This window comes from Carassius gibelio, chromosome A9 (assembly GCF_023724105.1).
Source record: "Carassius gibelio isolate Cgi1373 ecotype wild population from Czech Republic chromosome A9, carGib1.2-hapl.c, whole genome shotgun sequence".
NCBI lineage: Eukaryota > Metazoa > Chordata > Actinopteri > Cypriniformes > Cyprinidae > Carassius > Carassius gibelio.
This window is the reverse complement of record NC_068379.1, coordinates 17173233-17245321: the sequence shown is the minus strand read 5'-3', so window position 1 is coordinate 17245321 and position 72089 is coordinate 17173233. Positions and strand designations below refer to the sequence as shown.

Below are 72089 nucleotides of genomic sequence, written 5' to 3'. Positions count from 1 at the left end.
TTCTGAGAACACCCAGGTGGAATAAGCCTTTGGCAAAAGTTGGAGTTTTATTGTATCCATTCTGTTGTCATAATGAAAACCTGTTCAGCATGAGGTATTAAACCAATGAAGTATCAACATTGTAAAACACTGTCATCAAAATTAGAAATAAGTTATATAATGACTAGATGGCATTTAATTAATATCATATTTGGCATGTAGGTCACACTACACTCACCCCAACATCATGCATTCATATGCATACAAATACTCTGGGCACTGAGGCTCATGCAAAGAAATTTGCTACTTGCCTAAAAAGACAGGTGTATGATGTGCAAATTTAGTGAAAGTGATGTGTGGCTAATATGGTGTCCCAGCTCGGAATTTGTGCTCTGCATTTAACCCCATCCAAGTGCACACACAACGTGAACACACACCCTGAGCATTGGGCAGCCATGTGCTGTGGCACCCGGGGAATAATAGAATAATAAGCTTCTTTTAGCCTTACCCTGCAGCTGATTCACCATCCTTTGTATCCCATGATAAGGTTGATAGATTACATCTGACAAGAACAAAGGCGGACCAGCAGTACAGTGATCATGCCAATAATGCAAACACAATCAAATGAGATACTATTGTGCAGTGGAGTAACATACATTTCTATCAGATATTCCACCCATAAGTACTTGTACAATCAGTAAAGAACTGATTGTGTGTTGGCTGGAGCTCAGGTTATTTGAGTGCTGCATTGTTTTGTACTGTGCGATGCAAAGGAAGGGAGGGGAGGATCTGGAAAATAGCCACATAACTTAAAAGCCTTCAGCACTGATTTGAGACCAGCATTTAGGTGTCCTAATTGTGGTGGAGATTATGATTTGTTAAGCTTGAATTCTTTGGCAATTGTATAAAGCAAAAATTTCACTGAAGAGCGACAATGGAGCATGCTTTTAAAGAAAGGGAATGAATGGTGCTGTCATTTTAGTATTAGAGTTAGCCTATAATGAATTCAGACAGTGGTTATGATGAGGGCTGTCAATTTAATACAATTAATTACAGGTAAAAAACAAAACAAAAAAAAACAATGGCAATTATTCATGCCCCCGACCTGTACATAAATTTCAAAGTGATTGATTTTAAGTGCTCCTCTTTTAAAAAAAAATAAAAATAAAAAAATAGCTGGAATGGGCAAAACAGAAAACAGGTTTTTAATACAACATCTGGATTCAGTTTTGGGAAACACTGAAAAATAATTATGAGATATGAAACACTGACCAAAGAGTATAAACTAAAAGGTGAACGCATGGACTGTTGACCAGCAGCTTGTGTTCTTTGATAAGGAAATCAAATAAAACATCAAATTCATTTGTAAAGACACATTTGTAGTAATATATGAAGAGTTGGTTCCAAAACGCAATAAATCCATTTTGATTAATTTGAGTAAAAATGTGTTTTCTTTACCAAGAAAGTGGCAAGATGAAAACCACTATATTCTGTTTCAAACTTTCACATAGCATCTTTAGGTTGCATGTTTTGATTTTCAAAGATTTATTATAAAATGTAATAATTTTTTCCACAAAATGAAATAAATTCTTTGAAACAATATGAAAGTTATTTTTTCATATTGAAACTGGTGAGAATACACAACATAGTAAGTTGATCCACATACGACAGCCTCTGAACTTGGTCAATACTAATCTTATATACAGGCACTGGACTAAAAATACATTCATCAGTCATCGCTTCCAAAATTAATTCAACGGGTCATCTTTTTAATGCTATAAATTAAAGCAAAAAAAAAAAGGACATCAAGAATAAGAACAATATCACATTGGACACAGAAATTCAAAAATTACATTTCCCTTACATTCAACTTCCAAAAGTGCATTCATCTTTGCCATGTTACATTCATTTAGTTGACTAGTGCAATGTGCTGTATTAACAAAAACATAAATGGCATTAATAAAAACACTAAGACTGATCACAGTGTTACAAAGTAGATGAGGAAAACTCATCTACTTTGTGTTTGCTGATCACAAAGTACAAAGTAGATGAGGAAAACTAGGATTCTGGGTGTATTCAAAGCACCGCCATTACTGTCTACAGTGTGTGGAATGGTGCGCTGTGATTGGTTGAGAGGATATGTCATTTTCTGGGGAAAAAACAATTAATACTGCTTTCAATTGCCATATACCAATGACTGAAAAGTTCAGTACGTAATTCTGTGCTCTCCATTGACCTCTGGGATTGAAACTTAAAACTGCAATTTACTTGCAAAGGAACATTGAAAGCGTAAAATGTCCTGACAATGTTATGTACAGCTGACTATATGAAAATTCATTTGGGGACTTTTTACAGCAGATATATGCAATTAATTAGGAATTATTCAGTTCATTAGCAATCCATGACATTAATTTGATCACAGTTTGCAATCGATTCAAACATGAACATCTCAGTCCTTCTAGATGTCAGTTATTTTTGTAACATTTCCGTACCTTGTAAAAGCTAAACATAACGTCTGTAGCTTCCTTTTTGCCTTGGCAGAGGAATAGAGCTCGCTATTGATTTCATATGCAGCACTAACACTGCATCACCGCATGGAATCGATCAACTGTTTCAGTGCTTAAGAGTGATTGTAAACTTGTGGAAAAATATAAACCTTACTAATGGGAGACTAAATCTCTATTATACTAAATGGCCAGTCAGACCATTAATGGAAATCAGCTGTTTCCTGTTGTTTATTTTTATAGATTATGTATACAAGGATAGGTACAACAATATTTCAAAGTTCCGAAGACATGTTCCTGTCCCAGTAACCTGAGGAATGAGGACTTCATCAGCATTAAAGGTAGTTCCTTATGGATGAGAATCATAAGAAATGTGATGAATATAGTTGCAATTGCGCTGATTTTAGTCCCGCAAGTCTGAAGAACGCACAGATATGACCGTAAGTAATGACTTGTGGCTCAGTTTGAGTGATTGAATGTTAATTAAGTGAATGATTTGTTCTAGACCAATGAGTTTGCCTGTGACTCATTTATGAATCACTCTGAGTAACTCATTAAAAAGAGGTTGTTCATCATAATTCATAAGAATGCAGTTTTTAATCAACATAACCTCTCTCTCTCTCTCTCTCTCTCTCTCTCTCTCTCAAAACATACAATCTTTTTATCAGCTTGTTTGATGCTGTGCATAAGCTCAGGTTAAAGAACCCTATGACCAATCAGTTTCAAAGAGAAATCCAAAACCTTGTTGAAAGAAAACAAGTTGACTAAATAATTGAATCCAAGATTTGGTGAAAATATAGCATAGCAAGAGATTTACAAGAAAAAAAGATGGTAATTTTTGACCGAGAACACCAAATTAGATAAAGGATTTTCAGCACAGTAGAAGAGTTAAGCAATTAAATCAGTTCCGAATAAGAACTCCTTGATTCCCAAACCGTTTCTCAACATTTTCTCCACACACACAAAAGGTAGGAGGCAAAAAAGTTGAGAGCGAAAACAAGGAAAAACAGTGCACCATCTACTACACAGTCCAGCATAGCTTTGGGAACCACAGACAACTGTTGTTTTGTCATCTTTGGCACTTTCTTCTCTGGCCTAGAAGAGAAAGATCATCGGAAAGAGTGAGAAAGTGTGTGAATTTTCCCACTGTTCTTGGCTGAGCTGAGTGACTGCATGGTCTGTGCGTTTAGTAGCTGCTAATCATCTCTTCCCATCATTGTTATGGAAATGCATCCTGTGCCAAGGCCTGAACCACCCTCGCCTGGCACACTGCCTGGACCATCTTGCCCAGGCTGCATAGCTGAAGTGGCTTGCAGAGCCAGCATGGACATGCAACCCAGCGGGACGCTCCTCACAACACCGCCTGGCGTTAAAAGAGAGCAGATCTGTCCCGTTAGCATGCACATGCTAGCGTTGAAAATATATTCCTTTCATGCCAAAGCATAGTCCTGATCTGTGCACATACTGTACTTTGCACACTCGCTACTGGAGAACATGTAGCTGTAGAAGCCAAACAGACCATTCAAAACAAAATCTGTCCTGAACGCAATTTGCATGTTACAATTCCCAATCTTGCAGATTGCTCCTAATTTACATATAAAGAAGGTGTGTTTGCATAAAACATTGACTTAATTTAAATAAATGACCAAACGGCACAATTTTAGTATGTTTATTTTAAGATAAAAGAAGATTGCGTATGGTTTTACGTGACCTGCATGCTTTTTCGCTCAAGTAGCGCAACCATTAAATGAATTTGCCCCTAAATATTTCAGAACACAGCAGAAATGGGTATTTGTTCAAATGTGTCACATTTTGAGGATTACAAGCGTTCTGGTGATTCTGTGAGGGTGTTAAAGATGATTATCAAATGAGGATGTGTTTCTGAATTGTAATCTTAATTAGCGCTAGCAGTCATCTGTTGTGTTCATCAGTGTGTGATGTAAATGACTGCATTAATAATTGATTGTTGGCACACTGATCTCTAGCTACATGCTCTTAACAGATGGCCTGATGCTGAATGGAGGTTTCTGCAGCTGTTGGCTACAAGTTAAGGCAGGTAGAGCTGGATTTCATTTCTACCAAAAGCTGTTAGGTTTTTTTTAGGCCTCCATGGATTTCTTCAGTTCTTCCTTATAAGGGCAGGACCACGTGTCCTTTATCCTCTGGCAAACTTGGCACACTGTGCTACATACTCCTGATTATTTACTTTTGTGTGTGGAGAGGTTTTCAGCTTGGTCAGCTGACTAGATTTGTTACTGCCAAGGTTGTCCTTAGATACCCTTGTTGCACCTAGTCTTTGCAATTCAAGCTTAATTTGTAACACGGGGAAAGCGCAGCCGTGTAGGAGGGAAACAACATCAATCATACAGCTGTGGAGATGTCACGCAGCTTACCTATTTCCACCCCTGCTGTCCCGAAACAGCCACGGCGCGCATGCTTTGACCTGTTTAGTAGCTCTTGAGCCCTGTTTTCAAATGACATATTATTGAGGGAGCAGCGTGGTCTTTTGTAAGAATGCCCACGCAAGGCCTTGCCAGGTTGGAGCTGAGTGTATCGCTAGCATCGGATTCCATCCCCATGGAGAGACAGAGCCAAGGAAACCAAGGGGCTGATGAATAAATAGTATCCTGCTTACTTTACTGTGAAAATGTTACTCTAGTTTGCTGTAGACTAGAGATCAGCAAACTACATGCACTTGAGCAATATAGAAAGACAGCCATAAGTCTTTTTATTATGTATTAACCATTTGTAGTCTCGAAGCTGGTTTTAATTATGTGTTAAATTAGAGGACAGACACTCTTAAAGTGTGTTTAAAATGTGTTACTCAACAAAATTGCACTACACTGAGTGCAATTCATTTGCATATCCCACTAAACTGCATGCTGCAGGCTAGTAGCTAAAATATATTGTATTTAGTGCACCTGCTGATAGCATTGCACAAATCATGTCCTGCTTACAAAGGACTTATTTAAATTTGCTGAAATTTGCAGATAAATACATATTTTCTTTTCTAAGTGTAGTGGATTCAGTTTTTGAATAATAAATGCTAGTATTTTTGCTACTAGCCTGCAGCAGCATTGCTGGCCTTCTAATTAACAGCATTTCACGCACTAATGATATTTCACACATGTGAGCTTATTATAAATATTATAATGAGATTAGAAATAAATTTGCTGTTATATTGGTGCAAAGAAAACCACTTTTATTCATTATTTACTGATGAACAGGATTTGTGTGTGTGTGTGTGTGTGTGAGAGAGAGAGAGAGAGAGAGAGAGTGCTGGTGCTCATATCTAAATGTTGAAAACCACACAGAATAGAATGAAACAGTTTTAATGCATAAACCAAAATAAACTAATATATACATATTACATATATGTAGTGTCTATTTGTTGGTGCATGTATATATATATATGTGAACTGGTTCAGAACCTAATATTAGATCTGTTGTGCATGAGTTCATCAGGTCTTTCTCTTCTCTCCCACACACTGCAGTGTTGGAAGAGTTTAGTTGTAGTTTAGAGCACTGACACTGATGCCCTTTACTAGTCTTCTTCAATCCTCTGCGGATTGCAGTTCAAGCAGATATAGGCCTATGATGAAATATTTGCTACAGACCTCTGTGTGAGGAAATGGTAAAATGGTCTTGGCATGTGTTTGCCAGCCATTTTTTTAGATTAAAGCTTTGAAAACTATTTTCCACTGAACTTGAAAGACGGCATATACAGCTAGTGGCGAAAATGTCAGGATTTAAAAATCTTCTTGCAGACATTTTAAATGGTGTTTTCAGGAAATAGGCAACTAACGGCACACTGTAAACCAGAAACCAACTGCATTTTTTTTATACCAGAACTATAAATGGGTCACTCATGGATGCCTGTCATGTAACAAACGAATAACTCTTTAATTTATCTTTCTCACAGTTTACCTTTAGGTGCATCATAATGATTTCCTAATTCTGATTAAAGATTGCATGTGTTCTGGGAAATTAGAAATCGAATATAACATGTTCATAGAAACATAACATTTGAACAAAATAACATCAATAAAGATTTGTTCATTTTGCTGAACAAAACTGAAAGATATAGTCAATTAAATGATCCGCTCATCCCATTCTCCATATGGGTTAATTTAACAAGCATAACAACTTGTATAAAAAGAGCTTATGTGGTGTAAAACAATCATTATAATCACTGAGATATGATTTCAGGAAAACACCTTTGGATGAACATGAATAACCCTTCACCAAGTATGTTTTTAAGTATAAATTATATTTTTTCTGTGTCTAAGTGGTCAGTTTATGCAATGCTGCATTTTCTGTGAGTATTGCACATTGGACATGCTGTTCTGTTTACAGAACACTAGGCCTACATAATTTAAATAGTCACCACTATTAATGTTTGAGAGGTTTCCTCCTGATAGGTTCTTAGCATTCAAGACACAAACCGGAATGCTTGCCAAACAAAATGGAAAATGCATTCTGTATAATAAAACACAACAACCATTATAAAATCAGGGTTATTATAGTAAAAATGACATAAAATAAACCATTTTAAAAAATCATAACATCAAATATTTGATGTAATACATATCTAAAGCTGAAAAAAAATAATCTCTCTACATATTCAAGACATCAAACAACTACTCAAATTACAAAAGCACAACAAAACAACTCAAACTTAACTTAATAACTTTAAATTAAAAAGAAAAAATATAAAAATAAATAAAGTTGTTAATTTAGTTTACCTCACGTACAAAAAGTATTCTCCTCACTTCATAATGTTACAGTTGAACCACTGATGGCAGATGGACTATTCTGACGATGCTTTTTTTAAAATATTTTTTCTGGACCTTGACAGTGTATTTTTCTTGGCAGTCTATTGGACAGTCACAAGCCTCCCGGTTTTCATCCAAAATATCTTCAATTGGGTTCTGAAAGATGAACTAAGCTTTTACAGGTTTGGAACGACATGGGGGTGTTTCATGACAAAATGTTCAGTTTGGGGTCTACACAATATAGCCATACAGTACACATATACACACTGTACATATAAATTACATTTCATGTCCCAAACAGGTTGCTGACCCCTACCATACCCATTCACATTGACTAATGCATACAACTTTATGTCACATGCATAAGTGAAGATAGATATGTATATACACTGTTAATTGGAACCCACATTAAAAGCAAACCTGAACTAAGTGACCCTTTAGCCAACGGCTTTGGATGTGTCATCGAGCCATTTGTTCTAAACGTGACAATATCACCGCACTGCTTTCATCAATTGCTCAGCCGTTCGCTCGATCAAAGGGATCTCAGCAGAAAGCTGGTGCGAGTAAGCGCTTCTGATGAGACCAAAGCTCTGCAAATGGCACTTGCTTCATCACTCTCATGTTGGAAATGATCAGCTAATTGGCTAATTAAAGTAATCTTTGGATAAATTGCTCCTTAATTACAACCAGCGAATAATTAGCTACTCCAGAAGGGTTACCCCTGACCCACACCAGTGTGACAATAATTACACCTCATATATATGAGCATAAGTTTTGTGGACCATCAGCCATTCTTATTAACAAGCATACACACTATCGATTCCAAATGAGTCGGATAGCCAGAAGAGCACATACACCCAAATACTTACAAGACAACAGCTGGTCACTGCTGACACTGAAAGGTAGTTTCTGGAAAACTAATCTTTGTAATTTGGCCAGTTTCTGATTGTGTTTGTGGTTATGTTCTAGTAAAACAGCCCTGCTTAATCTCCTCCTCTCACTTTAAACAAATACTGGTAATTGATCTAGAAATGTGGGCCAGCTGCCCTGAAACAATGTCTTTCCATCTGCCTAAAAGCAAAGCAGTCTATGCAGTTGATACACTGTATTTTTATATACGGAACCTAACTTGATGGCACCAAAGTTCTTCATACGTTCTTATCACCTGTACAGAAATGCAGTGATTATATTTTTATTTCATGATTTTATGCATATTCAGACATGCATGCTTAAAAGAGACTTACCAGAAAACTAAATATTAATGTAAAGTTATAAATCTGAACAGTTGAAGATTCCAATTGCATATGTAGTGAATATAAATTAATGAATATAAATATTAACGAACACCGATATTAAGATTTAAGATCATTTTGCTGTAAATTGGTTATTAATTTGTTATATAATTGGATATTTATATAATTCGATTCATGGGTGATTATCATATCCAAAATAAATCCCTGTTTTGCAAATTGAAATTTGACAAATTTTGATGTTGACTTGTTTGTTAAAATAAGATCAATAAAATGTTTATTAGTCAAACAAAATTTGTCATGTATAATAAAATTTCAAAAAGAGGTGAAGAGAGTCTATTGGCACATAATGATTTCATGAAAGCTCTAGCAGTCAAATGCGAACTATCACAGGTAACATCGCTTTCAACAGCTGAGGGGCAAATTCACTAAGAATGAACAGACTGCTTGCACAAACACTTCAGAGTTCTGCTGAATACGGCTCCAGTGCTCAAGACCTCTTGGGAAGGCAGAATAATTTGATTAGAATACTGAAAACGGGAAAATGAAATAATCATTTTCTCTCACTTTCATGTCGCTCCAAACCTGTATGACTTTCTTTGTTCCAATGAAGCACGACAGGGAAATATCTTAGAATATACCAGCCATTCATTCCTATACAAATAAAATGGGAACTCAGGCTATAAGGCTTCAAAACGACTATAATAATTATCCATAAAACATTTATACCTATGATTATACCTAAGAAAGTCAAAGGGTTTGGAATGACATGAAGGTGAGTAAGTGATGAAAAGGATGTCATTTTTAGGTGAACTATCCCTTTAAGAACCCCTGAGGCTTTCAAAATAAGCTCAGCCATATTGGTTATTTCCTGCTTAACCCACCATCACTGCACATCATATAATAAACAACAATCAGCTGCTGGGCTTTTTTCTGCTCAGTGGAAGTTGGATCATTTTCTGTGTTTATTTCCTATATATACTCCCACACTTTCCTTTTCTTTTCACATCCTCCTTGACCTCATGCTGAAAGAGCTTCTTTCCAAATTTTATGTGCAACATGCACTTGACTATTCATTTAATAGAGACGCGTATAAAGGGAAGAGTGAGAGACATTTGTTAGATATATAAGTTGTGTTTTGTATGGTTTCTCTAAGGCGGCCTTGCGCAGGTGCCAAACTCCTTCATTTGTCATTTCATGACACTGTCCTCACTCATGACGGTCGGTTTAATGGGATAAATAGCCAAGGAGCATCAAGGTTATGGCAAAGCCCTGATGCAAATGCACTGACACATCGGGGGGTGACAGCTGAGCAACAACAACAAAACATGAGCCACTATTTAAAAGGTGGCACACATATAATGCACAACCACCACAGCACCTTCATAATAAAAGGCTTTTATTTCTATGCTGTCAATACATTAAGCTTTACATCTTTTCAATGGCAACACAATGGTTTCAGACAAAGGCACGGTGAGAGGCAGCTATGTGAACGCGAAAAATATTGTTCGAGCTCTCTACAGCTGCCTTGCACACTTTTGGTGACTGGTTTCTACTGTAGGTTTGGCCGGCGCAAGCGGCGCAGTGTGGGAGAGTGGCTCTCGACCTTGCAGACTGAAAGGGTTTCCCAGGGACAAACCACAAAGAGGTCCGTCCGTCAGAGGGGCCCACGCACGCCGCCTCAAAGATCGGCAGCAGCTGTCACGCTGGAGCTCTCGCAAAACAACAGTTCTCTGCTTTGAATAATTTCAGTGAGATTTGAATGAGCACATTTTCAAAGGGGGGTTTTGCCAGCTTCAGGCTGCGTGTGCGAGCAGAGCGAAATGAAAATGAGGTGACTGGAGTGAGAAATTGAAGCTCGAAGTGAAGTGAGAATTGTAAAGGTGTGAGGAAATCCATCTCCTGCATGTCGATGGAGAGATTCAAAGAGAAAGTAAACCAATATCACACTTTTTTAAAACAATTTACTGTTTGTTACGATGGTTACATAAATATATTTTCAGTGTTTTCCAGCTTTTTTTGTCCCATCACGTCTCAAATCCCTTGATCAGCTAAACCAAAAATGTGTTACTTTTAAGTCATATTATACAGTCCACTTTAAAGAGCTTTTAAAGCAACAGATGACAATAATGCAGCTTTCACTTATAATAAACATAATTGTATTGTCTTCGTCTAATATCATTATCTTTATAGTTGGTGTAAATGGGCCTTAACTCAATGTGCTATCTAAAGCATAAGTTGCTCAATATTACATTTTTGTTTATTTACCTCTGTTATAAATACAATAAATATAATTCTTTTTCCTCTAGTACCTTTGTAAGAAGTTGTAGTTTGACTGAAATGTGAAACCTCCTGCCTTGTAAACTGTTTAAGTATCTACTGAGCAAAACATAACCCTGATATGATGTATACAGTATAAATATTATGATGTGAATTAAAAAAAAATAATAGTGCTAATCATCTTCATCATACAATGCATGTTCAGGGCAGTAAGAAAATGCAAGCGATATCTTATATTAAAAGATTCTGGTTGATCTGATGTTTTTTTGTGCATCTCAAAATACCCTCGAGTCATCCACATAAACCATGTACCATATATCACAGCATTTACTGCAGACAGCTTCAGCAGTTAGGAACGCAGGCCCCAAGCTCAGGTTTCATTTGCATCTCTGATCAGGATTTTATCTACAAATAATGTGCAGACGCCATCTCGTCTCCTGGTTTGTGGCGTTTGATCTCAGGCGCAGTGAGAATCTGATATCAGGGGCTCTTGAAAAAAAAAGACAGGCATCAAAAAGCCTGCCACGGAATAAGTGTTTACCCATGACATAAGGAGCTGTCAGTGTGTCGTCCGCACTGTTGGTCCCCTCAGGATAAAGTGCTGTGCAGATTTGTGGACTTTATCTCTCTCGAAGGGATTATATGTGGTAACAGGGAAGAACTGAATCATTAAAGAAGACTTCCGGGTTCAAGAGAAGTTAAGCTTTGGCTTAACATGGCATAAGGTTGATTGGCAAACAAAATCTTTTTGATTTGTTGCTTAAAAGGCCAAATTTGGGGTTACAGTAAGACATTTACAATGGAAATAGCAGGATGACAAAAAAATCTGACACTCCTGCTTTAGGTTATGACATCAGATTTCACATAACTTGCAGAGCTCATGTGAACATGCCTCGATTTCACAGCATCTGCTCCAAGATACTGTAACTGTCAATGCGTAAAAAGCCAACGCTTCATTGTCTGACGAGCTTACAGCAAAGCGCTTGTTCTACTGCCAAGAAACAAAAGAAAACACCAATAAATCTGACAACTGAGTTTTTTTCCTCTCGCTCTCTTTTTTTTCGGGTTTGGAAAATGACTTTGCATTGATGTCCTCTGGCAAATCACATTATTCATAACTGTTGACCCATTATTCAAAATCATTACCACGCAGACAAGCAATTAAAATGCACCCCAAAGTTGTTTCCAATGTGTCATTTTCAGGGACAACTGTGCTAGCATAAAGCACATTTCATGCTACACAAAGATGTCTATTGTTTCAGATTTGCCATTCTTCATTAAGTATATAAAAAAAAGAAAAAAAAATTGTGCTGATCTCCGATGAGCTTTTTGCATTCCAATAATTACGTTCATCAGGAAAAGGTGAGCACATACTCATCCTGTATCAGCATTCTAGTTCTCGATGCATCCTTCTTTTGAGATTTTATATTTTCCTGAATATTACTTTTTTAATAATACTTACTTATTTTCTTTTTATTCTTTCACATAACCTTAACCATTATCCATTGCTTTGTAAATATTGAACATTATTATTAATACTTATTTTAAAAAATGCGACATGGAAAAACTTTAAGTATGCAATGATTGAAACATTTCAGCTTTTATGAGAAAATGAATGGTTCTGGTTCCATTAACAGGTTTCATTAGTTTAAAAATATTTTAAAAATATACATTTTCCTCACCTCTCATATTTTTTTCCTTCCATATTAGTTCCATCACAAAAGTCTTGTGTAAGAATTAAAAAATGTATACACATCGAAATATAATTTGTTTAAAAAAAAACATTTCATATATAAATTATAAATGCAACACTTTTGTTTTTGCCCTAATTTTTCATGAGCTGAACTCAAGGATTTAAGACTTTGTCTATGTACACAAGAGGCCTATTTCTCTCAAATATTGTTCACGAATCTGTCTAAATCTGTGTTAGTGAGCACTTCTTCTTTGCCGAGATAATCCATCCACCTCACAGGTGCGGCATATCAAGATGCTGATTAGACAGCATGATTCTTACACAGGTGTTTCTTGGCTGGCCAAAATAAAAGGCCACTCAAAAATGAAAAATGGGGGCAAAAACAAAAGTGTTATTTTTTCATAGCCATGTTCCTTTAGGGACTTCATACTGAGAGCACTATTTGAGAAGACATTCCATTGAACAGCTTACACCCACAGCAATGCACATTTTTCATGTTTCCTTTATCAAACACACCTGATTCTGGTCATCAGCTCATCGGTACAGACATCAAGACCCAAAATGACGGTTTCTGACAAAAGAAAACACGTAAAGTGAATTCTCTAGGAACGTTGTTGGGACACACTGTCCTAGCTCATGATAACATTTCATGACATGATGGCATTTTCTTCTTTTTGCATCAGGCCACTAAGGCTACGTCCTCACAAAGCCAGAGCTTTTCATATCCAATCTTTTTTTTTTCTTCAACTCAAGAAATATCCTCGTCCACATGAAACCACAAAACGATGTAGTATACATGCCAGACCAGCATGTGGTGCTGTAATTATGCCACAGAGATACACTAAAAATGGAGAAGAAGACATGGACTATGCACATAAACCTTACGCATGGTACACAAACAAATATGGAACAATACATTTATTCATCTGTGTTAATGTTAGCGTTCAGAGTTTGTTCATGTTTTTTTGTTGTTGTTTTTTTGCTTTGATGTAGAGGTGTCTGACTAGGGGCAAGACGTAGGCTGATGACTTCATCATTTCAGAAAATATACGGATTCGCTGTACACACGAAAACGCAATGGCTGCGCTTTTAAATGTATCCATTCTGGGACCCAGTTTTAAAAAAATATCGGTTTCACTCTCCCAAAGTGCCGAATCCATGTGGACGAAACGCCTATACGATACTAAATTTATGCGTATACAGTGAAACGCTTCTCTGTGTTCTTTTTTTCCCCCATCTAGTTTATTCAGCATTTTATAAGCAATATTTGTTTTATAACTTTGTTGCGTTTTTTCACAGTGAATTGTTTAAATTAAAACATTTGTGAATTTGAGAAAACAGGCTGGGTAAAACCATTATGGGGAATTGAAACCCATCTGGCAACCCTTCAGACTTGACAATATCACTTTTCCAGAATGCGGCCATGGCTGACAGCAACAACTGCAATGAATCAACACGGTGGAAGCATATGCAATTTTCTAAGCTCCTCTCTCTGAGATCTTGAACAATATCTTTTTCAACCTATGGCTGTAATGGTTGAGGCCTGTCAACCCCACTAGTCCCCCTTGGCACTCGCTCTCACATGGAGCACTTTGATACATTCAGTGTGATTTAGATCAACTACCTTGAACAAAACCACTTCGGCAGGAAAGTACGAGGAGGGGAGGGATAAGCAGGAACTTGAGAAATGGCTCTTTTATCAGCACTAAAGTGCTGGTTGATCGATGGGCTGAGATTAAAGAGACTCTGATGCTGGCCACACTTGAGAGAGACATCAGGAGAGCCTGCCAGGACAAGTTTCTCAGAAGCGTGTTTATGTGAGTAAGCGTATAGCCGATTTGGTAACTGGGTTCAGTTGAGGACAGGAGCAGCATGGGCATTCAGGCCAGAACATTCCTCTCAAGAGACATGATCAGGTTGGCTTGAGGGAAAAGCATATGCATTTTGAGGATACACTCCCAAACCGTTTGGAATCTATTCAGCCCCTATTGGTCAATCAACAGATTTTCTTACAGTTCATTTTCTTATTGATCATTTATAGTCCCCAATATCTAATCTGCAGGTTTGATTTTACTTTTAAATTCATATGGCTTGTTTCTTATGTGGCACTTACAAGAAGCATTCTACACAGCAATGTAAATGAGTTGAGCGATCTGTGTTTGTCTTTCAAGAATTTAGCGTTTTCCTGTAATTACATTCAGCAGAGAATGAGTTCATCACAGGATGGTGAATAACCACGCCATTTACCCAAATGCCCCTGAGCTATACAAGAGCACTGAAACAGGTAAGTTGAAACAGGCCTGTATGTAATTAGCAGCACTTGCTAAAATTTTATTGCTCACATGGTTAATGATTTTAATCATTTTTCGCATTTAACTCACCCCAGAGCATGGGCATGAGTGTGTCAAAAAACAATAGTTCTGTCTTAGTCAGCCATTCTCATGTTTTATATCATTAAGAGAATTGTTCATCTCGAGAAAACCATTTTACCTTTACATTTTCTAACATCTTCTACTTCATGTTCACCTGAAAACTCTTTGAATCTTCCATTACTTGAACAAACATATAGTTCACTAATTCCAGGGTTACATTCTCTCATGAAGCTGGCACACTCTCATAGCAATCTGTAACTAACTCATATGTTTTTGTATAATGGCTTACTGACAGTTTGGTTTAGGGGAGGACCACATGCTAACTTTTTTCAAAAAATCGCAAGTTTCCATATGAATCAAAACAAACTTTAATTTATACAGAATAGTTAAATAGTAAAATAGTTATGTTTTCTTGTCATATCAGGCTGTTAAAGGAAATGTACACACCCTATTCCTTTAATTTTGTGTTCAGTATAAATGCCCATGCCTAAGAGGAAGAACACTGAAGGACAGCCATTTTCCAGCCATTCAAAGATGGTTCTTGTTCTCACAGGCTGGACACATTGAAGAGTGAACAATGATCGCAATAACTGAAGGAAATCAAATAAAGTGGCTATTTAATTGCTGGAGAGAGGCTATTACTGATGCGCCCACACGGAACGAGCTCTGCTCGGTCAGAGCTACCACATGTCATTGCAAATAAATCTATATAAATAATAAAACATAAAAAAGCAAGAAAGACAATAAAAAAACAGCAGGGATATTCACTCACAGTCAGTAGACGTGATAATTACAGAAAAGGGCAAGATGAAATGTGGTGTCAACAAGATGTGGAACAGGGTCAGAAAACTAAACAAAGAACAAGGATGGTAAACTAAATGTTCCTGAAGAGTTTACTCTGGTGTCATATGCTATATGGGTCAACTCTGACATATGTGGCATTTCCGAATGTTTACCCTTGTTTACTCTTTAAAGTGTGGTAATGCACAGAAATTCCTAGTCCTCAATGCCTCACTAAGCTTGTACATTTTCACCATTTCCTCATGTCTTGTTTTTTTCCTTGTAATATACAGTGAGCATCTTATAATGTCTCTTTCCTGATGTTCAGTAACTCTAAAAATGTGGTGTAAATACTGCAGCAGTACTGTAATGGGGGATGTGTAGTACCATCTGTGCTGTGCTTTTGAAGGTCATTAGCAGGTCCATGTGGAATCTGTGCAGATTTTGCCGTCTTTTACAAAGTTACCACGTGTGTTTATCAAAATGCTTTCAGCCACCGATAAGAGTGTAGTACTCTCAACTCCATTTAACACATTTGACGATATTCTGCAGAACGTCTCTTCAAAACTATTCAGAATCTGCAAATATATATATTTTGTCTGGTTTATTCAGTCATCACACCACATTTGAGTATGCTGTAGCATTGATAATGCTACAGTACTGACTTTGAAAGGTTTTAAGGTTTGTGATTGCAAAAGTAAGCGCCAGCAATAAAAGATCAAATACAACATAATTTCACACCATACTGGTCTCTGCTTGTGTTTTCAAGCAACATCTAACTTTGCACGTGAATTCCACAGATGCTGATCTAGATATTAATATCTTTTCCATTTCACTTCCCACATCCTGTTTGCTACACAGACACCACATCTGCTTGTTACAACCTTACCTGTTGGCCTACTGCTTTCATTTTTGAGTAGTATATAGTAATGCAATTTGATTGTAGTGAATCCCATATTCATTTTAATCGATCGACAACTTAAGTGCTGTTATGTATGTCTTGTGGAATATATGCCTGAGAATTTTCCAGTGTTCTCTCACCCCTCGCCAAGAGTTGGAATAGTGAAAATGAGGGCAGGACTCTTCAGTGTCTGAAGTATTTACCAGTGTTTGGTCTAGTGGATGTCAAGAGCCACAGCCAGGAACGCTTTCTCAGGTCGTGTAGTCATAACACAGCCATCAACCCCACAACCACCAGGTAAAGACAAACACAAAAGTGACCCCCTGCCGGGTAGCCCAGGTGTGGGGCGACACCGCAGCGGGGGGCAGCTCACAACCTTTAAAGCGGGGCTAGATCAGACAAGCTTTCCTTGAAAGTCATGCTGTCACAACTACTCGGGTTCCCAATGTGAGCTGTTCATGAGAGTTTTAAGGAAAACATAACTTTAAAAAATAGGAAGCTTTTGTGGCTCAATTCACATACGGTGATCCATGCAGGTATGTATATGTTAAATGAAAAATTGATTAACACCGTTGTGTAATATTATTATAATTATACTATATAATTTGGGGAACCATTATGTATACCATAATATGAGAAATAGAATTAGAGATAGACTAACAGATAAACAACGGATGATCAATCAATCGTTAGATAGATAGTTTCTTATCTTTTCACCAAACTTTTCTCATCAGTAGCAGTGCCAACGTGGAAGTACTGTCACAAACACAGAGAATCAATTTTGCCTCAACTCTTGCAGAACAAATGTTTCTGTGCTTCACTGTTTGTCAGTAGTGGTCAAGATAACAATGAAGTGAAGATGTCCAGTGGAACAACATGTCTAGTGACAGACGCATTCGTGTTGTGAGGAATTTATCACTATGGCTCCATCAGTCTCTGTCCAGCCAAGCTGCCAGTCTATTGGATGAAACCCCACTTGGCACTGGCAACTAGCTTTTCATTTCAGCCACGGACAGACCAAACCATCAGGGAGTGAAGCCTGCAGTTGGTTTCTCTCTGAAAGGGAACTTTGGGTTGATTGACTATGATTGTCTTACACAAAGCAGGTACAAAAAAAAAAAAAAAGACTAAGAAGAAGAAGAAGAAGAGGATATCTGTAGAGGCTCACTTGATGACACTTGTCCTTTTTGAATGTCATCAAACACAGACACATTGGTAAAAAAATAACAAAAATAACATATATGAAAATAATGTTATATATTTAAATGTGTATAATACATAATTGCATGTTATTATACATTTTATTCAATATCATTTATTGTACATCAAAACCTCAAATTTTGTGATAAATGTAATTTTATAACATTTTGTATGAAAATAAGTGTGATTTGGTGAAATTATAAAATGTGTATGTACTGTAAAGGAAGCGTCACTTTTACCATTTTTTATTGAATTTTCATGGGCGCAATCCATTTATTTGAATATGAATCCACATGATCAAAGGCTGAAAGATTTCACCATGCAGATTTCACAATGGAGTCAACCTGCCATTGACCAACAAAAAGCTAGTAATAGCTTTTCGAGAAAATGCAAAGTTTCTTAGGGGAACACAAAAAATTTCTCAAGAGAATGCAAATGTTTTGTTAACAAATGCAATATATATATATAAAACCCCATTTTAGGGGCCATTTCATATCACTCTGTGGGAACCGGATTTGAAAGTGGAATGAAGCCTGTGGCCTCACCACTAGGCCATGGCTTGCTATGATACATTATGAGCTCTGACTTCAGTAAAAACAGAGAGGCTAGAGTCTGTAATGTGAGAGTATGTTTGAGTCTGAAGTCAAACTGTGGGGCGTGCAGGCTCTTATTTCACCCTATGCTGTGACTATTTTCCTACTGTACCTTTTCACAAGCCGTTTGATACTCAAGGGGAAAGTCATTTATTCCTCCTCCTGCGTCTGTGGCCTAGAGCGTTGATTCCAACCAAGGAACTGAAAAATAATTAAGAGCTCTTTCTGCTTTTTATGTGTTTGCTGTAAAGCACTTGCTTCTCCATATGCCTTACAGATTCATTTAACAGAGCTTCAGACTGTAGACCTTGACGTAGACAGCAGGACAATGACAAGGTCAGTGATATTTGAAAACGCAATTACAGTCAGATCATGAAAAGAATTCAACTTTCCACGGAGAAACCCAATTCAGTCTGCGACCCAGCTGCGTTTGAATGCCTTAGGGTTGGAACACTGATATGATATGTTTAGGTTTTAATTATTTAAATATTACTAGACAATTTAAACATATAGTTCATTTTTTTGCAAGCACTTTCCTGGCTCACATGCTCAGGCTCACAGACAGCATTGCATTAGTGAGATTAAATCTAATTGGGCATGTGTCACTTTGGCCTGGGTCACTCAGGTAATCTCTAGTCACCTTTAGTCTCTGAGATAGTTACACTCAACCTTAAGCCTCTTCTCTTAAAACAAATCTCTTTCTTGCACACCTTAATCAGTACTTTTTCACAGCAGTATGTAATAACAGCGCTCCTTTTATCTAAATGATGTTCAATTAATTTGAGTTTGCCATATATCTTTATGTTCATTGCATAACATTAAAGATGCATAGAAGAGAGCCACTGCTGTGAAATGGTCAGTCTTATTCCCTCAGTCTTTAAAACTAAGTATATTAAAGACTTGTTTACTGAGAATATATAGGGACAGTTCACCAAAAAATGAAAATTCTTTAATTTACTCCCCCTCATGTTAAGCCTGTTTCTTTCTTCTATATGGAATTTAAAAACTTGAAGAATGATTTAGCAGTTTTTGTTCCTAAAATGAAAGTCACTGGGGTACAAAACAACTCGCCAATTTTATTATTTTAACTGAAAGATTAATAAATGCTTTTGAGGTATTTTTCATTGTTAGTTAATGTTAACTAATATAGTAAACTAATGTTAAAGGGGTCATATGATGCTTTTTTTAAAGATCATAATTTTGTGATATTTGGTATAACAGAATAAGCTGACATGCTATAACGTGAAAAAAAAAAAAGAAAAACTTTATTTTTCAAATACTGTACAATATTGTAGGTCCTCTACGCCCCACATCTGTCAAACGCATCGCTTTCTACAAAGACCCTCCTTCTGACAAGCACAGTCTGCTCTGATTGGCCAGATGGCCCAGTGCATTGTGATTGGCCGATCACCACAAGCACTCGTCGGAAATGGAATGCTCCTTTCCATAATTGGGAGCTTCATCTTTCTACATAAATGTAAAGACAGTTAATAATGTCCTTAGTTTAACCATCAGTTCCCGAAAGGGCAACAGACTCGTGTGACAGACACAGTGATGAAGCTCGTATGTGTTTGCAGAACAAAAGCCACGGATGGTTAAGACAGCTGACTACACTGTGTGACCGTCTCTGTCTCTTTCACACACACACAGACAATAGCAAATATTTAAACTAATAAGAAAGCATACTTACAGTAGCTGATTCAGAAGCACCAGATTGCCGTAGCAAAGTCAGAATTACTTCCTCTCCTATCTTCACAAAACGGTCGTCCCTAAAATGTGTTGCTGTTCTGTTGTAAACAATCTTAAAGATTCCTAAATGCATCTACTTTTGAAGCCCAAATAAAGGGCTTTTGCTTCTGCCTAGATACACACAGCATCTCCCTGACATGGCTGCTTCAACATTAACTGTGGTTACGAAAACCACGCCTTCTTCCTTAGCATGAGCATTTGGGTGGCATTATGCAAATATTTCCACATAGTGATGTAGACATGTGGAGGCGTGTTTGAGCGAGCTGTTTTAGGGGGGCGTGTCAGAGTCTTAACTTTGATAAAGAATATCTCTTTGAATTTGAGACTTTAGTCTCTGCAACTTTACATATCTTCTTCATAAACCAAGAGCTTGTAACACTCCAAAGAGAAAGGAAAAACTGAAATTGCATATATGACCCCTTTAACAATTGAAACCTTAATGTGTTACTCAAAAATCTAACAAAACTTAGTTAGGATAAACCATAAAATGAGAAAATAGAAAATTGCCAACTGTGCAAGAAAATAAACCTAATTCAACATAGTATCTCTGACAACTAGTTTTATTATATAAAACATTTTGCTAGTCATAATTTGTTTTAATCTGAATGCACTTTAAAACATAATATTTAATTTTCATGGGAAACAAGACAAAATTGAACAGCTAAAACTGATGTAAAACTGGGTGCATTTGCGTAAAACAGAAATGATAAAATGTCTCATTCAACACAATGAAGACTAGATGTTCTACAAAGCAAGTTCAACCTTAGATACATGCATTTTTTAAAGGTTGCTGTACAGAGGTGGGGACATAATATATGTACATCCACTGACACTGTTGTGCACAATGCATTTTCAGTTTATTATCATATGCATGGTTTAATCCACATCACCATGGTTATCTCAAGCAAACATCATAAACAATCATCTTTTTTTTCCTCCCCAGAATACATTATTCAGGACTGTTTTCAGATCTTTGCTATATTATTGTTGAACGCCGGTCAGCAAAATAGCTGTAATTTAGCATTTGAGACTGATTACAGCTTTCAAAATAAATGATAAGGCCTCATTAAGGCTGCCTTGAAATAATTACATCAAAAAAATGAAAGGGAAATGGAAGATGATGCCTTGATTTGCCGTTATGGTGAATGAAAAGGGGTATTCTTGCCACGTGTAAAGGCTCAGCATTAATGTGCTTTAAAAGAACAGGATGTAATGTGATTTGCCCATGCTTAGGCTGTGCGCTTAGCCACGAGCAGGAAGAGGTAATTTCAGACGTAAGAATGTGGCTTCGTTTTTGTGAGCTCAATATCTAGGCCGGGGTTATGTTTGCATCAACCACCCAATCTGGTTGATTTCATCTCTGACACTGTAATTCATTGATTTAGCCTGATGTTAGTAGTATACTATACAAATACACACACCCAGGTCCATTGTGACTGGGATTTTGCACCTGATCGCAGGTTATGCATAATTATTGGGCAGCAGTGGCAGACAAAGCACCAAGGGAAATGTTAATTAGCCACACAGAAGAGCCACATGTCCATCTGCCCAAGGACGCCCAATCCGACGGGGATGACAAACACTGACAGATGCGTTGCCATCTCACATGCTTCCTTTGAAATCTATCAGGATAATCTCCGGCACGTGTAGAATTTTGATTAAAAGTTAATGAACTCACAGGACAAGATATGCTAGGCCTCTGCAGAACTCTGGCATGTCAACCCACAAGGCAAAATATTCTTCATGGTTCAGTAGAGAGAATGTATGTGTGCTGTCACTGAGACACTGTGCTGACAACATGTCAGTCGAAGTATGTGTTAAGTATCCACTCGAGCATCGTGTGGTGTGGGTGATTGACTTCAAAAGTGGCTCCTGTGTGTCACAAGGCCGATAAAATGGCACGTGTGTGAATGCTGTTTAAATGGGTTATAGTAATGACCTTCAGTGGGAGCGCATGGCTGCTGTAGATAAATTCCGATTTCCTAGCCCTTAATTACGATGAGCTGGAGAGAAGATAAACACTTAACAGCCACTTATGGTCAAGCTGACAATCCCTCAAAGGCCACAAAAGAGAAATTCCATTTTAGATTATAAACCGCAAGTACAAAATCATTAGCTGCACAATATGGACCAATGAGGTTTTCTGGTAATGACAATGGCAAGGAATCTTTGTAATTGCTTGACGACACCGCTCTGGCTGTGAGCAATTGACAAGTAATTCCTGTCGATCAGCACAGAGTGGATGATGACCAGTGAATTCAATGCCAGTGTGGCGAGACGGTCTGTAGTCTGTACATGCTGTTAATTTCCTTTTCACAGCTGTTCTAAAAATATATAAATCATGACCAAAAATAAATAAATAATAATAAAATTTGTTTTAGTAGGCCATTGTAATGGTTCCACTAAAGCAGTCAATTTTCCGAGCCAAAAGGCAGTTTATTCCATGATTCAAAAAGTGTACAAACAAACCAACAAACTGAAATTAACACAACTTTAACTTGACTAGATAAAGCATGCCATAGACATGAAACTTACAACAGTTGACTTCAGCATCAAAAGATGACAAAGCTAGACCAAGATTGCACGGCAAAATCAGGACTTCAAACTACTATTGAGCAAATGTGCTATACCTGAACATATTGAAACCAATGAGAATTAAACACTAGTGAAAACAAAAGCACATGCGGCATAAATACAAGGGAAACGTGGGAATCACATGACAGATGAAAACAAGCCTTACATCGATCTATCTATCTATCTATCTATCTATCTATCTATCTATCTATCTATCTATCTATCTATCTATCTATCTGTCTATCTATCTATCTGTCTATCTATCTATCTATCTATCTATCTATCTATCTATCTATCGATCTATCATGGAACTGCATTGGTTCATGTTAAAAAGGAAAGAGGAAGTGGAGGTTGTTAAAAGAGCGTTCTTCAGCATTCTATGGGGTTTGAAATATCAGGAGAGGGAGACAAAGTGCGGTGGGCACTGCCATTGATCACATGTCTTTGACCTTCACAGTAGCTTAGTTTGGAGATTTCCAAAGTCACCTCTGGTTGGTGGGAAATTGACATTTCATTGTGAAATATGTTCCAGAGTGCTCTTTGCACACTTTCAGTTCTTTCACTGTAGGCACCAAATGAAGAAACAGAATGACTTCAAAGGTTAAGATCACTGCAGCAATGAAAAAAAAAATGCTTATGGTTAAATAGGGCATCAGGATTATGTGTGAATATTTGTGGATCAGATTACATAGGCTGCATTGAGCCAGATTGGGAGTTGCTATTATGTTACAATGAGAGCAGAACACAAATCACTACAAGAGCAGTCCTCTGTGGAGACCTTGTGATGTAGATTTATGGTGATTTTCATTTAAAAATGGTCTGGTTAGTAATTATCTCATGCCATTAATATTTTTTTTTATATATATATAGTATTAATGCCTCTTGAGGAAATGTCTGAAAAACATCACAATAGTAATTTATAATGTACAAAATCACATTAAAATAAACAACTGTTTATCACAGAGGTGTTCAGATTAATATTACTGCAAGATGAATACACAGATGAATCCAGTATGAGTGCAGTGCAACTCTTTTATAAATTCAGAAGTGCCTGTCAAAGTGCCTGTCCTGTAAATTACTGGAAAAAATAAAAAAAATCATAATTGGGTTTATATATTGATGAAGCAAAGGTTAATAATGAATAATATTTTTATTTAAAGGCAAATCAATAACAATGCTATTAAGGTGAAACATCCAGTCAGATGTCATTATTTCATCAAAGTCTGACAACAATGCAGACATTTAATTGTTTTTAGTAAGAATAGAACAATACATCACTCACTGCCTCTCTGTCTTTCACAAAAGCTTGATGGTTTCCCTCTCATGACTCCTGTTCATGAATTACAAATATTTCTGCAGGCTAGGTTTACTTCACCTCAACAGCAAGGCATGTTGTCACGTTATGGGGTAAGTTGTCACAGTGGAACATGCCATTGATATCCGACTGTTAAGTTGTGAAAACTGTTTCCAGGCCCAAGTCTCTACTCTGCTTCAAGTGTGAATGCTTTCTCAAAAGCTGTTTATGAGCAGTATTCATTTATGACACATTTGATCTAAGCTTTTAAATTCTGATGGTACACACACTACAGTCTCCAAACTCACTGTGTCCTGGATACCAATGATTTAATGATTCTGAAAAAGATGAATCACTGTCTGGCCAACTGAGAATTCAGCATGGAGATAAAAGTTAGGATCGTGATTGTTCAGAAGCGCTACAGCACACAGTGAGTATGTGTTAGCACCATTTATTTTGCATTTAGCATCTGGTTTTCTTTGGACCTGGAAATGGTGACATGTGACATCAGACTAAACAACCGGATTATAGCTTTTCCAGCAAAATGTACAAAGTATAACAATTAGCCAATGAAAAATGTTCACAAGCAGAATATAAAAACCATAAGTTTGGCCAAAAAAAAAAAAAATATATATATATGTATATTTCACATAATAAATGGTACAGATGAAAGCTAAAAATAAAAGCTTACCCCAACATCACATTTACGGATAATAGCTTTATGCTGAAATCTTTCTGTTAAAATCTACCAATGAGTGCCAGCAGCCAATTTATTGTGTTCATTAGATTACAAAAATATACATTTTTCAGAGGGTGTTGAACTAGGTAAAACCAACATACGAAACCTTTACTAGAGAAAACAAACACAGACACTTTTATAATTGGACTAGCCCATGTCTCCCCAGTAGGCTATGTAAGTGCAAGGTAAAACAAATATACAGAAGTCTATTCTACAATAATGTGTTTTATGCAGATCAGTGGTTGTATGACCTATTATAATAGAATGTTACATCACATGTATAATAGTATCCTATACAGTGAATATCTCACAGCCTACATTCCGATTGAACTCCACTCTCCTGCCACATACAAACCCTTCATAGAGAGGGATGGGTTTATGTGGACCATAGGATGTGGACCCAACACTATGGTTGGTTTCAAGTATTTACATATGCTTTTCTGATTGGTTAAAGAGCATGTCAATCATTGTGGTGCCGGGCTGACGTAAAAAAAAAAGGGCGGATTAAGGCAGCGGAGGACAGAAAAAACAAAAACAATCCACCCGGGCGTCCATCTTGAATACAGTAAGCCAACGGTGACTGACAGCAACGGAGAGGGAAATCGGGATAAATTGAGTTCCGACCGCTCTAAAAAGTCAACCGACCGTGAGCACCGGGACAATACATATTGAAGGATTACATTTAGTGACATTATCTGGCAATTCCGTCTCATTTTTGGCGTCATATTCCCGACGGGGCTGTTGAAGTTATTTCGGAGGCTGTACGTGCTAAGCTTTATTCAGCCGTCGAAATCTCTTAGTTTAAAACGACTGTTTGTTTTAACTACATACCTTAGCAGTTCTGGAGACGCTTTGTGAGGTCGGGAATTGCAGGTTTGAGTCGTAAACACCCGATTGAAATGTGGAAATAACGCGTTTGGCCATATTTAAGTCCTTCACTGTCAACTTGAGCTCGCGCTTGCGCTGAAACGTGCGCGTGACCCCATTTATCTCACTTTATCTATGATCTGGTGTAATACATATATTTAAATATTAAGCGTGATGTGTAGATATCGTTTTGGAATGTTAACTCCTTTTTATCTCCGTGAATGTGCATGCATTTAGTGAACTGCCATATACTTTTCAGGTTGTCTGGAGGCATTGCTCAGTTCCTTTGCATTAACAACAATATATTGACCTGTATATTTTATGGCGGGTTCTATGCATAGGTTGTCCAGTTGTTCCGATCACTGGGGTTGGGAGCTGGCCCATTTACTGAAACAGCTTATTGAACGGGCTCGTTTATTCTGAGCGCAAGACAGGGCAACATTGTATAGATACAGTATTCGTACCCATTGGAATTTCTTAGTTATTGATATGGGTTTTAAAGCAAACTGCATGGACAGTCATAGATCACTCTGTTTCTAAAAGCTCGTCTGCTTTGAATGAACTAACACCAGTGGACACTTAATGTCGGTTCTAAATCTAAAAATCAAAGGACTATAAACTGGCATTGGATTTGTGCATTGCCATATATCACTGACTCGGTGACATGGATGTGTTTCACTGACTGCTGATCAGCGGTTCGAGGGGAGCCTTGAATGCAAAGACTTTGGAATTTTGTAGGACAAAACAGAAGATTGAAAAATGGGACCTGCAACGAAGCTGGCGTTTGGAGTTTTCCTTATTTCCTGCTCCTCAGGTGGGTGTTAAAATGTTTGACCCCTTTAAATGCAATATGCATATACAGAGTGTAGATTTGTATTATGACATCTCTCTTTTTTTTTTGTGCATGTGTGTGCCACTGGAGACTGTTTCTCGTGTTACGCCGCACTGAGATCAAATTCACAGGTTTCTTGTAAAAAAGCTACATAACACCATCTGAATATAATCCATACAGGAGCAGCGTTTGCTGCCAGGATTTTGCAGCTTCTTTCTTCAGTAACTGCTCTGATGAGTCCCTAACATAAATACCTATTCGGTGGAGTTAAGAAAATACACTAGGAATGTATTGAACTACTGTTAGTGCCTATAATATTGACCAATTCCATTTTGCTGGCTGCTGCTGCTCATGCATGCATGTTTTATGTTGCATGTAAACCCCCTCTACTGGTAGCTCCCTTTTTTATTTGTATAATTTATGGATAAGGACTGTTACATATATGTATATGAGTGCTTCAAAAATATATAAATAAATACATAAATATTGAATGAGGCTGGCAAGACCAAAGGTCATATTTGCTTGTGAGAACATTAGATTAGATATGACTGAGTGCTGGAGTTACATGAGCATATTTGATATGCTACTTAATGATTATAGTTATTCAGCAATATTTAAGGAATAGCAAGGCACATGGCAGATATTTCTTAACAGACTTTTTGATCAAGGTTTGGATTTTGCTTTTACTGGAAAGTGTATAAGAGGCACAGTCTGTGCCCGTACTCTGTGTTCCCACTACATCCCTCATCTTGAATCGCACTTGCCCACACATCCCTGCACTCTTTTGGCTACAGAGACAATTAATCAATACAATGTTATATTTGAGCACATATCTTCGGTATTTATATCAGCCTAAAGGCAGAAGTATTCAGGAGCATCTGGGTAACATAAGAAACTATATCTTTTGGGTCCCATTGCACATGCTGTCTCTGAGGAATTGGTATAAACTAATGGGCCTCTGCTTGAAGAGATATGAAGAACCTTTCACTTGATTTTTGTAGTAACTGTGTCTTTTTTTTTTTTTTTTTTTTAGATCCATAAGTAAGTAGTCAATTTAGTTAGTGATTTGTGTTGTATAGTTGTAACAACTGAATGTCCATTAGAGATTCTTCGGGATGTTTTGTCTGTTTTTGCTACTGGTCAGATACCGGACACAATTGAACAGTTTGATTTGTGTGTGCTACATCTAAGCTATCACAGAAGTTTTGCCCAGGCATGAGTTTATGACTAGCGGTCAACCGATGTATCCGATTCATTTTTCTGTTTTGCCGATGTGTTCAACTTTTATTTTGACGGTGCTGAGAATGGCAGGGCCTATGCAACCACCACTTACATTCCCTCTCGCTTACATTACTTCCTTACAGAAAGCTGGCTTGCAGAAAGGGCATAACAGCTTGAGCTACTTTATACCATATCATAAATTGGCATAAATTGTCAATGAAATAGCGCTAACTCGCCTAGATTTTTCATATCTTGATTTTATTGGCTAGCTATATACTGTATAAACACATTTTGGTAGGGGTGGAGGAAAAAAATCAAAACCGTATAGTATCATGATATTTTCCGCGGCAATACTGTGTCAATACACGGACACCTAGTATTGATCATTTAGTATACTGTTTGGTAGAATAATCAAATCAATTTCTTTACAATCCACTAGATGGTGGTGTTGAGTTTTTTTTTTTTTTTTTTCTTTTTTTTTTTTTCAGGTGAGGTCAACTGGGTCACCTTCAGCATGCAGTAGCTTAGTAGAATAAAGATGACAACATTGCATAAAGTTATCAGGAAAGCCCCTTCTGCGTTTAAATCGGATGTATGGATTTACTTGGGATTTGTAAACAAGGAGGGGATTTAAGTAGGGATGTACCAAATTTTCGGCATCTGAAAATGATCAAAGTCTATCAAAAGTGCAAGCTAAAAAGATCGCAAAAGAAGCAAAGTCCGTTCAAATAACGCGCCGACAGAAAATGTATGCTGTATACTTGCTTCTGTTTGCAGTAGTGCTACTGTGCGGTAAAGCCTCGCCAAACTGACCTGCCAGGCGTTTGCAATCATGGGAACTTAATTGTACAAAGGCAGATGGGTGACATGAATGGAGATGGCTCCAGATCGGCGATTTGGTTTCCCAAAAGAGTCCATCGCCCAACACAAAATTTGTTTGCTTACGCTCAAACCTGCCAGTCTAAAGGAAACGCTGTGTACGGAGTTTGAGGTAATTTGTGAATACTCTTTTATACAAAACTTAGTATTATGCTTGTTATAGAATGCGTGACATCACATGCACTACCGCCGGTGGCCTTCATAGCCCTAACTGAAATTCCATTAAATTAGGTTGTTTTTACCAAGATAATGCTGCAAATTTCCAGTTTATTCCCATTAATTACCATATATTCCTATTAATTCCCATGTTTCCAGTCTTGAAAATTCCCAGAATTTTGCAACCCTAGTACATATACAAGATTAGTTAGGGGGAAGTCGTTGCCTATTGGTTTGAGACTTTGACTCCTAACCCTAAGGTTGTGGGTTTGAGTCTCGGGCCGGCAGTACCACGACTGAGGTGCCCTTGAGCAACCCCCAACTGCTCCCCGGTCGGCGCAGCATAAATGCTTCCGGTGTGTGTTCATGGTGTGTGTGTGCATGGATGGGTTAAATGCAGAGCACAAACTGTGATTATGGGTCACCACACTTGGATGTATGTCACGTCGTTTTGTTAGTTGTCTGTCATTGTAGGTGCAGAAGGAAATGGTCACAGACAATTGGTTTTTCTGTTCCATTTATTTTAACGGGGTGTATGTTGAAAATCACCTGACCGTCAACATGTCTTGTCGCATCTTGTCCATTTCTATGAAGTGATGGTATCTATATGCAATTTTAAAATCTGACTGTTAGAAAGAAAAATAAAAATAATAATAATAAACATTGAGATCTCAGTCTGAATATGTTGATTGATTGTGCTTATCTTTGGTATCTCCATTGAAGACTAATTGAGTAAAACAGCTCCACAATTCATGAAACACATCCAAAAGACCTGAACAGGAAAGCAACATAACCTATGCTCACAAGCCCTATTTTGGAAAAATTTGTGGAATAATGTATCAATTTAATCTTTTCTGTATTAATTAATTTGGATTTAAATTATTTCATAGCCCTAAGGCTATTACACATTCAGGTTGGATAGTTTTCAGGGGGGTCAGTTCACAATTTGTTTACATGCTGCAGCTGATTTGATCTGTGTATTGTGTGTGCTTTAGCAAATTTATTGTTTCTGATTTGTTATCTGAGTGTCTGGAAAAACTGAGGGATTCTGCAAAGAATTGACGCTTCATAGCACCCATTGTAATTTTAAATGAGTATGTTTTCATGTTGACTTGTAATTGTAGACAACCGTATGTGAAGTTTACCAGGGATTTTCCATATTTTCTGACCATGAGAAGACCCATGTGAATCACGGATTGTGACAATGTATTGTCAATAGTTCACTCAGAATGAAAATTAATATTAATTTTGCCATAAAATATTGTAATGACCCAGAAGAACACATATTTGAGTCTCTGTTTATTTATTATTAGCAGTAAATTAAAAATAAAAATACATTATTTAATAAAATACAATATTTAAAACTTTCTAAATGTGTGACTAGTAAATAAGAAAGTGACACTTGCCGTCTTTCAAATTCAAATTTCCTGATGATTTACTTACCCCCCCCCATGTCATCCAAGATGTTCATGTCTTTCTTCAGTCGAAAATAATTGAACGTTTTTGAGGAAAACATCCCAGGATTTTTGTCCAAATAGTAGACTACAACTGTTAAGTGGTTGAAGGTCCAAACTGCAGTTTCAGTGCAGCTTCAAAGGGCTCTACACAATCCCAGCTGAGGGATAAGGGTCTTATCTAGCCAAACCATTGGTCATTTTCTTAAAACAATAAACCTTTTTATACTTTTTAACTACAAATCCTTGTATTGTGCGTATAGTGCGGTAAGCTCTTTGTCTGTGTACTCCAGTTCAGAAAGTAAGGTCATTTTCTCCACCAACTTCAAAATCATCCGACATTGTTTTACCTTTTTTTGTAAAGTGTGTTCGACTTTCTTTGCACGTTCACTTTGTAAATTCTGGGTCGGTGCTTCCGTCTACATCACCCGTGACCTTTCCAATGTGATTACGTAATGCATAGTGCATTTTTGTGCAGAAAGCATATACAAATTTTTTTTAAGAAAATTACAGATTGTTTGGTTAGATAAGACCTTTATAATTTTGGCTGGGATCGAGTAGAGCCCTCTGAAGCTGCTCTGAAACTGGACCGTTTGTAACAGATGAAGTCCATTGTATGGACAAAAATCCTGGGATGTTTTCCTCAAAAACCTAAATTTCTTAAGGCTCGGTTCACAGTAAACGCTGCTCCACATGAAATCTGCCAGTTCTGTGAGTTTGGCTCACTTATAGCATTTATGTGAAGAGACGGCTTGTGCCAACCATCCTCCCAATCTTGTAATGTTCATAAATATATTGTTAACAAAAGAGAAGCTTTAGTTTAAAATAAAATCTCTGTGGTTTGATGTTTGCCCACACTCAATAAATAAATTAGACATATATAGGATACATTTTTGTTATAATATTGATCAGATTTTCCTTCTTGTCCTTAGATGATCAAGCGCCTGATTAATGTGGGCATGCCATACATCATTCATTCTTGTTGTGTTAAGAAGAAAACATAAATAATTAGGTGTCAGAACTTCTGCCTTGGTGTATGACTTTAGTCTTGCTTCGTTTAGTCGGTGTATCTCAGTAAAGTATCTTTACCCAGATGAGCACCATGTTTCTTTAATGCCAATCAGATGGATGTTTTCAAGCCAGTATTAAATGTCGGTTTGAACCCATGTGCTCCAGTTGTAAAACAATAATAATTCACCCTGTTAAGTAAAGTCACAGCGCTAATATCCAAACAAAAGTTTAAATGGACTACAATAGAAAAAAATTGACTTCAATTAAAGTTATTCTGATCCCTGTGATTCTGATGATACAAACACATTATAATTTGATTCTTCCCATTTCTTTTATTTTGCCTAAAGCGGTAATGTTTAATTGATTTCTTGACCTTGAGTTGCTTTGAAGTGTATTTTGATCCTCACCAACTGGACTTCCATGACATAGGCAGGTTACAGCCACTGCCGCCCAAGATGCAGATGCCTCTGTGAATAATTTAAAACCACGATTGACCACTGCTGACGGAAGGGCTATTTGAAATCAAATGTGCTGCCTTCGTCCTCTAAAGGTCTGCTTTGACCTGTGCCGTAGTTTTCCTGTTTCTTTACCGACAGACAATTGAGTGGTTAAGTCATGATTGAGTAAATATATCTGTTTGTAACATTAGATGTGTTTAAGACCTTTAGCTCTAAAGATCTGCTTGGCCTAAATATTCTGTAAATGAATGATTTTTCCAAGGAGGCAGATTAAACCGCTCATCCCTGGTTTCATTTTCAACCCCTGGACAAGATTTTCAAGTGTCTTCCAAAATCTTGTTTCATTACACATCTGAACATGAGTTTTTGCGAACAACTTCGAGTGTGACGCAGCGTCAAGTTGCTTTCTGACACCGGAACGAAGGCTGATACAGAGGATATGAAAGAGAAGTTGAGAAGTTTGTTTAGTGCATGACCCAAATTGTGATGATGTGTGATAAGAAAACCATAAACAGGAAATTGTATCACAGAAAGGATCTCTAGAGACCTTCATGACCTTACTGTTTTTCAAGGTCGATAAGTTTTTGTGTCAAATGATTTTCCTAAATTATTAAATGAGTGTATATTCAGCTTTATCTTCTCATGTGCTATATCCAGGAACTCAATCTTGTAGTTAGTTACTTTTACACTGCTGAAGAAATCATTTTGCTAATATTTGTTAAACAATGTTTTTCCTGAGAAAGATCAGCTAAACAATTGGCTTTTCTATTTGATGACTAGCTTGTTGAACCTTGTTTGGAGAGTTTAGTTAAAATATGCAAGAATTCGTAAAATATTTGCCTCATTCTAACGGTGTCCGTGTTCAAACATTTCTTGCAAAGAACTGACATGAATGCCAGGAAGTGTGTTTGTAATGATAAAGTGCAAGGTCTCACACTGCCTGAGAGGGCTTTTGTCTGAGCTTCTCAATAGGAGCACAGCCTAAGATGCTCAATTATGCAGTGAAAAGTTCTTTAAAAGACCTTTTGTTGTGGTTATTTGACAGGGTTTATAACTGAAGTTCAGCATTTATATGCTACATTGCATCTTTATATATTTTATTCATGTTTTCTATTTAAAGTTTAGTCCTTTAGACTGTTAAATACTGACTTACAATGTACAGTGGACACAAGACTCTAACACTCTGTTTCCAGTAGCAGTGCAAATCCATTTTTTGAATATCTCCGTCAAATGATTATTTGAATGTGGTCAGAGCAGCAAACATAAGATGTATGAAATCAGATTTCCAATTTCACATTAGTAGATAATTGAAAGCATCCAATGATTCAGTTTCCTTTCATTCTCACCATTCATATAGGAATTGGAGCAATGACATTTATACTCTATGGATGTCAGTCCGGAGGGTGGCCTGACACAGAGCGCCTCATGCCACCCTCCTCCTCGGCTTGGGTCCTGTTTGCTCTTGCCATGAAACTGCATCTTAAGTAATTGGATAGCTATCTGATTGTAATTCAATTGTCCCAGACCACACAAAAACACTTGGGTGTGTTTACATAGACAATTTTATGTGTTTTAACCCAATAGAATAGCAATTATGTAACTAGCTGATTACTCAACACACTTTTTAATGCCAAATGTGATGAGGCATTTTGGTGGCCAACGCACGTGTGAGTTCCTCTAGTCACTATGTGTCTTATGCTGCACACAGGTATAGTAGTTGAGCACTGATGTCTGCATCATTACTGAAGCGACACATGTAGGCATGACTGAAAATGAACATCCAGTCTGATCACATGCAAATGAATATTTAACATGCAAATAGAAAAACAAATAGAACTGATTTGTGATGCAGCGTACTTTTAATAGAGTGTTTAGTCTTTCTTATGCTTCATGGACAGAGGTGATTTGGAACATAAATTTGATGTCACATAAAAAATACATACTACCCATTGCTGAGGTCATGGTTTTGTTTGTATAATTTATTTTTTTATTTTTATTTATTTTTTTAGGAATAATAGTCCTCGCCCCCTCCTCCCGTAATTCTCTTTATTACTGAAGTGTCTTATTAGATCAAGAGGCAAAACATACAGCTATATAGCGAATGAATTACCCATCAAACAGTGTCTGATAGGAAATCTGGTGTATGGTCTTCCTCTCACTCACAGTAAGTAAATTTGTTAGAGCATAAGAAGTTTAAAAGCTAAAATGTTATGATGTCAAATAAATAAATATTTCAGATTCTGGACTTCTAGCTCACTAATCAAATAATCAAATTTGTGACATTGAGCACAAGATGCTCTTTGGATCGTTCTAAAATCCATAACGGAAATTGAAATCATTAGCCTTTGGCTTGATTTGTTATTGAACAACTAATAATGTGTTGCTAATGTTATACAAACCATTTTCCAGGCTCCACAAAAAAAAAAAAAACAATGCATATTAGAAGCATATTTGGTATTGGTCACTATTACTGCAAATGCATTGCAAAATAATGTGCCTGAATCCAGATGTACATGAATACATTTATACGTGTAGCCTAATATTTCTCTCTCTGTCCATGTTAAGACTTTAAATGTGTCAGAGATGGAAAATTCATCCTTGAGGAACTCCAAATATGCCATTAGCAGCCCACTTCTGCTATTCAAAACCTTTTTAAAAAACTGTGTTTCTAATGTGCAGGCAAAGTGTTGGTCATCAAGTTTATTTTGTGTAGGAAACCACCATAAGTGATCCATTAACATTACGGAATATGGTCTGTTCGCTCACTGTGTTGGCTGTCATTCATGGGCTGTGTTCAGAGTGGTTTTAAGCTGCCTCCTCCACCCGCTTCATATATTTACTCTGTCGTTTTACCTCGGATAACCCTGCTGACTCAGAGGAGACTGTGTATCCCAGCGTCTCATATTAAAAACCCAGAGCAGCTCAGCGGAGGGGCAAGAGCTGTTGTCAGGAAGATTAGTCGTAGAATATGGGTCAAAGATTTATTGAGCCATCTCCTTGTTAATGTTGAGGGCAGGTGAGTAATTCCCTTTATGTTTGTCACTTGTAATTAGTTTTTAATTTGTTCTAGATGTTTCCTTACAGATGCTGAAGGCATTGGAGCAATTTGGGGTGCTCCATATGTTATTAAAAATTTGTAAATGTGATTTTTTTTTTTTTTTCTCTGTCGATCATTGATGTGCATCTTGTGCACCACTGTTCTTCTCTACCTTGATGTGACAGTAATTCTAGCAGTTTTCCTTCTAATCCCAATAACCGTAACTTGTGTCTCTGGAACAAATCCTGTGGATGTATCCCCTCTAAAGGGTAAATAGCAAATTAATTCCCAACAAAATAATTTTCCTTTATAATTTCACAGATATGTTTAATTATACATTGTCATGTGCACATCAATTTAGTATAGGCTGATTTACATTATTAAATGTAAAAATGACACATACCACCGTAATTGTTCAGTAACCTATCTTTTCCAATCGGACACATTTACCAGCTTTCAGTTGTAGGAAAAATCAGTTCAGTTCAGTTGGGAAATCTGTCATCCAAGCTTTTCCAGTCAAAGAAGTGAGTCTTCTGTGATTGTCCGGGATTCAGGATTGTGATCAGTTTAGTCTAATTCATGTAAAAGAACTACACCATTAATTTGCATGAATTTACTTATGTACACTACCATCGTCGCATGACCCTTCAGAAATCATTCCAGTATGCTGATTGTGTGTTCAAGACTGTTATTACTTATTATTAACAATGTTGAAAACAGTTGTGCTGCCCAATATTGATAACAATATACATAATTACATAACGTTATACTTTCATAAACTACAAATCAGTACACAACTACATTTTGTACTAGTTTTGTAACATTATAAATGTTTAAGCTACTGTCACTTGATCAATTTAATACATCCTTGCTGAATAATAGTATTAATTTCTTTCAGAAAGTAAAACTTTACCCCAAGCTTTTTAAAAGTTTTGTGTTGATGTAATATTCAGTTTGTCATTTTCACTGCTACTCCTAAATAGTGATGCCAGAAACACTGGTTGGCACTATGCGCTGATGTATTCATGCATGTGTTTGGTGTTAATGAACCATTCCTGTGTTGCCATTGTGGTAATAAAAACACAAATTTGCAATTACATTTTTGGACCATAGATGCCTTATATGGTTGTGGAATGCACATAATTGTTTTTTTTTTTTTTTCTTAAAAGAAGTTGCTTAAGTATTTTTGGATAATACTAAAGCACTGTTTGTGGTGTTTGAAGAATGTTCCTGTAATCGCTTTATTGCTATGTACACACATTGTTTTCTGTTCCAGCATGAAACTCAGCACGGTGCCGCCACTAAACCTGTGAAGCCAGTCCTCAAATACTTGGCCCAAAGCATAAACTGTTCCTTGTGCCGCGATATATGAACATCATCTCAAGCATTGCCAAATGTCTGGATCACCAAGGTTCCCATAGATAACAGATTGCAGCCAAAGTAGTGTTTCCAATGGTTGACTTTCTGTTCTATTTTTTTACGCTCTGTGGATATGTTTTTGAGCACAAGAACACATCTTTTGTAAATGTCCAGACATACGTAAACTTAGTCTGCTCAAGCTGCACAAGATCCCTAGTGGAGAGCTCGCAGAATTTCTAAATCCTTGGTAGCCCATCGAGCAGGCACTCTTTAGAGTTTGGTAGCCTGAGTTGAATTTAACTAGTTCAAATAAAATAGACAATTTTTTTTTGTTGCATAGGAAACTGGATAGGAGTCAAAACATCATTTGAAAACATTTTCAAAACACAAATATCAAGGAAAGAATTTTATGTATGGCTTTTTATTACCCTATTTAAGACCTACACAAACAAATAATAAAATATGAGTGGAGCAGGGTAACATATTAAACCATAAAATTAGATGATTTACAGTGCAGACAGAGGTTTTCACAGAATCATTAATCCATTTTTAAGTCAAACATGAATTATATGAATTTAAAACATGACAACATATGTCTTGCTGTCTTTTAATTATTAACATTTTTAGCAACCATTAGCTTCTTGTCGATCCACTTTTTCACAATAACAATGTGTTTGTTATAAGGGTTTTCCATATCATACCGTCCACGATAATACTGGTATAAACTTTTAGATGATTAAAACAAAGTGTCATATTGCAATATCATTGATCTATCGATGTAATGACAAATTGCACATTAACATTCCCTAGCGTGCACAACAGCAGCACCACAAACCTAATAGGTGTGTTCGATTTGAAGCATTGCTGTGGAAACTGATCAGTGAATGACATCACAGTAACGCAAGAGTGTTTCTAGAGCATATTCCAGCACACTGTCTTAGCATAAAAAATAGGTGACGCACCTATCTTGAGCGAAGCGACACGTGACGGAGAGCTGCTGGTGTAAACACAAGTATTGACACGAGTGGCTGCGTCGACTCAGAACCATAATGCGCTGCAGACTCGTGCAGTGTAAATAAGGGGTAACAAGGTATTTTGGCATGATACACTGAGATAGATATACACTTTGAATTAAGTAGTCTGTCATCGATGATAGTAGCTCATTGGAAAATGATGAAAAATGCACTATTAAATGCTGCTACCTGCCAACTGCAATTACCAGTAAAACGTTGTTCCATAGTTTTTTTTTTTTTATATATATATATCGTCATAAACATCGTTATTGCAAACATTCTTGAAATATCGTGATCCAATTTTGAGGCTATATCGCCCACCCCTAGTTTGCTTTGTAAAAACATGGGACCATTTCCACATTGGTCTGTAAGAACAGCAGACGGACTTACTGAAAATGCTAATTAATTTTCTGATGGTAGGAGGGGCTTCTGGACCAGCAGAATAGAGCAGTTTCCCGGGCTGTACTCAAAACAGCTGCTTTCATGAATGCTACTTTATCAGGCATTATAGGTAAGATGAAATGAAAATATAAGACTGAAGAATTAAAGGACCTATGGCAGCTCTGTATTTAAGATTGCCCTTCATGCAGGGTGGTGATACATTTTTATAGCACAACTAGAAAATACAGTAGTCCTGAGATGTGGCCCTAGTGGTTCTGCAAGCCCTGTTGGTATCTTTCAACAGGACTAGGAAGTGAGGTAAATCCTCTAAGATTTTTTTTGTCTTGTCTTTTAAGTGATGGTGATGACACTGTGTGTGTTTTGGATAATTTCCCAGCACTCACTTCCCTTTAGTGCCATATTCAAAGACTATCTGAGTTGCGGTGGTTTTAGGAAGAAGTTGTGAAACCGCCTTCCACCACATCCTGTTTTAGAGCAGCCCTTCTGTGTTAATCTTGCTCACTACTTTGCGTTTGTTGTTTTGGTTAACCACGATACTTGCTAGTGTGTTTTTTTTTCTTTTCTTTCTTGTTTTTTAACCATGTGGTTACCTATGAATTAGCTTCTGCTAATGATATGAAGTCCCATCTGTAGATTTAAATTTTGGGTTATATTGAACCAACTTAGTTTCATTTATAAACTTCCATTGTCGATCATCTTCCACTGCTATTCAGCTGCCAGTCTATAACTGATGGTTGTGGTTTTGGCTTTATATTTTGGGTTGATTGTGAAGTCAACTTGAGTGATCATTGAAGCAGGGGCCGGATTCATTAAACATTCTTAAGAAGAAACTGATGTTTTCTTCTTATTTTTTTAGAAGAAAGTAGATATTATTTTCTATTAAATAATATGAACATTGAACATAAAATGAACATTCTTGCAAACTTTGTGGAAATTATCTAAGAAGATTTTAGTGAATCCGGCCCCCAGGTTTCCACTCTCACTGCAGGCAGTCCGTGTCTTAACCAGACTCCCCTGTGGTTTCTCTTCCAGGTGCCATTCTCGGCCGATCAGAGACAAAAGAGTGTGTGTTCTACAACTACAATCCCAGCTTGGAGAACCGAGGAAACCGCAGCGGTATTGAGTCTTGCGTGGGAGAAAAGGACAAGAGGCTTCATTGCTTCGCAACTTGGCGAAATGTGTCTGGATCGGTTGAAATAGTAAAGCAAGGCTGCTGGCTTGATGATAGCAGCTGCTATGACAGGTAATCTCTTGTGTTTATATGCCTGTTTGACATTACCAAGGAACCAGTTAGGTAAAAAATGTTAGCCTGATTGCACTATAAGTCACTATGGATAAAAGCATCTGCTAAATGCATACATTTAATTTATTTTAATTTAATTTTAATTTAATTTAACCAATATGGTCTGATACAAATAAGAGGGAGGAAAAAATCTAGCAGTTTATATACATATATATAAAAATGTGTCTGTCATAATGTGGTCCATTGATGAATAACTGCACTAAATTTAATTTGATAATTTTGAGTCTGATTTAACTGAAAGAGACAATGACTTGCGCTTCAGTGATTCATGTGTTTATTCAGTGCTTGCTCTGATGATTCAAACTGATAACCCAGCAGTTTATGAGGCTTTTGACTGATGGTCTCTGTCGCCGTTAATCAGCATCATTGTGAGTGTTAGGTTCAGTGCTAACCGTAGTCATATGTCACAGATTTCCTTCTGAATAATGATTGTTTTGATTTCACTTATATTGGCTGTGGATGAACCCTTCAGTGGCACCCATACGTTCAGTATTTATTTTTGACTGTATCATTGTACCTAAAGCTGTAACTGTAGTTAAGATGTTCTTGCTGGTGATGTGCAGTTTTTCTCGTTTTGCATTTAACATTTTGTAATAATAAAAACTTCCCAATCATCCGGAAGAAGGAGGCGGGAACTGGCGCACAATCAAAACATCATTTTAATATTCAAAATAAACACAAAACAGCGCACCAGCCCCTCACGGACGACTGGTGCGCATAAATAAAAAGCAAAACATAAAATATGGTCCAGGCCTGGTCCTCTCTCGTCCTTCACGGTCGTCGCTCCAGTTTTATATCCTTCCATCTCCTACGTGGGACTCGATACGGGCGGTGGGGCGCAGGTGTAGCTCATCTCCAATCACTTCCCCTGGCCTCACTCCTCGTTCCCACACCTCTCGGCCCCGCCCCACTCACCACACATTTGTAGAATGATTGTCAAATTTGATGAACGTATTAATTAAAGGGATAAAAATATTGCAGCGTGGGATACACTACCATTCAAAGTTTGGACTTGATAATATTTTGTATTAATACATTTATTATATAGAAGATATGCATTTCATTGATCCAAAGTCACAGTAGAGACATTTATAATTTTACAAATGATTTCTGTTTCAAAAATGCTGTTTCTTTTAAACCTTCTGTTCATCAAAGAATCCGGGAAAAACATTTTTTTTTTTTTTTACCTTAATAAGAAGATTTTTTTTGAGCAGCAAATCACCATATTAGAATAATTTCTGAAGGATCATGTCACACTGAAGACAAGTGTAATGTTCGGCTTTGCCATTACAAAAATAAATAAAAATTTTAAAACAATAAAATCAAAAACATCAAATGATAATATTATTTCACAACATTTCTGTTTTACTATATTTTTTATCAATTAAATTCATAAGAGACATCTTCCAAAATTATCATTATTTTTTTTTAAATATACGGTAGTATTATTTAAGAATTGTTTAACTTAACCTAAAATGATCTATATATCCCATTGTCATTGCAGAGACATTTAAACAGATACTTCCTTTTCAAGATTTCACAGTATTTCGGATAAAGTCTTGTGTAAACATGTTTCCATGTTGAGGTTTGGTTGTGAACTTTGTAACCTCCATCCATAATAGCAGAGATATTAAAAACGGTCTTATCAGCACTTCTGCCCCTATGCAACAAGTAGCATTGCTGCCAGAACAGGAAGTATTTGTCCTGAGCAGAGCTGTTTTGATAGCGTGCAAAGGCAGCAGCACTTCTGTTCTAACATGCTGCTGAACACGTTTACCTCCTTCGTTGGAAGGATTTATGTTTTTTTTATTTATTTTTTTCATGCACATTGCACTGCCATGTCAAGTTCTTTGCCTGCTAAGCACGTATTGCAAAGGAATAGACTCGCTTTTCTGACAGTGTAATTTCTGACTGAAAAGCTCACTAAGTTCCTGTGGCTCAGTGGTAGATCTTTGTGTTAATAGTGCAAAAGGATGTGGGTTCTAGTCCCAGGGAGCACATATACTGGTAAAAACAAAAATGTATATCCTGAATGCACTGTAAGTCGCTTTGGATAAAAGCATCTGCTAAATGCATAAATGTAACTGCCTCTGGAATTTCATCCATTCCCCTCTTATTTGTTAATTTGCACCTGTGTGTGTATCTTAAGGATTATTGGTGTGCTGCTAAGCTTTGTTTATCTTCTTTAAGCCAACCTGAGAGCTCTGCTTTGATGTGGGCTGCCAGATTTTAGAAACTATTTCTTTGGCACAGGCATTTTCCGCCCATGTGAATTTATCCGTTTGTTTGCTCTCTAACCCGAGCAAAATCCAAATAAACCTTGCAGCATGCTTGTCTTAACGATCTCCGAATGTTATGCCATCTTTATTTTAATGCCAAAATTATTTTTTATGATTTATAAAAAAAAATAGTGCTGCTATCTTTTTTTATTTTTATTATTTATTTTTTTTATTTTATTTTTTTTAATGACATAACCTATTTAATTAATCAATTGAATTGCGTGTATCAATATGTACTGTTGTGCACTTTCATGTTTCACAAAATGCGGAAAAAAAGAACAACAGTTGTGGGCTGACAGCTCTGCTTGTTCTTTATCTTACAGCACTGAGTGTGTTGAGAAAAAGGAGGACCCGGATGTGTTCTTCTGCTGCTGTGAGGGCAACATGTGCAACGAGAAATTCTTCTACAACCCTGAAATGCCGCCAGTTCAGAGTAAGGCTCCCTTCAACGACACAAACAGCAAAGTCTTTAAGGGTATTGGAAGTTCTTCAGCTATACCCCTTCCTCTGATGTAATTGTGCTGCCGTTTGATTCTGTCAGTGTAAAACCTTCCTTTTTGTCTATGTCTCCTCATAACCTCATATTAATTACCTCCAGTAACCTCTCAGGCATTTTCATGACTGTTCAAGTCAAAAATCTTAACAATCTCACTCACTTTTTGATCTCAATTTTGGTGTATTTTTTCCATGTGTTTCATGGCCTGAATTATTTGTGTAGCAAACCTTTTTTGTGCCACAGTTCAACTGTACAGTACATGTAGAGTCTGTACATCAGTGTTGTGCTACGTGTTATTTACGAACATAAATCTTTAATGAAAAACTTGAATTAAAACAAACACATTAGGAGAACCACTAACAACGTATGCACTTTCTCTGTTACCATGTTTTATGATATGTCACATCATTTATGCATTTAACAGAACATCAAAACATCAGTGTTATGATGTTTATATTAAATGCCCTTGAGGTGCTGGTTCTCAAATTTCACAGTGGTAACATGTAAATGTTCAGTATTAGTTCCTGTTGGAAACCTTTTTTGCAACTGAAGTTGGTTCTGCATGTTTTTTTTTTTTTTAGTCTGTTTTCAGTATCTTTCTAAGAAATTCATACTGATGAGGTTCATTTTCTGTGAGCTTTTTGAGTTTGATAGTTTCTCATGGATGTGTAGTTTAGCTTTTGAATAGATTTACAGTTCAAATGAATCCATTGTGCCTTCCTTTTATAGTTTTGCCTTGAATGTAACATCTGATTTCAGAAATATCAGATTATCAATTTGCTTTTAAGACTTTATAAACTGGGTTTTATTTATTCATTTTGCTCAGATAATTTTTTATTTCTTTGATCGAGACATGCTTTGATGTGCTTATCTTGACCAAGCAGCCAATTCCCCATGGATAAAAGCTCACTTAATTACTGTATACATAGGCTCGCATTCATATCTGGATTTCTCGTGACCACTGCATAGCTCAGTGGCTGCAGATTAATCTGCTTTTGAATGAAGAGCTTGTTTTCTGGCTGGTATGTTATCTTATTAATGCAGCTCATCAGGCTTTTTCATGTTTCATAACCTTTGCTTTACTTCAAAAGAACTTGCAGTTCTTTTCAGAGAGGCAGGTTTCTCTATAAAATTTATATTGATTCCTGTGATGTTGCTGCAACCTGAGGCTTTTGTAAGTTCGGGTGCTATTTAATATCAGAAATGCAACAAAAAACGAAAAAAAAAAAAAACTAATTATGAACATTTTATTTAGTTAACGAGGAACATTACTTATCTGGCTTAAGCATTTTTGAAAATAATCAAGTAGCTGAAAAAGTCATCATAAAGTTCACTAGGGGTTTTAGATGCAGAAATGTATCCATTCTCTTTTTTTATTATTATTCTTACCTTTTAAGTGTACTATACAGGTCCTTCTCAAAAAATAAGCATATTGTGAAAAAGTTTATTATTTTCCATAATGTTTTTAATTGTTTTAATACTGATGATTTTGGCATACAGCTCATGAAAACCCAAAATTCCTATCTCAAAAAATTAGCATATTTCATCCGACCAATAAAAGAAAAGTGTTTTTAATACAAAAAAAGTCAACCTTCAAATAATTATGTTCAGTTATGCACTCAATACTTGGTCGGGAATCCTTTTGCAGAAATGACTGCTTCAATGCGGCGTGGCATGGAGGCAATCAGCCTGTGGCACTGCTGAGGTGTTATGGAGGCCCAGGATGCTTCGATAGCGGCCTTAATCTCATCCAGAGTGTTGGGTCTTGCGTCTCTCAACTTTCTCTTCACAATATCCCACAGATTCTCTATGGGGTTCAGGTGACGAGAGTTGGCAGGCCAATTGAACACAGTAATACCATGGTCAGTAATCCATTTACCACTGGTTTTGGCACTGTGAGCAGGTGCCAGGTCGTGCTGAAAAACGAAATCTTCATCTCCATAAAGCTTTTCAGCAGATGGAAGCATGAAGTGAAGTGCTCCAAAATCTCCTGATAGCTAGCTGCATTGACCCTGCCCTTGATAAAACACAATGGACCAACACCAGCAGCTGACATGGCACCCCAGACCATCACTGACTGTGGGTACTTGACACTGGACTTCAGGCATTTTGGCATTTCCTTCTCCCCAGTCTTCCTCCAGACTCTCGCACCTTGATTTCCGAATGACATGCAAAATTTGCTTTCATCCGAAAAAAGTACTTTGGACCACTGAGCAACAGTTCAGTGCTGCTTCTCTGTAGCCCATTTCCTGCACACGCCTGTGCACGGTGGCTCTGGATGTTTCTACTCCAGACTCAGTCCACTGCTTCCGCAGGTCCCCCAAGGTCTGGAATCGGTCCTTCTCCACAATCTTCCTCAGGGTCCGGTCACCTCTTCTCATTGTGCAGCGTTTTTTGCCACACTTTTTCCTTCCCACAGACTTCCCACTGAGGTGCCTTGATACAGCACTCTGGGAACAGCCTATTCGTTCAGAAATGTCTTTCTGTGTCTTACCCTCTCACTTGAGGGTGTCAATGATGGCCTTCTGGACAGTAGTCAGGTCGGCAGTCTTACCCATGATTCCGGTTTTGAGTAATGAACCAGGCTGGGAGTCTTTAAAAGCCTCAGGAATCTTTTGCAGGTGTTTAGAGTTAATTAGTTGATTCAGATGATTATGTTAATAGCTCGGTTAGAGAACCTTTTCATGATATGCTAATTTTTTGAGATAGGAATTTTGGGTTTTCATGAGCTGTATGCCAAAATCATCAGTATTAAAACAATAAAAGACCTGAAATATTTCAGTTGGTGTCCAATGAATCTAAAATATATGAAAGTTTAATTTTTATCATTACATTATGGAAAATGAAGAACGTTTTCACAATATGCAATTTTTTTTGAGAAGGACCTGTACATTCACAACAGTTTTGTTCCAAAGATTTAACATTTCTATGTTACAAAGAGTATGCTGACTACTTACTGATTAGCATAGTTAAACCAAAGTGTAAGGCTGAAACAGTTATGTTTAAATGTGAGTGATTAAATAAATAGCAGTACTTCAGTTTTACATGACATGCATTTTTGTTCTGAAATATCTAAGCTTAACATTACAGATTTTGAACCCATGTAGATCTTCATCCACTGCATTAGATCATCAAAATGCATAAACCAAATATTAGCATGGCTTCTGAACAACCATCTCTATTGAGCAATTCTGTAATTTTGCAACTCCAATCTGTTCGGCTTTCACCCATCCATCCTAAAATGACACATTTTGAAGATTGTGAGGCGTGTGTGTGTGTGTGTGTGTAAATAAAGACCTCAGTTTGCTTTGCTGTCTTTGGGCTTTCAGCAGCGTAACATGCTCTCACAGCCTCAGAGATGGCCATGTCTTTTAGATTACCAAGGCTGATCTGGTCGCTTTATCCCTTCTGAGTAAACACTGACATCAACATCCTCTTAACTAAATGAGGGATGGAGGCATGTCAGCGAATACATACCCAGCGGTTCTAATCTACTGGCCCAGTGCTCTCAGCTCCCTGCAGGGCGTCAGTTGGACATTTCAGCAGCCGTGATTTATTATCTGCCCGTGGTCTCTTGAAAAGATGGACTGATTTAGTTGTGTGCAGTACTGGTTGAGCTCCGGCTGATGGGTTTAGTTGTGTGCAGTATTGGTTTAGCTCCGGCTGATGAGTTTAGTTGTGTGCAGTATAGTGCATAGACCCGTCACAGTGTTTACATTTCGCGTAATGGCGGCTTCTGCTCCTGGGAATGGAGAAAGTTGCATTCTATCACAAAAACAGAGACCACTGTTATCAAAAGTATGGGAATACTTTAAACAGAGGCCAAATAAAATGGTCCTTTGTTCCATTTGCAAAACCGATATGGTGCACGACGGCAGCACAACTGCGATGCACGAGCACCTCAGAAGAAAACATTCCGGTGCGCTCCGGTGTTACGGTTTAACTGGTTACCGTGTTATCCTGTTTCAGGTCTCTGCTGCAGATGTGATGGAACGACCGCAGCAGATTCGGCAATTCTAAAAGCACAAACTGATGTGATATAATTAAGTGTCTAATAAACGCAGACATGCTCATTGCATGATTCTGATATTCTTGTAAAGATTCAAAGTTATTGGTATGATCACCCGTAGCGGCTGAAGTAAGTAGGATAAACAAAAAAATAAAGTAAGTCTGTGTTGGTGCAGGTTTCGAACATGCGTTAAAAGACGGTGCGCCGCGAGGCAACAGTCACAAACCACCGATCTACACCGAACTAGCTCCAGATCTCTGAATTCAAGACAGGACTCTCTAAAAAAGCTGTTTAATCAAGGAAATGTGATCGTGTTAACTTGTAACCTGTGTTTACCTATTATGAAAATAAATCATAGCAGAACCATGACTACATTTTATGGTTTGTGATGCTAAAGAACATTTCATGACGTCTCAGACAACTGTACATTTATGGCTACTGTGGTTTAATTATAAACGCTATCGATAACTCATATTTGACATAGTAAAATCATTTTCTTTGCCTCTTTATTTTTGTAAACTGTAAAAATTTGAAGTATTTTTGGGAAAAAAATGAATAAAAGTTGAAATATTATATTAGAAGTTGTACTTCGTTATCGTTAGATTAGTCGACAGAAAAAAATAATCGTTAGTTGCAGCTCTAGTGCAGTACTGGTTGAGCTCCGGCTGATGAATGTAGTTGTGTGCAGTACTGGTTGAGCACCGGGCCACCGGCTGATGAGTTTTTGACATTACAACTGTAGGTATCAGTGTAAATGTGTTGGGTAGAAGAGTATTCAATATTTCAGTAGCAGAGGAGGTGGGTGGGTGGGTGATTTGGGGGGGGGGGGTCTCACTTGTGCTTATGTAATGGGTCTATTTCCAGCACTGACTCACTCCATATGGAATGATCTTGATATGAAATACAAAAACCCACAGGGACATGAAGAGTTGCACAAAGCGCATTGGAGTTTCTCAGAATTTGCTTTTTGCGAGCATGGAACAGTGTGCTTTTTATGACCTTGTGACCGGGTACTTTCATGCCCCACGGCTGCGAGTTGCAATTCTGTCCGCTGATTGGGGGAAGGGTGGAGTAGGGTCAGATGAGAGTCGTTTTGTTAGAGGTGGAGTGTGTGTGTGTGTGTGTTTTCTCCCTGTGCTTATGGATTAATCCAGAGACCTTAACCGATTTCAATGTCAATACATGGCACGAGAGAGAAGAAATGGCATCACGAATGAGACCAATCCTAATAAAGGTTGATCTCAAGTTCAACCGGGTGGTTCATGCACATGGTCCTGCGGTCAGCCCGGGTGAATGTGAAATGTTCTGCCATAGTGAGGGATCACTGCATCTGGCCAACAGCCATGGCCCAATCCAATCTTTGGCACTAGATGCAGAGAAATCAAGGGCCGCCGTGTGCACTGACTAAGCATGCATGCTATGCTTCCTCAAGTGCACACTCGTGCAGTTCCATTGAACCGCTCTTAATGGGAATTTGCATTTGTACAAAAGCATATGCATTGGAATAAAGCTGTTTGCATAAGACAGGATCTGTTAGCAGCCTTCAGAAAATCAAACCAACCTTGTTTCAAGGCTGCTGTGAAAGAATTGCTATTAGTGGGTTCAAAAGGTGTGGAACATATGCAGTGAGAGATTCACAGTGTACACCACTTATCTCACTAATGCGATGTATAGAAGGTGTGTGCTAGACTTCTCATTTGTCATCTGTTGTGTTCATGTGCTGTTGATTTTGAGGTTTGCTCTCGTCTGAGTTTCTGCTTAGTAATGCTAATTTAAGCTGAAGTCATTCTGCCAAATGCTGATGTCATCCATTTTCACATTCATACCACTTATTTAGCCAATAGTATCATAATGATGTTTGTTTCAGGAATGTTTCCAAAATAGCATATATGTTTTAGGAGGGAAACTACTATATTTCTGGACTGATAATTAACAGCTTGTTGTGGCTGATAATATTTACCTTTTTATTTTATTTATTTGCTGATTTTATCTATTTCTTTTTTTTATTAAATGATGAAGCAGTTCACTGTAAAACCAATATATAAAAGCTTTAATACATGCTTAGAATGTGGAGTTTTATATGCATATATTACATTTTGATTATTTTTATTTAGATCTGATTACTTTTAGTTTTTTTTTGTTACTTAAAGCAAAATTAGAAAATTAGACAAATTAGACTTTCATAATTTAAGAAATATAGTGAGCAATATAATCTGTAAAGGCATTAGGACCTATATAATATCTGTATATTGTGACCATCCTAACTTGTAGAATACAGTAAGCAAGCATATTTGTATATTTGAAAACATTTTGATTACACTTTCATTATTTGTTTGATTTATTTGCAAGTCGTTATGACTAAAACAACTGCTAAAAGACTAAATGTAAATGGCGCTCATGACAAGAATGTGGGAATCTGTCTTGTGTGAAGTCAATTCCCATGTTTTCCTAGTAGCATGCTGGTCACAGATATACTTTTGATTCCAAAGTTTGGGTTCAGTAAGATTGTTGTAGTTTTTTTTTTGTTTGTTTCTTTGTTTTTTTTTAAGTGATGGTAAAAAAAAAAAAGTTCTCCGCTTTTGACTTTCTATTCATCAAAGATTTCTGTAAAAAAAAAAAAAAAAATATTAAATATGTTTTAAACATTATTACTAAGAAATGTTTCTTTGGTGCCAAATAAGCACATTAGAATGATTTCTGAAGGACCATGTGACAATGATGACATCACAAGAATAAATTATATATTAAACTTGATTTATGCATTTATTTATTTATTTAAGTTGCAATAGTTCATAACATTACTGTTTTTACTGTATTTTGATCAACTAAATGCAGCTTTAGTGTGAACAATACATGTGAACAGTAGTGTACATCGTGCACCTAATAAAAATCATTGATCAGCACTGATCTCTCTCATTCTTTTTCTCTCTCTAGCAACATCTAAAACCTTCACTCAGACGCCACCTCTGTTCAGCACTGTTCTCTACTCCATCGTGCCCATCATGGGCATCGCAGCCATTGTCCTACTCTCCTTCTGGATGTATCGACATCACAAACTGGCGTATCCGCCTGTTCTGGTGCCTACCCAGGTAAATTGATAACTTTAGTATATAATGCATGTGTTTTCACTTTTTGTAAAATGAGATGAGCGTTCCCATATTTTGAAGTGAAACACTAATGTCAGTGAATCACATGGAGCACAGTGTTGTAAAATCCATCTGCTCATATCACTCTAGCTCTTGAGTTTCAGTGTCTCAGAACATTTTCATGCCACTAGAAACGGTGCTATTGGGAGCTGTTATTTCCTCTGGGCAGCACTTCCTGTTGATGTAAATGACAGTGATTTCAGGGATCTAATGTGCTCAATGTCACACTCGCTTAAGCTCAAACACACTGTCAGCTGAAATCAAACTTGATCTGTCAGGACACGGTTGTGTTTCAGTGCCCTCTTCTCCCACCAGAAAGACAAGATAACAGAGCTGACATAACAAGACATGAGCAATCAGGTGACCTTTACTCCCTGTGTGTGACTAGTGTTAAGATTCACATCTACTTCTGAATTACACAATAGATCTTTATAGATTTGGCCAATGAAGGGAAGAAAAAATCCTTACTGTTGAGCCTTTCGGGGACATCTTTAGCAGCTCAGAATAGATGCATTAATGTGTGCTGGGGTGATTTTTATGGACTCTGTGGTAGCACAAAGGGTTACCTTTGTGTCAGGTGAGCATTTGGAATTCCCCGATTGAGTTTCAGCGTTATGTAGGCCAGATCTGACAGATCCCCATAGCGCTGCTGATATCGGGTATCATTATCAGCCCAAACTTGTTTTTTTTTTTTTATATATATGTAGGGAACTTAATTAACTCTTGATTCAGCAGTCAGAAGTCCTCAGGGACTATTGCAACACTTAGTTAATATGAAACTGCAATCACAGCTTCCCTAATGGTGTGTGTGTGTGTGTGTGTGTGGTATGTATTTTTTTTTTCTTTCTTTTGGATTCAACCAAGTTGAACCTTGTTTTAAACAAAATAAACTGTAAGGGTTTGACAGATGGTTGGGCAGGAGAGGAAACATGAGGGGGTTTGGTGACATCAAATGAAAAAGAAAGAAATTTTGAAGAAAGAAAAGGTTTTATTTTATAATTATTACTTTTTTATTGAATACTTTTAATTAGCAGAGACATATGAACTGATCAAAAGACGTTTGCATTGTTGCAAAAGAATTCTATTTCAAATGAATGCTGTTTTGTTTTTTTAAAAAGAATCCTGAAAAAAAAACTGAAGACTGGAATAATGGCTTTTGAAAATGTAGCTTGCCATCAAATTTTAAATGAGAAAACTTACAATTTACAATAAATTTAAAATATAAAATATTCATTTTTAAATAAAGCCACCTTTCCACTGTCTCCGACGAATGACAAGCGACAGACCGGAAGTCATTCATTTCCAATGGAAAGTAGTGTGGGAGCTGCATGGAGTTCCGATCTTATGCGTATGCGGAAATTTCGGATCCGATTTGAGCTCCGGTTGCGTTCAAATATTTGAACTTCTGCAGCTAGACCATATGTGACCACTAGGGCTGCTCCAATCACGATCGGCTGTTCGTTAATGCGCATCTCGTCAGTAAAGCGGGTTCTTTAATCAGCGGTAAATTCCCTCAGGTGCGTGATTTCACATAGAGCAGCTGTTACTACACAGAGCCTTTGTTAACTGAGAAGATGCGCAAATCCACGTTCATTTTCAGCGTTTATTTGCGCATTAAAGTTCGGCCGATCGTGATCGGAGTAGCCCTAGTGACCGCCCGACTGGATGTGATGTATTCTAATCAAAATTATCGGCGCAAGGTCAGAATTGGACAGAAGGGGGCAGAGAGCCGGACTAGTTACCAGAAGGTCGCCGGTTTGAGTCTCGGTGCTGGCAGGAGTTGTAGGTGGAGAGGAGTGAAAGAACAGCGCTCTCTTCCACCCTCAATACCCATGGCTGAAGTGCCCTTGAGCAAGGCACTGAAGCCCCAGTTGGTCCCCAGGCGCTGGATATAGCTGCCCGCTGCTCCAGGGGTGTGTTCACTTCTCACTGTTGTGTGTGTGTACTTGGATGGGTTAAATGCAGAGCACCAATTCCCAGTATGGGCTACCATACTTGGCAAATGTCACGACTTCCACTTTCAGAAAAAATATTGTATAATTTTTAAATCATTATTTACTTTGATTAGCCCCATTAAACCTACTGTTTTTATTTTGGGGGGATCATCTGATTTGTTAAGATGCATTCATACATTATTTATATTCATTTAAATTATTAATTTTACCATGGTGAATATGTCGAGGTAATGGTTGCTGCACGACCAGTTTGAAAGTTCTGCGCGGTTCCACTAGAGAGAGAAGTGCGACAATCGTGTCCAAATGTCGTGTACAGTGGAAAGGCAGCTTTAGCCTCAGTCCTTTGAATGGTAGTTTATATACTAATGTACTTTTTGTTTTGATCGATTATTTCCTCCAGAATGTTGGCTCTAGCTGTCAGTCTACTGCGTCACCAACATTGCAAGATTGCCAGAAATGATTTTGTAACGTGTTGACAGGAAGTGTGGCATTTCCCAAAGTGGCACAAAGAAGTCAGCCTGTTTTGAAATGATTAGAAATGTAGTTTCTTTGACAGTCTGTTTCATCGACTAAAAGATGTTTGAGTGCAGAAAAAGGTTTTAGTTCTCTTTCTTCTTCAGTGATGAAACCATTACTGTCCAAGTGCTTGCTCACTCTCAGTTGATAAATAACATTTTGCTTTCTTCAGCCTTTCAGTGGAGCTATTATTACAGGGTTGCTACTGCATTTGTGATATAACCTTTCTTTCTAGTGTTCAGTGCTAAGTTAGATGAGCTCAACTCTCACAACTTATTTGTGCAGCTTGAGCTAAATATGAGTAATGTGAGAGCTGCCTGACTTGATCTTTTGTACTGTTTCTTCTCTTCCTATAACTTTGTTGGTTAGTTTATTCAGTCACTGATATGATCTCTGTAAACATTTAAACAGCATAAATGAAAACGCATGATGAATCCCATTTAGATTTAACTGTGTATGTTGGCCAGATGGTTGTTGCTGCATGTATTTACATTGGGCACTTTATCAACATAGATGAGAATCATTTTATGATGCCCTTAGCAGTCGTCATCAACATTGTTTTGAATAGCTCTGATTGAAATGTTTCCCCATCAATTCTCAGGCCTTTTTAAAGTATGTAGTTAAAAATAATGTCTTTTGAAACATTTGGCCCCAAGCCTCCACTTTAGAGTCACATACCATTTAGAAGGCAGATAGAAGCTTCTTGATTTTTTTTTAACAGTTTTCTTATGAGGACTCAAGACCCAACATGTCCTTCAGGAAAGAGAGTATAGTGTGCTTTAACCGCATTAAGTGCTTGGCTTCACTGTGAAGAATTTTTTTTGTTTCAGGAAGGAATGGCATTCAGGTAGCTGCACGCATTTTGCAGAATTTGCAGAAAAGGTCATTGGGTCAGATTCTGCATTCATGCACAGGTTATTGCTTTGAATCCATTTTTTATATTCAGATTTGAACTCTAATGCATTGAGATGGTCAGTTTTTTTTTACTTATTATGGGGGTGTTTGTGACAGTAAAAACTCATTATGTTTCTGTCTTTCTTTCTTTTTTAAATCACAATTTGTGTTTCCCCACATTTTTTTTTTTTTTTTTACTTTTTATTTGTGTTGCATTATACAGGAAATGTTTTGGTATATGTGGAGGGAAGACGCGTGCTAACTGCTGCACCACAGCTCTGAAAACACAATTTTATCGTTGTTGTTTTGTTTTTAAGTCATGGTTAAGTTGTTCCTATATTAGTTATTTGAGTAGAGTACAATACTATATTGAATTGATGAATAGGAATGCAGAACATCAACAATTTATGCCCAATTTTCTCTTTAACTCTTTCAAATCTCTGGTGTTTTCTTTTGAAACATTCTGAATTGTTTCTAGTTTTCAGTTTTATTTGGTGAAGTCTTTCAGAATCTTGTTAAAAGTCTGGCAGTTGCTGTAACATGCAGATTTGGCCTCGGGTATAAGCAGCAACCATTGACTGGTATCCTTGGGGCTGGAGGTTCATTCTTTACCGTTATATTCACTCACACAGTAAAAAATCACAGACAAGCCAAAAAATGTGTCACATAAGGCAAGATATTCAATCAGAATATCTACTCGAGGCCCACGCCTGCACCAGTATATGCTGTTTTATATTGTGAAGCATGTACATAAGTTGCAGCAAACAGAATTGCGAAAATAAAAAATCCCAAAATCATTGCTTGGACCAATAGATTTTCCCATCCCAAACACAAGCCATTGATTGTGTAAATGTTGCTATGTCAGGCCGTTTTTTGAACAAGACCTACCTATGAATGGCTATCCTTTAGTCTCTGCACATTAAAGTATGAGAAGAAAGTAGAAGGAATTTTGGTTACACTTTATTTTGAGGTGTCCTTGTTACAGTCTAATTATATATTTAAGTACGGAGTAATATTAATTAACTACATGTACTTACTATATGATTAGGGTTAGGTTTAGGGTTACTTGCATGTAATAATGCATAATTAATTGTTATTAGAATATTAAGTACATGTAACACGCATAACAAGGTCATCTTAAAATAAAGTGTTACCGGAATTGTTTTAGCTTTAAAAAAAATCTTTATGAATCTGTAGACTATAACAAAATAGTGCTTCTATCTTTTAGCTTGGCATAAATGTTAAATCTTTTGGACGGACGTTATTGGGTTAACCTGTAAAATGTAATTATGTTGGCCAGCAAGTGTAAGTTCCTACAGAAATGCTGAAACACATTTACTCGTTCTTCAAGAAATCATGAAATTCCCCATCTCCTCTTTCCATCTCATATACGTTAAACTAAAACTAACGCTTGATTTCCTCTTTCCTTCCTAAACTAGCACGCCTTTCATATAATGATAGAGGTAAGAGAAGCCTGATTCACTCATCTTTTTTTCAAGATTATGTTGGAACCTCATTTTAATCTCTTTATTTTTTCACTGCTATCCAAAGCACCCCTTTGTTTTTGTTAGCACATTTTCTTCTTATATCCCACCGGTTTTATTTTGTGTTGATCCCTGCACATTGCCTTATCAGTCTGTGATGCTCTGACTGTGGTGCACGGATAACAAAAACCTAATCCTCTCCGATTCAGGGGATTCAGGCAGAGATCCCTTGATTTAGGTGCATGGTAAAATGGCAGAACTGAGGTTAAAAATGCACGTCTCCAAGCATGCAGCAAATGTATGCAAAGATGAATGTTGTGAATGAATGTGGTAATGGGGAACAGCTGGAAAGTGTTTATATTGTACATAACCTATGAAACATTTGTAGTCCTATTGAAAGATTCATGGCAAACTGTCATATTGCATCAGTGTCACCTCGTGGACATTTTCAGTTTCGGCACACACAAAATACACATGAAAAATGGCTTGATAACTTTGAAAGATGTGAGGCTGTGGGTCTCTGCGGCACTCATTTGCAGTTTTGGCCAGAGCGGCAAAGCTCTTAAAAACTGGAATGAACTAAGATTAATCCCTAATGAGTCCTGAGCTGTATTTACAGTTGCATGAATGTACTTCTTGACAGATGTTCGTCCATGAGCTAAATAAATCTACAACAACAAAATATAAATAAATAAAAAATGCCTTGCTAGATTTAAAAGGGTCATGTTATGTAAGACTGGATTTTTCCCTCCGAACAAGTAATGCGGTGGTATAGTGATTATATAGATTGTACTATGTTTTTTTCAGTGATCACTTTCCATATCACACTAACAGTAAAAGCAGCCTGTTTTCTTGGGGCTAGAAAGAAAGATGAAAATGGAGGGGAAAAACTGAATTATGACCAGGATATTTAACTTTTAGTCCAGGAAACCTTGACTAATATTGTAAGTGGACCTCAAGGGGAAAATAAAATACTGCAAAAGAGTAAGATATTGCCTTTTTACAATCTTTTTGAATCGCTCCGTGTTCCCAGAGGGTGGTTGAACAGTAATGCTGGGCAGCCCAAAAACAAGTAAAGGAATTCAAGTGGTCACTCAGGGTTCTGGAGCCAAAGATTGTTGCCTGATTGCTCTTGAGATTTAGTCCATCCTGAAGGTTTAATACAAAACATCGCATAAATGCTTTTATCCACCTGTGTGCCAGTACTGATAAGATGCACTCTGGCACTAAGAAGTCCATTTAGTTCCGTAAGGTTTTAGCTCTGCATTACATTGTGTAAATGCTGAATTTGTTACAGCAAACCAATGTGTATTGCTTTGGTCTAAATGTGTCTTTCAAATGAATAACTGTATGTAAATAATTTGCAAGAGATCAAAAGCCCTCAAAAATTTCAAGGCCGAACAAGTTATCCCAGATGCACTCTTTTTAAAGTATAGTCTTAGTAAACAGTCATGAACCTCATGGTGGCTTTCTGTTAGGTGAGATAAATCATTTCAGTCTTCCATACATCACATTTATTGTAGACTTTTATAGTAGACTATAGTAGAGTGCAATAAAAAATGTCCATGAGTGAATACGTCTAAATTGAATGTATTTGATACATCACGAAATAATGAAGCCACATTTTTGAGTTGTCCTTCTATGGTGAATTAAAAAACAAACTGGCTGTGGTCCGATTGTTACAGTATGTTTGTGTATAAAAATAGAAAGCAAATGACATGTCAGATAGAAGTATAGCTTAATGATCTGTTTAAAACCAGTTATTCAAAGACTGAGAAATGAGAATTCGGGACCTAAGTAAATACCTGTATGAATGCTTCACATGTAAGTCACATGCCAAACAATTGTCTCTGCTAGACTTTTTCCACTGGTCTCTTAATTTCAGACAGTGAACAAAACAGACAACTCCAGTAACCTTCACTCTGACATACTATATCTGCCACAGGCATCTGGGTAGAAGGATAGCCCTCTTAAATTACCTGTGTTGTTTTTCTTTTTCTCTATTTTAGAAAAGGAATGCTTTAAAAATGTCAGTGTGTGCCTCCATCCATGGCCACTGCCCCAGGGGCAAACACTTCCAGTAAGACCTATTATCATCATGTTTATGACTGGTGTCTACTTGGTGACTGACGTTTAGGTAAATGGAAAAATAAACATGATCCTGACCTATGTAGGTGTAGATGTGTAAGGTCAGAGTGAGGGTTGTTTTCTTTACGTCCCCCTCAGGAGCTTAGTTACCTCCATCTTCCCTCATTTAATGTCGACTTCTCTCGGTTTGTGTAACAGCAAAGCATTGCCATCTCAGAAGTACTCGCTTTCTCGCCTGCGTCCTCACCGTTTCGTGTTTTTCTTCTCTGCATGATAGATGTTCTGTTCTTTAACCTTGTCTCCTCCCACCCACAGTCATGCGATGTACTTTTCTCCAGCATTTGTTTCCTTGAGGATTTGGAGGAAAGTTAGTTAACAACCCAGATCCATATGCTAAAGAGTCTCAGTTCAGCACAACCGTGCCTTCCCCTCCATGTTCAGTTGGTGGAAATGTAGGCCACATATAAAAACATGCCTGTTCTGCATTTGTCCTACTTTTGCCTGAACTCCAAACGGCAATCCAGCAGGTGCTCTGTGGACAGCGTTTCTTCATCATACCTACTTATTGGCCATTTGTTTTAAAAAGGAGGCCAAATTAATCTTTTTTTTCTTTTTTTTTCCTCCAATCGAGCCCTTAAAGGGTTACTTCACCCCAAATTTAACATTTTGTCATTAATCACTTAATCCCATGTCGTTCCAAACCGTCCGTTAGTCTTCGGAACTAGGGATGCACGATATTGGATTTTGGCCGATATTCGATATGCCGATATTTTCTAAATAATTTTGGCCGATGCCGATACCGATATCGATATATATACAAATATATACTGATATATTTACAAATATATACTGATATATTTAAACTTTAATTTTACTGAAGAGAAATCCATGTATCTCTTCTGTACTGATTCTACCATAAATTTATTATTTTACAAATGTAGACAGACATTCACATCTGAAAAACAGGTCAATTATTTCACTTGGAGAATATCGGTTTGGCTCATCGGCAGAAATATTCATATCGGCCGATACCGATAATGGTCATTTTAAGCTTTTATCGGCCGATACCGATGTTGTGCCGATATTATCGTGCATCCCTATTCGGAACACAATTTAAGATATTTCGGATGAAAACCTGGAGGCTTGAAACTGTAGCATAGACTGCCCAGAATACTCCAGATGTGCATTCTGGGTTATATGGGTTAACACTTTTTGTAAGCGAATAAAACAAAAATAACAACTTGATGCACTAAAGTGCTTCCATTTAGTTTATTATTATTAGTGGTATATTATTGATTGATATCGGAATCGGCAAATAGCAAAAGCTGCGGCATCGGTATCGGATGTAAAAAAGTGGTATTGGGACATCCCTAATAGAAACATTGATAATGGAACTTGAAGACAAATTAACACTTGACTAAGACAATGTATAGTTTATCTGTGTTATTCAAGCCATCACGGGTATTTTCACACTAATTAAGTATATTTGTGTTTAATTATATTTATAATTTTCAAAACTATGTGAAATATGTAAAGTTTAGGGCATAGACATATAGGCATAGACTCGTATAAATATACAGATACATCCAAGAGTTTAAACACCGGTCTGTTATTGTGGTGACATTTCCACGCCCCTAAACATGATGCGACACAAAATGAAACGTGATTGGTTGTTTTACTTGTCAGTCATATGGCCTCTTGGGCGGTCCTTGGCCATTCAAAGCAGCCAAAGTTCCCAGACCTTCTGCTGTCAGTCTGAAGTCTGGCTGTGTGAGACTATAGATGGAGAGGTGTTTCCTGATCTCGGCGTCAACTCATGGGTACACAAACAGAGCAATTCAGAGAAAAATAAAACCCATTTAGATTATTTAAACTAAAAAACGATGTCGTACCGAATATTATATTGAGAATTCCGGCATACCTATTATCTTATATAAATAAACATTTTACATTACATACCAAACATTGTTAATAAACACATTATATATTAATAAAACAAATATCTATTCTTTTCCAGAATTTTTCAATATAAAATTATATTTATGTCAGTAAAATTATTTATGTTATTTGTTCATATTTATATGTATTATTAGCTATTGTTCTATATGTAAAAAATATATTATTGTTTTATATCGATTTACTCTTGGGTTGAGTATAAGGGGAGTCGTATAGGCCAAGTACAGCAAGCACACTGGCAGGGGTTGCATCTGTGCCTATAGAGGCCATCTATATTGCTTTCTTACACTGATTGGCTTGAATAATTGGGATAAGCTTATTTGATAAGCGGGAAACAGTCTATTGTGTTTTGCTGACAAAGGGTAATTGGTCAGAAAAGGTCATGTTGGGTGTCGGACGAGGTTGGGGCGCACTCGCTTGCATTTAGATGAACTGTTAAATGGTTTCTGCTTATATAAGGCATGTTCATAAAGGTTCAAGCCTTCAAGGTGTAATGGCATGCTAGTGCATTTAACAGCACCCACAAACTAGGTCAGCTGCTTATCAAATCTGTGGTCCACTTACAGAAGCTATGGATTATGTTTAACAAGCTCTGAACTGCAACTCCCATAAGCCCCTTCTGTCGAAGCTTTATGTAGCTCAGCTGCATGACATGGTCCACCTTTACTCCACTTAACACATAACCACATCTAGTATTGTTTGCATGTGTTAATATATTTACAATGTTCTCACAATGTGTTACAACCCTAATGAATATGAATACATGTATTCTGCTGGGTTTGCATTCTTTTTAATACCCTTCTCCTATAACAATTGGTGTGGTCCATTGCAAAGTGCTCATTTTACAATAGTAACCACTTTATTGTTGGTGGTAAATGGCTTAAATTAAAGCTGTTTCTCTTCTGAACTGAAATTGTTGTTTTGAAATTGCCTTATGCTAAAGTTTAAAAAGTTTAGGGTTTTTGAGATTCTAAGATTTTTATATTTTTTTGAAAGAAATTAATACTTTTATTCAGAAAGGACATTAAATTGAAAGTGAAGACATTTATAACATAACAAAAGATTTATTTTCCAAATAAATGCTGTTGTTTTTCATTTTCTATTCACAAAACATATAATAGTGTTAGAATAGTGTTTGATCTTTTCTCTTTTGTTATTTGATTAGCATTAAAGATCAGACAGCAGCGCTAAGACATTATACAGCTCAATGCCTTCACTCAGTTAATTAGTAAACATTCGGCTTGTTATAGCCTTTTTCCTTATACAGCAGATATGCCGATGGTTTTAAATTGAGGAAAAATCGGCCAGTAAATATCGGCGACCGATACATCGGTGAATCCCTACAGATTTTCTGTACGCCAATTCACAGGTCAGAGTTTAGTGTGCAGCGGAAGACAAAATCTTTGCATGTGCTTGTGTACCCATTCTCCTTCATTTGCATGTGAATGAATGGAAGTGTATGAAATTGAATATAAAATCTAGCATGAACCAACCCTTAACTACTTTAAAGTGGGAATCACAATATACCAGTGGCACCAGCAATCGATGTAACAGACAAGGTCTTTTATTTAAGGATTCATGGGATAATACCAGGGTCTTGCATCTGGACTGTGTCCTTCTGTAATGACCTCTTTGAATGGCCTTTCTTTGTAAACACATCTTATTGAAATGACCTTATGGTGGTTAATGGTGGCACTTTAATAACCCTGCAGAGGTTGTTCAGAAATCAGCACAGCCAGCTTGTGATTTAGACAGTCGCTGTGAAACTAGTCGGTTGACGATAGTCTTCATAGTGATGAAGTCTACAGCAGTTATTAAACCTACAGATGGTTTGTTCATCCAACCCAATGACTTACACTTTCTTATTTATTGTCTTTCAGGACCCTGGACCCATGCCCCCATCTCCCACCCTGGTCCAGAAGCCACTACAGCTGTTGGAAATCAAAGCTAGGGGGCGCTTTGGCTGTGTGTGGAAGGCTCAGCTGCTCAGTGACTATGTGGCAGTAAAGATTTTCCCCATTCAGGTACCACGTGAACCCAAGGCCAGGGAATCAGCTCCTAAAGCTGAAGAGTTAATCTAACCTGCTTACCAATCACACAGCCAAACATGGAGCTGAGCCATGTGTCAGCCTGCTGTGAAGTTACATATACATGCACTGCATGTAGAACATTAGCACATCATGTGATTTAATTCAAACTGAGTTTGAGAGTAATGTTTAATATTTCTAATTAATGATAGACTTGACTTGTTTACCCGGGGAAACAGTTCTATTCTATCAAACGCTCCACCTGCTGGCAGAGAATGAATGAGCATTTTCAATATATCTGTTGTTTTGTTCAGTGTTCAGATGAATGCGAAAATCGACCCATGTTTTTACCCTGCAAACATGCAGAGCTTCAAATGTGAACTGGTGGATCGATAAGAACACAAAACATTATAAAAACCTAAAAAGTAAGTGATGAAGTCTAGCAGGTTAGACTAGAGTGCGTGCGTGTGCATTTATAGTGCGTTCTTTCACTGCATGAATCAGTCTATTAAAATGCATTTACAGTTATCACATACTTCAAGATATGGGGCAGAAAATGTATATATTGCTATCATTTCATATAGTTAATATCACACAAAGAGTGCCGTTTTTTTCTCCAAAGGTCAGCATGATCACAAATGTGATATTGATTTTATACAACATTTCAGTAAACATGGAGTTAATATTAAGAGACTTAGGGTTCAGATACCATATTTCCTGTTTTTGCTCTTTCTCTCACAAAGATAATTCCAAATACTTTGTTTTGCGTCTCTGAACAACACAACAGTGTTTCGTTTCTGAATGAATCGCCCATGTAAATGATTCAGTTCAAACGCAATGACTCACTAAACGGTGACTTGCTGCCACCTACTGGCAGTTTTCATTTCATATTTAAGGTACCTTTTAATTTTTTTTTTTCTAATTTCAACCATCAGTTTTCAATGTTTTATGTTTTAAATATGAAAACATTATTTATGTATTAAAAGTGTGCAATGTCCTTCAGAGCTGCATTGAACACTGTGTAAATGCATCTAAATGACACTTCTAATGCCGCTTCTGTGTTTCCTCTGCATTGCAAAGGTCAATTTTGTTGATCCTGATTTCATTTGCTTGGTAAAAGCCCAAATGCAAGGATTTTTACTCAAAAGATGGTGCACATTTTTAGAAAAAGAAAAAAAATGCCTTAAAGGTTAAAATGGCTGTTAAAAACTAGTTGGAAATGATTCATTTCTATTATTGCTGTGAACTTACCACACAGAAGATGAAGAATATAAAAAAATTCAGGAGCCAACTGTTAGCACAGTTACAGATAAGAAATCAGCACAATAACACACTATAGCAAAATATTATCTAATTACTGTTATCGATAAAATCCCAGAAAATGATCAAGATATTTTTTTTTCGATATTGCATACCCCTAAAATATATTATTTAATTTATATAATATTTTATGAACAATAATTGTTTAAATTAATATAATAATTAATACTTTTGACTCTTGAATCCATTTTCTTAAAAATTAGTTAAAGTCTGTAATGTAAAGTTTAGCATTTTATAAAACGTATTGTTTTTGTATCTGACCTGTAAATTATGCATTTTAGAGTTTAATATGGTTCTATAGACATTGCCCAACCCAGCTCATATGATATTCATTTTATTTGTGCAGGTCTTAAATTTGAGCTTAAAAGTCCTGCAGCAAAATATGCAAAATTCTTGAGCACTAAATCAGCAGTTCAGCTTTGACATAATGGCAATAAATTGTTTTAAAATATAGAAAATTGTTATTATAAATTGTAATAATATTTCACAATATTACAGTGTTTTTACTCTTTTTGCATCTTTAGTAGAAATAGCTAACAGAAACGGTCTCGCTCCACAGCTCTGTTGTGAGGGAAATCACAGTTGTCTGTGAATGCCAGCTACGGCTCTGTAACTCGTATCAGTTGTTTTAATGGTCAGTTAGCAGCCACACTGCTGTTGACTTATCTTTGATGGGCTGCAGTGTTTTTTAGAGGATTGCCCATCATACCGGTGTGCTGTAATACTCATGCACTTTGTGTCTTTCTCAGGACAAGCTCTCATGGCAGAACGAGTATGACATTTACAATCTCTCTGGCATGAGGCATGAAAACATTCTTCAGTTCCTCGGGGCAGAGAAGAGAGGAAGCAACCTGGACATCGAGCTGTGGCTCATCACGGCTTACCATGAGAAGGTGTGGAGCTCTACGAGGGCTGGACAGTTTTAGCTTGCACTTAAAAGCAGGAACATACTAGATTTACGTAGAGACTTGTAGAGTTCATAAAGTATTATCTCTGCCATCAAAATCAGCAGGGATTACATGCTATATTGTTTTTGCTATGTTGCTAATGAAATGGAAAAAGTCTTTTTTTAATTTATATGAATTTTGAACATCAGACTAGAGATTTTGCTTAATGAAATGATCAATTCCAGATGCTGAATACTGAGAAATAAACATGACGAGTAAAGTAATAAAAAATTAGAAAGTAAATTGGCTACTATTTGAATGCTGCTGATCTAATTTTCATTTTTGTTATAAAGGTCTTCTGCTTGATATGTTCTAAAGGAACAGTGGTTTTTATTCGTCATGTTGATGTCTGCTTTTTGAGTCTATATGTGACACTAGCACTCAAAGTATCCGCAGTCAGTGTTATTGCTGAGTTTATAAGTTTGTTTTCCTTTTATAGTGAATTGAAAAGGTTTTAGTTGTTTGCACTGCAGGCTGATATAAAGCCATGATTGTTCTGTCTGTGTGCAGGGCTCCCTGACTGACTACCTAAAGGCAAACGTAGTGACGTGGAACGAGCTGTGTCACATTGCTCAAACCATGGCTCGGGGCCTGGCTTACTTGCACTCGGACTTTCCAGGACACAAAGATGGCCACAAACCAGCCATCGCCCACAGGTGAGAGACGAAGAACCATTATGGTCCTTGGATATATTGAACAGAAGGATAGTTCACCCCAAAACATATACTAATGTTGGTCCAAACCTGTAAGAGTTCCTTTCTTCTGCGGGGTTTTTGGTTTGTTTTTTTCCCCTCATGCAGTGACATTCACTGTGGTACAGTGTTGTTTTAGACCCCACTGACTTTAATTTTATAGACAAAAACTGCTGAAACCATGTTGAAAATTGCATTGTGAGCATTTTAAGCCATTTTTACTTGAAAATGTTCAATTGTTTTGTATGTCCACAGAGATATTAAGAGCAAGAATGTGCTGCTGAAGACAAACCTGACGGCCTGTATAGCTGACTTCGGTCTGGCTTTGAGGTTTGAGGCAGGAAAGTCAGCTGGGGACACACATGGCCAGGTAAGTGTTGAAAGACAACTATTCAGATCCTCTAAAACGGGTGCTGATCGCTCTGTGAAGTGTGTTCAAATATGAATATGATTCTATGGAGGTGTATCAGAGTTTGTATCTCAAAACCTAATGTGCTGCCTACATAAAAGAATTGTCACGACACAAAAATGTCAGAAGTCAATACTAGGTTTTCTGCGATGTGTTTTCGGTTATACCGGTATGAAGCCACAACACTGATACTTCATTTACCTACCACAGCACCCTCCACTGCCCTTTAGATTTTTTTATAGTGACAAAAATCTTTTAGCCAAGTTCAGTTAGAGGACAGACACTTTTAAAAACGAAATGCTCAATGCAGCGTGCCGAATCATGCGCAAACTACAGTGCACCACGGAGCAGGAGTCAGATTTTATTTATTGTGTGAGGAAAGTGAGTCAACCTGAATGACAAGAGTGAGGTGAGAAAGACAAGATGATAGCAGAAAACGGTTTAGAAAGGAAATGCAAAGGCGCCTGTTTGGCAATATTTTAGATTTTGAAAAGCCTATTGACTGGACGTTTCTTTAAACATTTGTTTCTTATTTATTTTGTTCCACAGTGTTTGCTGTGTACTTTATTTAAACTTTGTGTATTTTATTTATTTTATTTTATATCAAGGTGTATATGCCGTGCCTCCAAGCTTTCTTATTTGTTTAGCTAATAAACGTTCTGTTTCTTGTTTGTTTGGTTCCAAAGTGTTGAGCACTATATCGGTTTTATATACCCATTTAAACTTTGTGTAGCCTAAGTAATTTGTTGTTTTAATAGACATATATAGAGTATTTTTATTAATTTTGTTAATAAAAGTTCTGTGAGTTTGACGTTGTTTTTGCTTGAATTGAATCAACCCCAAATGCTAATTTGAAAGTTAAAGTAAAATGCGCACACCGCTTTTTCAAACTATTTGATAAAATAGTAAAATCTGTACAGCAGTTTTTCAAGCCATTTGAAAGCGAAGACAAGAGGGAAACTCAAACGAACTAACACCCCCACCCCAATACTGATACCAGTATTACCAGTGTTGTCAAACGACGATTAACCGGTGGGAAAATTTCCTCACTACCACAACCCTAGACAACACCATATAAGAAATAAAATTTCTTTCTCCGTACCACAACAAAAATTTATATACTATTGAATGCAAAAAGGTCCAAAGTCCATTAAAACCATGGCATGCAGCCTTCAACTGTTTCTCCATTAAGTAATCACATCTTGAGGTTTTTACAAGGTATTATTCTGGTAAACAGGTAATAAAATCATGAACAAATAGAACAGTTAAAACAAAAGAACAAGGATAAAAATGAACTTAACTGGGGAAGTCGTGGCCTAATGGTTAGAGAGTCGGACTTGCAATCGAAGGGTTGTGAGTTCGAGTCTCGGGCTGGCAGGAATTGTGGGTGGGGGGAGTGAATGTACAGTGCTCTCTCCACTCTCAATACCACGACTGAGGTGCCTTTGAGCAAGGCACCGAACCCCCAACTGCTCCCCGGGCGCCGCAGCATAAATGGCTGCCCACTGTGTGTGTGTGTGTGTGTGTTCACTGGTGTGTGTTTGCACTTTGGATGGGTTAAAATTGTAACCCATACTCTGAATTTGTGCCCTGCTTTTAACCCATACAAGTGCACACACACAGCGGTGCACACACTCCCAGAGCAGTGGGTAGTCAATGCTGTGGGGCCCAGGGAGCATGTTCAATCATTGTATGTATCTCGATCACTAAATCATTCTCAGATATAGAATTTCAGTAATAGAAATAGTTGCTCTGGCAGCTGGACCGTTGCCCATAATTCACTACTTATCAAGGCATACTATATGCATGTACATGTTCCATTTTAATCTGTTATGCTAACCAGATGGGGGTCTCTCTGTGCACTTCAGGTGGGAACCAGACGGTACATGGCCCCAGAGGTACTGGAGGGAGCCATCAACTTCCAGCGAGATTCTTTCCTCAGGATAGACATGTATGCGGTGGGACTGGTGCTGTGGGAGCTGGCGGCCCGTTGCACTGCATCTGATGGTACGAAGACATGAGCTGCTATTACTCCTACACTCTTTTGACATTTAAGCTGTGCTGTTATATCAGCTATTTTATAGAAATTTAATTGAACTGGTCTGGCAGCACTCCATGATCACACAAACACATTTTCCAGTATGTTTTACTATCACTTGGGTCCCTGAATAAGCCGGTCACTGTAAGTGCAGTAAGTTCACAATCACTATTATTGATTATTGGTCTCTGGTCTAATGGAACAATATTGATCAGGTGTGGAAAGTGAAGCGGACCTCAGGGACTGTTGTGACAGAGGTCCTCATTTGTGACAGCCTCATTGAGTGCAGTGCATGATGGGATTGAATGGATGACAGAGTGTGATGGCAGATCGGGTGGTTTCAAGTCATTCTGTTTAGCTATTTCTCCAAAATGTTGTTTGGCGTTTGTTGATAATGTGGATTATTTATCCAATCTTATTTTAATTTGTCAGTTTTTATCAGCACTTATTTAATTCCATTTTTGATACGTAGTTTTATTCTCCCAGCAAAACTCTTAACACAGGGGTTTTTAAACACTGATGCCAAGAACCACTAAAGGCACACACACAAATTATCATAATTTACTCACTCCTGACCTGAAAGACTTACTTTCTTCTGAGAAGCATAAAAGAAGATACTTTGAGAAATGTTTTTGTACCTAGAACTCAATGGTCACCAAAATGGTTTGGTACCCAACATTCTTCAAAATCCAGTATCTTGTTTTGTTTTTCTTAAGGTCCAGTGGATGAGTACATGCTTCCGTTTGAGGAGGAGGTGGGCCAGCACCCCACTCTAGAGGACATGCAGGAGGTGGTGGTCCACAAAAAGCTCCGGCCCACTTTCAGGGAGTGCTGGCAGAAACATCCGGTACGTAATCATCATTAAACCCCACCGCAGCTGAAGATTTGAATTAAGTGAATATCATGCTTGATAGAAACATGTTCATTTGTCTCTCAGGGTCTGGCCATGCTGTGCGAGACAATAGAGGAATGTTGGGACCACGAGGCTGAGGCGCGTCTCTCCGCGGGCTGCGTCGAGGAACGTGTGATCCAAATGCAGCGGCAGACCAGCGTCTCCGCCCCGGAGGAAATAGTCACCGTTGTAACCATGGTGACCAATGTGGACTATCCCCCTAAGGAGTCCAGTCTATGACTAGAGGATATCAGCATGTGAATTGCGGCTGACCGAACAGAAAAGCTGTGTCGGAGATGGTGGTGGACTGCTGTTCTGACGGCTGGCTTCAGACATGCTGGAGGATTGTCCTGTACTTAAGGCTGGAGCAAATGCAGAAGATGCATTTTGTGCCGAATACCTGGAGCCAGCTACGTTATTGTATCTGTCTGTATACTAGTACCACGTGGCGCTCTGGTAAGGACGGATGGATTATAAGCCGAACCTCTTTGTTGTCGTTTCTCTGCTCGGAGAATAAACTTTCACGTTCAAGGAGTAAAGGAGACTTCTCCTCCGCAAGGCGCTCGTGTCATTTCAGTATAAAAAGGGCAACGTCCATGTAAAAAAGAGACACATTTAATGTGTTCCTATGAATGACTATTGTAATGCCAATAAGAAACAGCTTTTTGAATGTGTAGTGTGACGCTGCTGTACAGATATCAACAGAAAGGGTGATGGTGATACAACCCAAATCAACACGCGTTTCCTCTGAAAGCTTTCAGAGTTTCTGTCAGATAACCACCAACCTCTCGACAAGGTATACCTCAGTTTCTCATCCTAATAATACGTTTGTTTTGTAACACTATATGATATTAAAAAAAGAGGCTTTTCGATGACCTCCGTTTGGCACGGAAGCTTTTTAAATACGGGGAAAAACTTTTTTTATATGACAGATTATGCCAAGAAACGATGGCCATTCATAAACCAGTGTTCTGCCTTCTTTCTTTTAGTTGTTCTCTGTGTTGCCCTGCTGTTTAAAATGTGATACTTGGGTTTTTTTTTTTAGCATTGTGACCGTTTGTTTGTTCAAACAAATTTTGACTTTATCGAGACCTGTTGAGAAGAAAACAATCCCTGAGAATATGAATTTTGTGAAAATAATACAGAAGCACTTACCAATATAGGTTTGCGGTGTCCTTACAGCATTGACATTCGTGCATGCCTTGTTTTCTTTTCTTTCTTTTTGTTCCTTTTGTTTTTCAAACATTTGTAATCACGTGGAGCTTGTGCATGAGATCCCATTAGCAGTCATGGAAACACCTTCTTTATTAGTTCATCTGATGTTATTTCCTGTCTTCGGGGGCGTCACTCTTTTTCTTTCATTTCCATTTTCATTGGGAATCCTCCAATCTTGGTCTTCTACGGTCTTCTCACTGTCCGCTCCTGTGGTGTTGCGAGTAGAAGACCGTCCTCGTGCGCTGCATTTGAACCGGCCTTCTCATGAAGCCCGACCTCACGAGTGACACGTCAAACTGACTTCAGATCAGCAACCAGGCGACCTTCTACACACTTCTACAAGAACTGTCTCTCAGTATGTCTCAGGAAGCGTTTCCCTTTGCTTTGAGTCCTCTGGTGCCATTCTGGTGACCCTTGTTATATTATGGATGCAAGGGCCCTTAATATAACACCTTATTAGTGTGGTCATATTATGTGCAATAACATCCTAAGCAGGGGCTGTTTCACAGCTCACAGGCCACTTCCAGTGTGGTAAAAATACAAGCGCCTAGCAGTTTGCCTAAACCATAATGTACATCACAAACTGAAGTCAACGTCAGGCTATGCATATGACGCACGGTTGTCTGAGAGTATTAAGCTAATAATATGCTGTAATGGAGAGCGAACACATGCAGTAACTCTTTGCCGACAGGCTGACACAGTCTTTCAAACGAAAGCTGCTGCTCTTAGGCTTCATTCACACTGCTCTGGAATCCAATTCGATTCATTTTGCGAGAGATTTGATCCATTTGTTTCGGACCCAATATCAATCATTACCCTCACAGTGCATACTAAATGACGAAAAAACTGCTCTAATCTGACTAAATCTAAACCGACTGTCCACAGTGAAACTGATATTAATCTGACTTCAAACCACATATTAATCTGATTTCAATCAGGTTTGTAAAAAAAATCTTTTTATGTGGGGTTTTTCCTATTTAAACCACAATCAACTGATATGAATCCGATATTAAATGGATTTCTGCTTCCTGTCCGAACAAGTCCTAAAATATGCTTCAGAGGCTCATTTTGCTCTCAGTATTAGTCACATTGCATCCTTAATGGTGAAAACTGACAATTCGGGCAGAATGCATTTCTAAAAAAAAAAAAATAATAATTAAAACCACATATTAATGTGATTTGTATCATTTTTGTAAAATTTTTATTGTTTTTCCGCCAATCAAACTACAATCAACTAAACTAATTTGAATCAGATACTAAATCAGATTTATTCTGCCTGTCTGAAAAATGATCTAATATGATTTGGTGGCTCATTTTCATTCATTTTGCTTTCAATACTAGTCACATCATCCTGAATGGTGAAAAAAAAAACTAAAAAACAAGTAAGATCTGATCTGACCATACAGACTCAACACATTTGTAAAAACCTGATTTTAATCTGATTTCAAACCACATACTGCTGTGGTCTGAATCCAGTTTGTGGACAATGCATTTCATGTTTGTTTGTTTTAATCCATTCAGACTAGAGACATCTGAACTGATTTGAGTCTGATACAAAATCGGATATCTGTTGCCTGTCTGAACAAATCCTGATATGAGATTCATAAAATTCAGTGGCTCATTTTTGGTGTGTTTTGCTTTCACAATTCTTTTACAGTTTGATGCATTTGACAATGTTCAGGTCCATACTACAGTATGCAATCAAGCCCTTTCAATGAAAGCTCTCTATCTCTCTCTACTGTAGCATTCTCAGCCAGCTCATTCTGTTTTATTTCATCTGACTGCTGTCAGGATGGTGAATTAATACAAGGGGCCATGCCATCTTTCAAAGGCCCTCAGTTTGACAATGTAGATGCAAAATTTAAGGTCAGTCAGTTATAAGACCAAACTGAAGTACTGGTTAATTTGCAGGATGAGTGCTCTGGTCTGACAGTGTCTCCCGTGAGATTCTTGTGATTTAACTTTCGATTGTAAACACTACAGACGATTCAATAAGCTGAGTGACTGCTGCTGGCCTGTTGTGTTTTTACCAGGTGCTGTCCTGTTTCCCTGTCTGTTTTTGGTTTTCTATTTAGGGAATCTGGGATGAAGGTTGAATAATATGTAAAGCCAAACTTTTAAAAGCCCCGTGTTCAGTAAAGGACTCAATTGAAAATGCACCGTATGTAAATATGAATGTTGTTTTAGATTGTGAAAAGTGCATGAGTTTTTTTTCTTTTTCTTCTTTCTTTTTTTTTTAATGTCTCAAAAAAAAATCCTTATTATTATTAAATATTTTAATGTTCGTTTTGTACATCTGTATTTTAGTTTTATTAATTTATATCATGGCCCAATTGTCCTTCTTCTTTACTGGATCAACGAGAAGTGATGCTATTTTTAAAACTGGTCAGATAATTAAAACACTAATAAAGAATCAATCCTTTACCTCAGACTTCCACTCACAGCGTTCAGAAGATTGAACACACAGTGTAGCACGCCAGTATTGCTCCTGGGATTCGACCAGCAGCTTCTCTCTCGGTCTTTTCTCTCAGACACTTTTTGGGTCTTCGGTGACCATGTTTTTTTTTTCTCAACTACACCACTGAGTGAATGTCTCCACTTTACCAAAACTCTGCATTTTAGGTGCGAGCAGCTGTATTACTGTTGTGCTGGACATGCCATTTTTGTCCAACTTTCTCTCGAGGATTTAACGGATTCAGGGCCTGATCAGACGTAATTGTTACATAATGTACAGATGGAATTTTATGCTACTATTCCCCTCAAATAAAGTATAGAGACTGCTCTCAAATGTGTGTTGTGTCTCAATTATTGAACTTACCTGAAAATACGTGCATGCATATTTTCTCAACGCTGGAATCAGTGCTGAATGATGTTGTGTGTGAACACACCACTAGATGTCAGCATTTGACCTAATTCTGTTTACACTCATTCTGATTCCCGATTTCCTTTTTCTTTTCTTTTTTTCTTTTTTTCACTAATTCTGAGTAAATCAATTATTATTTTATTACTGATTTAATAAAACGATTATCATTTAGCAATTATACATTAAATTGAAATAAAAATGTAAAAAATATTTCATTTAAATTACCATTTTTATTATATCTTTGAATAAATACAGTTTAATCATGCAGATTAGATGCAGTTTTGGAAACCATAAGAGACTTAAACAACTTTAAGGTCTTTAAGTCTTAACGAACTCAAACTTTTGAATATGTTTCCACCAGCTATTAAACACCACATTATTATCATATAGTTCTTATTACACATCCTGAAAACGACATATATTTTCAAGTGTTTTTCAAATTTCTGTCATTGTGTCTTGTCCCATCTTGATCCATTAGCAGTGGATCTACAGGTTATATATCAAATAAAGTGGACTGCATCTCATCTCACTGCTTCTCTGTTAAATTGAAGCACCTCAGGCTGCTGTAAATGTCTTTGAATAACAGTGTGGGAGTCGACACATCATTCTCCTAACACACTATGTGCTTCGCTGACTTTTTTTTTTAATCATAAAAAAACCTCCTAATGCATCCACAAGGTGAGACGTACTTATTTCTAAAGCTCTGAGAAGTATAACAAGGCTGTCATTCTATTATAGTTTTTATTAATATTTTGAATATGCTCTAGTTTTTACTTTTTACACATTATATTTTCATATTTAAGAAAATAAATGTTTGTGAAGCTGTTAAAGGTTTTTTTTTTTTTTTTTTTTTTTACATAAAGTCAGATGTAGTTCAAATTAGTAATGTCTATTTTAAGTCACTTTGCCTAAAAATGCATAAATTGAAATGTAAATTGTGAACACAGACACAAAAATTTTTTAAACTTAAAGAATCTGAAATAAAATGTAATTAAAGCTCTCTCTCTCTCTCTCTATAGCTTTTATTCAATTTTATTACAAACAAATTTTAAAATTTGAAAAAATGCACAACAAATGTTTTTATGAAAATAAATGTATATGAATGGCATTAAAATAATAATAATAAAAAAACTTTAAATGTGACTTTAATTATTTCCCTAAGGTATTTGTTTAAATTAAAATGAACAACATAGGTCTTTAAAAATGTGTTTTCGCAAGGTTCCAGATTCCAGAAAAACTGCTGATGTGACAATTTAATGTTTGTTGTATCAGCAAGGTTTTACATTTACAGCTCTCCGTTCCCACATATGATTTATTTATTTGTCTTGGACAGAACAGTTGTCTAAAAAGCCAAATGTTAAATCAACCATGACATATTAGATTTATTGCAATCCAACTGTCCAAACCACAGTTGGAGATCTGGAAATGTGCTTAAAATATCAATAGTAATGTGCACAAATTCAATTAATGACAGACATAAACACATATCATGATCTCCTAGTTGATTTTTGGTTTTGGGCAAATCTATTTTACCTGACCACCACTGAATATGTATACAGCATTCTCCAGCTTTCTTGAAGGATATTTTAAATCCAATCCAGAGGGCATATTCCTATTTTTCTAGATAAATGTGAAATGTGATAAATGATAAATGTGTCCTGCAAAAAGGAAAATTATAACCTCCAAACTCCAAAGAAACCCTATAAGAAATGAAAGCAATTAAAACTATAAAGATATGACTGTGCTTAGTTTTTCTGTCAAGATAGGCTTGAATAATCCCTCTCATTGTTGGTTTGTGTGTTTTTTATTGGTTTGTTATGTGTATGCCTGTAATTTAAAGCCTTCTTTACCATTCTAATAAAGCCACTTGAATCTTGAATAGAAGTGGTAACTTTTCTCCCTTTATATTTTCAGACTGAAAGATCAATATCATGTGACCAAAAAGTTTCACACTGAATCCATATTCAAACTTGAGCTGAGATAAAATTGGGTCTAGTAATGCATATGTCACAATATCACAAAGGCCCCTTGGCTCACCGTTCCCCCTCAGTGAATGCATGTAATGATGCAATGCAATGCTCATAATATATAATTCAAGTGGTGTTTAGTTCATTTGCACACTTTTTGCAATTCACTGAGTCCTAAAAAGCTGCAACTTCTACTCCTGCCTCTACCCTAGGGAATCGTA

General features: G+C 37.2%; 1 protein-coding gene across 3 annotated transcripts; it reads left to right on the top strand.

Moving 5' to 3' along the window:
• Positions 1-25211: 25211 nt before the first annotated feature.
• LOC128019816 (activin receptor type-2A) lies at positions 25212-69826 on the top strand. Of its 3 annotated transcripts, XM_052606079.1 has the most exons (12): positions 25212-26364; positions 37391-37481; positions 38405-38615; positions 41278-41429; positions 48394-48548; positions 59379-59522; positions 61595-61738; positions 62303-62448; positions 62740-62854; positions 64762-64900; positions 65648-65778; positions 65869-69826. In XM_052606079.1, exons 2-12 carry the CDS (start codon positions 37454-37456, stop codon positions 66061-66063), a joined length of 1560 nt encoding a protein of 519 aa, XP_052462039.1. In that variant the 5' UTR covers positions 25212-26364; positions 37391-37453; the 3' UTR covers positions 66064-69826. The 3 variants fall into 3 exon arrangements, with proteins under 3 accessions (XP_052462039.1, XP_052462040.1, XP_052462038.1); XM_052606080.1 differs by lacking the exon at positions 37391-37481 and having other exon boundaries at positions 41278-41387; XM_052606078.1 differs by lacking the exon at positions 37391-37481.
• Positions 69827-72089: the final 2263 nt, after the last annotated feature.

What these genes read in the sequence shown, in the direction of transcription:
- LOC128019816 (XM_052606078.1), top strand. Translation starts at nt 26,310, where the DNA reads ATGGGACCTGCAACGAAGCTGGCGTTTGGAGTTTTCCTTATTTCCTGC. An exon ending in TCACGGCTTACCATGAGAAG is followed by an intron (nt 61,739 to 62,302) that starts GTGTGGAGCTCT and finishes GTCTGTGTGCAG; the next exon opens with GGCTCCCTGACTGACTACCT. An exon ending in AGTGCTGGCAGAAACATCCG is followed by an intron (nt 65,779 to 65,868) that starts GTACGTAATCAT and finishes TTTGTCTCTCAG; the next exon opens with GGTCTGGCCATGCTGTGCGA.